Below are 72,089 nucleotides of genomic sequence, written 5' to 3'. Positions count from 1 at the left end.
GACGGGACGAAGACGGAAATGGACAAGTACTTGTAAACGTCAAGCTCCTTTACTGATCAAAGAAAAGACGAAGCATTTTCAGTCCATTCCCGCATGATAATCGATGAAATACGACCCATTAGCGAAATAGTTTTTTTCTCCCCATACAGTAACAATAGACTTTTTTTTTCCTAAATAATCACTGTAAATTTAAGTAATTAAAAATAAAAAACAGAGGATCATTGCCTGTAGCTGTCATCAGCTTTGTATTGGAGAGGATTACCCGGAGAAGAGTAAATCTGCTTCTTTCCGTCTCTCATATATCCAAAAAAGGGTCTAAATCTGTATAGGAATAGGCGCGGGTTGGGTACCCGTTTCGTCCATTATTTGGTTAATCCGATCTGCACCTTACGAGTCAATCATTTTCTAATGCTTACTTGCCCCGTATATCAGCGAGTACTCGATTATAAAATATCCACCGAATGAGCAAGCTTTTGTTACCAAAGATTCATCCCCTTTCTCAGTGGAATAATCTGCTATTTATAGAGGACAATTTGGAGGGAAGGACAGAAGGCAGCGGACAATGTGTCAGAGGTCACGTCCACTACTGTTCAGTTGTCAGGTCCTTGGACAGGACCTCGGTTGTAGTTGATCATAACACTGCCCCGAGGTGACCGCAGGATGGCAGAGACACCTCGGTCATCAAGATGCCGGGTAAGGCCGAGGTGGTCACGACGGATGGGACCAATGTTCCGGAGTAGGATGCGGCCTCGGTTCATCCGAGTCGGAATGACCATCCTCATATCCCTTTCCCTACACCTGTCTTGTTGTGTAGTGTCAAGAAAAAAATAAGATACATTTTTTTAGCCGAAATTAGTCCAAATCGATGTCATTAAAAATTTAGAAGGTTTTATTTTTCCTGTACGGACCCACATCATGTTACTTGCTTCAGCAGTCAATGAGAAATGAATATTCGGGACGAAAACGGAATTGAATATTATGAAGACGGGATGAAGGCGAAAAAGGACAAGTACCTATAAACGTAAAGCTCCTTTACTGATCAAAGAAAAGACGAAACATTTTCAGTCCATTCCCGCACGATAATCGATGAAATACGACCCATTAGCGAAATAGTTTTTTTCTCCCCATACAGTAACAATAGACTTTTTTTTTCCTAAATAATCACTGTAAATTTAAGTAATTAAAAATAAAAAACAGAGGATCATTGCCTGTAGCTGTCATCAGCTTTGTATTGGAGAGAGTTACCCGGAGAAGAGTAAAGCTGCTTCTTTCCCTCTCTCATATATCAAAAAAGGGTCTAAATCTGTATAGGAATGGGCGCGGGTCGGGTACCCGTTTCGTCCATTATTTGGTTAATCCGATCTGCACCTTACGAGTCAATAATTTTCTAATGCTTACTTGCCACGTATATCAGCGAGTACTCGTTTATAAAATATCCACCGAATGAGCAAGCTTTTGTTACCAAAGATTCATCCCATTTCTCAGTGAAATATTCTGCTATTTGTAGAGGACAATTTGGAGGGAAGGACAGAGGGCAGCGGACAATGTGTCATAGGTCACGTCTACTACCGTTCGGTTGTCCGGTCCTTGGACAGGACCTCGGTTGTAGTTGATCATAACACTGCCCCGAGGTGACCGCAGGATGGCAGAGACAACTCTGTCATCAAGATGCCGGGTAAGGCCGAGGTGGTCACGACGGATGTGACCAATGTTCCGGAGTAGGATGCGGCCTCGGTTCATCCGAGTCGGAATGACCATCCTCATATCCCTTTCCCTATACCTGTCGTGTTGTGTAGTGTCAAGAAAAAAATAAGATACATTTTTTTAGCCGAGATTAGTCCAAATCGATGTCATTAAAAATTTAGAAGGTTTTATTTTTCCTGTACGGACCCACATCATGTTACTTGCTTCAGCAGTCAATGACAAATGAATATTCGGGACGAAGACGGAATTGAATACTACGAAGACGGGACGAAGACGGAAATGGACAAGTACTTGTAAACGTCAAGCTCCTTTACTGATCAAAGAAAAGACGAAGCATTTTCAGTCCATTCCCGCACGATAATCGATGAAATACGACCCATTAGCGAAATAGTTTTTTTCTCCCCATACAGTAACAATAGACTTTTTTTTTCCTAAATAATCACTGTAAATTTAAGTAATTAAAAATAAAAAACAGAGGATCATTGCCTGTAGCTGTCATCAGCTTTGTATTGGAGAGGATTACCCGGAGAAGAGTAAATCTGCTTCTTTCCGTCTCTCATATATCCAAAAAAGGGTCTAAATCTGTATAGGAATAGGAGCTGGTTGGGTACCCGTTTCGTCCATTATTTGGTTAATCCGATCTGCACCTTACGAGTCAATAATTTTCTAATGCTTACTTGCCCCGTATATCAGCGAGTACTCGATTATAAAATATCCACCGAATGAGCAAGCTTTTGTTACCAAAGATTCATCCCCTTTCTCAGTGGAATAATCTGATATTTATAGAGGACAATTTGGAGGGAAGGACAGAGGGCAGCGGACAATGTGTCAGAGGTCACGTCCACTACTGTTCAGTTGTCAGGTCCTTGGACAGTACCTCGGTTGTAGTTGATCATAACACTGCCCCGAGGTGACCGCAGGATGGCAGAGACACCTCGGTCATCAAGATGCCGGGTAAGGCCGAGGTGGTCACGACGGATGGGACCAATGTTCCGGAGTAGGATGCGGCCTCGGTTCATCCGAGTCGGAATGACCATCCTCATATCCCTTTCCCTACACCTGTCTTGTTGTGTAGTGTCAAGAAAAAAATAAGATACATTTTTTTAGCCGAAATTAGTCCAAATCGATGTCATTAAAAATTTAGAAGGTTTTATTTTTCCTGTACGGACCCACATCATGTTACTTGATTCAGCAGTCAATGAGAAATGAATATTCGGGACGAAAACGGAATTGAATATTATGAAGACGGGATGAAGGCGAAAAAGGACAAGTACCTGTAAACGTAAAGCTCCTTTACTGATCAAAGAAAAGACGAAACATTTTCAGTCCATTCCCGCGATAATCGATGAAATTGGACCTATTAGCGAAAGAGTTTTTTTCTCCCCTTAAAGTAACAATAGGATTTTTTTTCCTAAATAATCACTGTAACTTTAAGTAATTAAAAATATAAAAACAGAGGATCATTGCCTGTAGCTGTCATCAGCTTTGTATTGGAGAGAGTTACCCGGAGAAGAGTAAAGCTGCTTCTTTCCCTCTCTCATATATCAAAAAAGGGTCTAAATCTGTATAGGAATGGGCGCGGGTCGGGTACCCGTTTCGTCCATTATTTGGTTAATCCGATCTGCACCTTACGAGTCAATAATTTTCTAATGCTTACTTGCCACGTATATCAGCGAGTACTCGTTTATAAAATATCCACCGAATGAGCAAGCTTTTGTTACCAAAGATTCATCCCATTTCTCAGTGAAATATTCTGCTATTTGTAGAGGACAATTTGGAGGGAAGGACAGAGGGCAGCGGACAATGTGTCATAGGTCACGTCTACTACTGTTCGGTTGTCCGGTCCTTGGACAGGACCTCGGTTGTAGTTGATCATAACACTGCCCCGAGGTGACCGCAGGATGGCAGAGACAACTCGGTCATCAAGATGCCGGGTAAGGCCGAGGTGGTCACGACGGATGGGACCAATGTTCCGGAGTAGGATGCGGCCTCGGTTCATCCGAGTCGGAATGACCATCCTCATATCCCTTTCCCTATACCTGTCGTGTTGTGTAGTGTCAAGAAAAAAATAAGATACATTTTTTTAGCCGAGATTAGTCCAAATCGATGTCATTAAAAATTTAGAAGGTTTTATTTTTCCTGTACGGACCCACATCATGTTACTTGCTTCAGCAGTCAATGAGAAATGAATATTCGGGACGAAGACGGAATTGAATACTACGAAGACGGGACGAAGACGGAAATGGACAAGTACTTGTAAACGTCAAGCTCCTTTACTGATCAAAGAAAAGACGAAGCATTTTCAGTCCATTCCCGCACGATAATCGATGAAATACGACCCATTAGCGAAATAGTTTTTTTCTCCCCATACAGTAACAATAGACTTTTTTTTTCCTAAATAATCACTGTAAATTTAAGTAATTAAAAATAAAAAACAGAGGATCATTGCCTGTAGCTGTCATCAGCTTTGTATTGGAGAGGATTACCCGGAGAAGAGTAAATCTGCTTCTTTCCGTCTCTCATATATCCAAAAAAGGGTCTAAATCTGTATAGGAATAGGCGCGGGTTGGGTACCCGTTTCGTCCATTATTTGGTTAATCCGATCTGCACCTTACGAGTCAATCATTTTCTAATGCTTACTTGCCCCGTATATCAGCGAGTACTCGATTATAAAATATCCACCGAATGAGCAAGCTTTTGTTACCAAAGATTCATCCCCTTTCTCAGTGGAATAATCTGCTATTTATAGAGGACAATTTGGAGGGAAGGACAGAAGGCAGCGGACAATGTGTCAGAGGTCACGTCCACTACTGTTCAGTTGTCAGGTCCTTGGACAGGACCTCGGTTGTAGTTGATCATAACACTGCCCCGAGGTGACCGCAGGATGGCAGAGACACCTCGGTCATCAAGATGCCGGGTAAGGCCGAGGTGGTCACGACGGATGGGACCAATGTTCCGGAGTAGGATGCGGCCTCGGTTCATCCGAGTCGGAATGACCATCCTCATATCCCTTTCCCTATACCTGTCGTGTTGTGTAGTGTCAAGAAAAAAATAAGATACATTTTTTTAGCCGAGATTAGTCCAAATCGATGTCATTAAAAATTTAGAAGGTTTTATTTTTCCTGTACGGACCCACATCATGTTACTTGCTTCAGCAGTCAATGAGAAATGAATATTCGGGACGAAGACGGAATTGAATACTACGAAGACGGGACGAAGACGGAAATGGACAAGTACTTGTAAACGTCAAGCTCCTTTACTGATCAAAGAAAAGACGAAGCATTTTCAGTCCATTCCCGCATGATAATCGATGAAATACGACCCATTAGCGAAATAGTTTTTTTCTCCCCATACAGTAACAATAGACTTTTTTTTTCCTAAATAATCACTGTAAATTTAAGTAATTAAAAATAAAAAACAGAGGATCATTGCCTGTAGCTGTCATCAGCTTTGTATTGGAGAGGATTACCCGGAGAAGAGTAAATCTGCTTCTTTCCGTCTCTCATATATCCAAAAAAGGGTCTAAATCTGTATAGGAATAGGCGCGGGTTGGGTACCCGTTTCGTCCATTATTTGGTTAATCCGATCTGCACCTTACGAGTCAATCATTTTCTAATGCTTACTTACCCCGTATATCAGCGAGTACTCGATTATAAAATATCCACCGAATGAGCAAGCTTTTGTTACCAAAGATTCATCCCCTTTCTCAGTGGAATAATCTGCTATTTATAGAGGACAATTTGGAGGGAAGGACAGAAGGCAGCGGACAATGTGTCAGAGGTCACGTCCACTACTGTTCAGTTGTCAGGTCCTTGGACAGGACCTCGGTTGTAGTTGATCATAACACTGCCCCGAGGTGACCGCAGGATGGCAGAGACACCTCGGTCATCAAGATGCCGGGTAAGGCCGAGGTGGTCACGACGGATGGGACCAATGTTCCGGAGTAGGATGCGGCCTCGGTTCATCCGAGTCGGAATGACCATCCTCATATCCCTTTCCCTACACCTGTCTTGTTGTGTAGTGTCAAGAAAAAAATAAGATACATTTTTTTAGCCGAAATTAGTCCAAATCGATGTCATTAAAAATTTAGAAGGTTTTATTTTTCCTGTACGGACCCACATCATGTTACTTGCTTCAGCAGTCAATGAGAAATGAATATTCGGGACGAAAACGGAATTGAATATTATGAAGACGGGACGAAGGCGAAAAAGGACAAGTACCTATAAACGTAAAGCTCCTTTACTGATCAAAGAAAAGACGAAACATTTTCAGTCCATTCCCGCGATAATCGATGAAATTGGTCCTATTAGCGAAAGAGTTTTTTTCTCCCCTTAAAGTAACAATAGGATTTTTTTTCCTAAATAATCACTGTAAATTTAAGTAATTAAAAATATAAAAACAGAGGATCATTGCCTGTAGCTGTCATCAGCTTTGTATTGGAGAGAGTTACCCGGAGAAGAGTAAAGCTGCTTCTTTCCCTCTCTCATATATCAAAAAAGGGTCTAAATCTGTATAGGAATGGGCGCGGGTCGGGTACCCGTTTCGTCCATTATTTGGTTAATCCGATCTGCACCTTACGAGTCAATAATTTTCTAATGCTTACTTGCCACGTATATCAGCGAGTACTCGTTTATAAAATATCCACCGAATGAGCAAGCTTTTGTTACCAAAGATTCATCCCATTTCTCAGTGAAATATTCTGCTATTTGTAGAGGACAATTTGGAGGGAAGGACAGAGGGCAGCGGACAATGTGTCATAGGTCACGTCTACTACCGTTCGGTTGTCCGGTCCTTGGACAGGACCTCGGTTGTAGTTGATCATAACACTGCCCCGAGGTGACCGCAGGATGGCAGAGACAACTCTGTCATCAAGATGCCGGGTAAGGCCGAGGTGGTCACGACGGATGTGACCAATGTTCCGGAGTAGGATGCGGCCTCGGTTCATCCGAGTCGGAATGACCATCCTCATATCCCTTTCCCTATACCTGTCGTGTTGTGTAGTGTCAAGAAAAAAATAAGATACATTTTTTTAGCCGAGATTAGTCCAAATCGATGTCATTAAAAATTTAGAAGGTTTTATTTTTCCTGTACGGACCCACATCATGTTACTTGCTTCAGCAGTCAATGAGAAATGAATATTCGGGACGAAGACGGAATTGAATACTACGAAGACGGGACGAAGACGGAAATGGACAAGTACTTGTAAACGTCAAGCTCCTTTACTGATCAAAGAAAAGACGAAGCATTTTCAGTCCATTCCCGCACGATAATCGATGAAATACGACCCATTAGCGAAATAGTTTTTTTCTCCCCATACAGTAACAATAGACTTTTTTTTTCCTAAATAATCACTGTAAATTTAAGTAATTAAAAATAAAAAACAGAGGATCATTGCCTGTAGCTGTCATCAGCTTTGTATTGGAGAGGATTACCCGGAGAAGAGTAAATCTGCTTCTTTCCGTCTCTCATATATCCAAAAAAGGGTCTAAATCTGTATAGGAATAGGAGCTGGTTGGGTACCCGTTTCGTCCATTATTTGGTTAATCCGATCTGCACCTTACGAGTCAATAATTTTCTAATGCTTACTTGCCCCGTATATCAGCGAGTACTCGATTATAAAATATCCACCGAATGAGCAAGCTTTTGTTACCAAAGATTCATCCCCTTTCTCAGTGGAATAATCTGATATTTATAGAGGACAATTTGGAGGGAAGGACAGAGGGCAGCGGACAATGTGTCAGAGGTCACGTCCACTACTGTTCAGTTGTCAGGTCCTTGGACAGTACCTCGGTTGTAGTTGATCATAACACTGCCCCGAGGTGACCGCAGGATGGCAGAGACACCTCGGTCATCAAGATGCCGGGTAAGGCCGAGGTGGTCACGACGGATGGGACCAATGTTCCGGAGTAGGATGCGGCCTCGGTTCATCCGAGTCGGAATGACCATCCTCATATCCCTTTCCCTACACCTGTCTTGTTGTGTAGTGTCAAGAAAAAAATAAGATACATTTTTTTAGCCGAAATTAGTCCAAATCGATGTCATTAAAAATTTAGAAGGTTTTATTTTTCCTGTACGGACCCACATCATGTTACTTGATTCAGCAGTCAATGAGAAATGAATATTCGGGACGAAAACGGAATTGAATATTATGAAGACGGGATGAAGGCGAAAAAGGACAAGTACCTGTAAACGTAAAGCTCCTTTACTGATCAAAGAAAAGACGAAACATTTTCAGTCCATTCCCGCGATAATCGATGAAATTGGACCTATTAGCGAAAGAGTTTTTTTCTCCCCTTAAAGTAACAATAGGATTTTTTTTCCTAAATAATCACTGTAACTTTAAGTAATTAAAAATATAAAAACAGAGGATCATTGCCTGTAGCTGTCATCAGCTTTGTATTGGAGAGAGTTACCCGGAGAAGAGTAAAGCTGCTTCTTTCCCTCTCTCATATATCAAAAAAGGGTCTAAATCTGTATAGGAATGGGCGCGGGTCGGGTACCCGTTTCGTCCATTATTTGGTTAATCCGATCTGCACCTTACGAGTCAATAATTTTCTAATGCTTACTTGCCACGTATATCAGCGAGTACTCGTTTATAAAATATCCACCGAATGAGCAAGCTTTTGTTACCAAAGATTCATCCCATTTCTCAGTGAAATATTCTGCTATTTGTAGAGGACAATTTGGAGGGAAGGACAGAGGGCAGCGGACAATGTGTCATAGGTCACGTCTACTACTGTTCGGTTGTCCGGTCCTTGGACAGGACCTCGGTTGTAGTTGATCATAACACTGCCCCGAGGTGACCGCAGGATGGCAGAGACAACTCGGTCATCAAGATGCCGGGTAAGGCCGAGGTGGTCACGACGGATGGGACCAATGTTCCGGAGTAGGATGCGGCCTCGGTTCATCCGAGTCGGAATGACCATCCTCATATCCCTTTCCCTATACCTGTCGTGTTGTGTAGTGTCAAGAAAAAAATAAGATACATTTTTTTAGCCGAGATTAGTCCAAATCGATGTCATTAAAAATTTAGAAGGTTTTATTTTTCCTGTACGGACCCACATCATGTTACTTGCTTCAGCAGTCAATGAGAAATGAATATTCGGGACGAAGACGGAATTGAATACTACGAAGACGGGACGAAGACGGAAATGGACAAGTACTTGTAAACGTCAAGCTCCTTTACTGATCAAAGAAAAGACGAAGCATTTTCAGTCCATTCCCGCACGATAATCGATGAAATACGACCCATTAGCGAAATAGTTTTTTTCTCCCCATACAGTAACAATAGACTTTTTTTTTCCTAAATAATCACTGTAAATTTAAGTAATTAAAAATAAAAAACAGAGGATCATTGCCTGTAGCTGTCATCAGCTTTGTATTGGAGAGGATTACCCGGAGAAGAGTAAATCTGCTTCTTTCCGTCTCTCATATATCCAAAAAAGGGTCTAAATCTGTATAGGAATAGGCGCGGGTTGGGTACCCGTTTCGTCCATTATTTGGTTAATCCGATCTGCACCTTACGAGTCAATCATTTTCTAATGCTTACTTGCCCCGTATATCAGCGAGTACTCGATTATAAAATATCCACCGAATGAGCAAGCTTTTGTTACCAAAGATTCATCCCCTTTCTCAGTGGAATAATCTGCTATTTATAGAGGACAATTTGGAGGGAAGGACAGAAGGCAGCGGACAATGTGTCAGAGGTCACGTCCACTACTGTTCAGTTGTCAGGTCCTTGGACAGGACCTCGGTTGTAGTTGATCATAACACTGCCCCGAGGTGACCGCAGGATGGCAGAGACACCTCGGTCATCAAGATGCCGGGTAAGGCCGAGGTGGTCACGACGGATGGGACCAATGTTCCGGAGTAGGATGCGGCCTCGGTTCATCCGAGTCGGAATGACCATCCTCATATCCCTTTCCCTATACCTGTCGTGTTGTGTAGTGTCAAGAAAAAAATAAGATACATTTTTTTAGCCGAGATTAGTCCAAATCGATGTCATTAAAAATTTAGAAGGTTTTATTTTTCCTGTACGGACCCACATCATGTTACTTGCTTCAGCAGTCAATGAGAAATGAATATTCGGGACGAAGACGGAATTGAATACTACGAAGACGGGACGAAGACGGAAATGGACAAGTACTTGTAAACGTCAAGCTCCTTTACTGATCAAAGAAAAGACGAAGCATTTTCAGTCCATTCCCGCATGATAATCGATGAAATACGACCCATTAGCGAAATAGTTTTTTTCTCCCCATACAGTAACAATAGACTTTTTTTTTCCTAAATAATCACTGTAAATTTAAGTAATTAAAAATAAAAAACAGAGGATCATTGCCTGTAGCTGTCATCAGCTTTGTATTGGAGAGGATTACCCGGAGAAGAGTAAATCTGCTTCTTTCCGTCTCTCATATATCCAAAAAAGGGTCTAAATCTGTATAGGAATAGGCGCGGGTTGGGTACCCGTTTCGTCCATTATTTGGTTAATCCGATCTGCACCTTACGAGTCAATCATTTTCTAATGCTTACTTACCCCGTATATCAGCGAGTACTCGATTATAAAATATCCACCGAATGAGCAAGCTTTTGTTACCAAAGATTCATCCCCTTTCTCAGTGGAATAATCTGCTATTTATAGAGGACAATTTGGAGGGAAGGACAGAAGGCAGCGGACAATGTGTCAGAGGTCACGTCCACTACTGTTCAGTTGTCAGGTCCTTGGACAGGACCTCGGTTGTAGTTGATCATAACACTGCCCCGAGGTGACCGCAGGATGGCAGAGACACCTCGGTCATCAAGATGCCGGGTAAGGCCGAGGTGGTCACGACGGATGGGACCAATGTTCCGGAGTAGGATGCGGCCTCGGTTCATCCGAGTCGGAATGACCATCCTCATATCCCTTTCCCTACACCTGTCTTGTTGTGTAGTGTCAAGAAAAAAATAAGATACATTTTTTTAGCCGAAATTAGTCCAAATCGATGTCATTAAAAATTTAGAAGGTTTTATTTTTCCTGTACGGACCCACATCATGTTACTTGCTTCAGCAGTCAATGAGAAATGAATATTCGGGACGAAAACGGAATTGAATATTATGAAGACGGGACGAAGGCGAAAAAGGACAAGTACCTATAAACGTAAAGCTCCTTTACTGATCAAAGAAAAGACGAAACATTTTCAGTCCATTCCCGCGATAATCGATGAAATTGGTCCTATTAGCGAAAGAGTTTTTTTCTCCCCTTAAAGTAACAATAGGATTTTTTTTCCTAAATAATCACTGTAAATTTAAGTAATTAAAAATATAAAAACAGAGGATCATTGCCTGTAGCTGTCATCAGCTTTGTATTGGAGAGAGTTACCCGGAGAAGAGTAAAGCTGCTTCTTTCCCTCTCTCATATATCAAAAAAGGGTCTAAATCTGTATAGGAATGGGCGCGGGTCGGGTACCCGTTTCGTCCATTATTTGGTTAATCCGATCTGCACCTTACGAGTCAATAATTTTCTAATGCTTACTTGCCACGTATATCAGCGAGTACTCGTTTATAAAATATCCACCGAATGAGCAAGCTTTTGTTACCAAAGATTCATCCCATTTCTCAGTGAAATATTCTGCTATTTGTAGAGGACAATTTGGAGGGAAGGACAGAGGGCAGCGGACAATGTGTCATAGGTCACGTCTACTACCGTTCGGTTGTCCGGTCCTTGGACAGGACCTCGGTTGTAGTTGATCATAACACTGCCCCGAGGTGACCGCAGGATGGCAGAGACAACTCTGTCATCAAGATGCCGGGTAAGGCCGAGGTGGTCACGACGGATGTGACCAATGTTCCGGAGTAGGATGCGGCCTCGGTTCATCCGAGTCGGAATGACCATCCTCATATCCCTTTCCCTATACCTGTCGTGTTGTGTAGTGTCAAGAAAAAAATAAGATACATTTTTTTAGCCGAGATTAGTCCAAATCGATGTCATTAAAAATTTAGAAGGTTTTATTTTTCCTGTACGGACCCACATCATGTTACTTGCTTCAGCAGTCAATGAGAAATGAATATTCGGGACGAAGACGGAATTGAATACTACGAAGACGGGACGAAGACGGAAATGGACAAGTACTTGTAAACGTCAAGCTCCTTTACTGATCAAAGAAAAGACGAAGCATTTTCAGTCCATTCCCGCACGATAATCGATGAAATACGACCCATTAGCGAAATAGTTTTTTTCTCCCCATACAGTAACAATAGACTTTTTTTTTCCTAAATAATCACTGTAAATTTAAGTAATTAAAAATAAAAAACAGAGGATCATTGCCTGTAGCTGTCATCAGCTTTGTATTGGAGAGGATTACCCGGAGAAGAGTAAATCTGCTTCTTTCCGTCTCTCATATATCCAAAAAAGGGTCTAAATCTGTATAGGAATAGGAGCTGGTTGGGTACCCGTTTCGTCCATTATTTGGTTAATCCGATCTGCACCTTACGAGTCAATCATTTTCTAATGCTTACTTGCCCCGTATATCAGCGAGTACTCGATTATAAAATATCCACCGAATGAGCAAGCTTTTGTTACCAAAGATTCATCCCCTTTCTCAGTGGAATAATCTGATATTTATAGAGGACAATTTGGAGGGAAGGACAGAGGGCAGCGGACAATGTGTCAGAGGTCACGTCCACTACTGTTCAGTTGTCAGGTCCTTGGACAGGACCTCGGTTGTAGTTGATCATAACACTGCCCCGAGGTGACCGCAGGATGGCAGAGACACCTCGGTCATCAAGATGCCGGGTAAGGCCGAGGTGGTCACGACGGATGGGACCAATGTTCCGGAGTAGGATGCGGCCTCGGTTCATCCGAGTCGGAATGACCATCCTCATATCCCTTTCCCTATACCTGTCGTGTTGTGTAGTGTCAAGAAAAAAATAAGATACATTTTTTTAGCCGAAATTAGTCCAAATCGATGTCATTAAAAATTTAGAGGGTTTTATTTTTCCTGTACGGACCCACATCATGTTACTTGCTTCAGCAGTCAATGAGAAATGAATATTCGGGACGAAAACGGAATTGAATATTATGAAGACGGGACGAAGGCGAAAAAGGACAAGTACCTATAAACGTAAAGCTCCTTTACTGATCAAAGAAAAGACGAAACATTTTCAGTCCATTCCCGCGATAATCGATGAAATTGGTCCTATTAGCGAAAGAGTTTTTTTCTCCCCTTAAAGTAACAATAGGATTTTTTTTCCTAAATAATCACTGTAAATTTAAGTAATTAAAAATATAAAAACAGAGGATCATTGCCTGTAGCTGTCATCAGCTTTGTATTGGAGAGAGTTACCCGGAGAAGAGTAAAGCTGCTTCTTTCCCTCTCTCATATATCAAAAAAGGGTCTAAATCTGTATAGGAATGGGCGCGGGTCGGGTACCCGTTTCGTCCATTATTTGGTTAATCCGATCTGCACCTTACGAGTCAATAATTTTCTAATGCTTACTTGCCACGTATATCAGCGAGTACTCGTTTATAAAATATCCACCGAATGAGCAAGCTTTTGTTACCAAAGATTCATCCCATTTCTCAGTGAAATATTCTGCTATTTGTAGAGGACAATTTGGAGGGAAGGACAGAGGGCAGCGGACAATGTGTCATAGGTCACGTCTACTACCGTTCGGTTGTCCGGTCCTTGGACAGGACCTCGGTTGTAGTTGATCATAACACTGCCCCGAGGTGACCGCAGGATGGCAGAGACAACTCTGTCATCAAGATGCCGGGTAAGGCCGAGGTGGTCACGACGGATGTGACCAATGTTCCGGAGTAGGATGCGGCCTCGGTTCATCCGAGTCGGAATGACCATCCTCATATCCCTTTCCCTATACCTGTCGTGTTGTGTAGTGTCAAGAAAAAAATAAGATACATTTTTTTAGCCGAGATTAGTCCAAATCGATGTCATTAAAAATTTAGAAGGTTTTATTTTTCCTGTACGGACCCACATCATGTTACTTGCTTCAGCAGTCAATGAGAAATGAATATTCGGGACGAAGACGGAATTGAATACTACGAAGACGGGACGAAGACGGAAATGGACAAGTACTTGTAAACGTCAAGCTCCTTTACTGATCAAAGAAAAGACGAAGCATTTTCAGTCCATTCCCGCACGATAATCGATGAAATACGACCCATTAGCGAAATAGTTTTTTTCTCCCCATACAGTAACAATAGACTTTTTTTTTCCTAAATAATCACTGTAAATTTAAGTAATTAAAAATAAAAAACAGAGGATCATTGCCTGTAGCTGTCATCAGCTTTGTATTGGAGAGGATTACCCGGAGAAGAGTAAATCTGCTTCTTTCCATCTCTCATATATCCAAAAAAGGGGCTAAATCTGTATAGGAATAGGAGCTGGTTGGGTACCCGTTTCGTCCATTATTTGGTTAATCCGATCTGCACCTTACGAGTCAATCATTTTCTAATGCTTACTTGCCCCGTATATCAGCGAGTACTCGATTATAAAATATCCACCGAATGAGCAAGCTTTTGTTACCAAAGATTCATCCCCTTTCTCAGTGGAATAATCTGATATTTATAGAGGACAATTTGGAGGGAAGGACAGAGGGCAGCGGACAATGTGTCAGAGGTCACGTCCACTACTGTTCAGTTGTCAGGTCCTTGGACAGGACCTCGGTTGTAGTTGATCATAACACTGCCCCGAGGTGACCGCAGGATGGCAGAGACACCTCGGTCATCAAGATGCCGGGTAAGGCCGAGGTGGTCACGACGGATGGGACCAATGTTCCGGAGTAGGATGCGGCCTCGGTTCATCCGAGTCGGAATGACCATCCTCATATCCCTTTCCCTATACCTGTCGTGTTGTGTAGTGTCAAGAAAAAAATAAGATACATTTTTTTAGCCGAAATTAGTCCAAATCGATGTCATTAAAAATTTAGAGGGTTTTATTTTTCCTGTACGGACCCACATCATGTTACTTGCTTCAGCAGTCAATGAGAAATGAATATTCGGGACGAAAACGGAATTGAATATTATGAAGACAGGACGAAGACGAATAAGAACAAGTACTACTGTTCGGTTGTCCGGTCCTTGGACAGGACCTCGGTTGTAGTTGATCATAACACTGCCCCGAGGTGACCGCAGGATGGCAGAGACAACTCGGTCATCAAGATGCCGGGTAAGGCCGAGGTGGTCACGACGGATGGGACCAATGTTCCGGAGTAGGATGCGGCCTCGGTTCATCCGAGTCGGAATGACCATCCTCATATCCCTTTCCCTATACCTGTCGTGTTGTGTAGTGTCAAGAAAAAAATAAGATACATTTTTTTAGCCGAGATTAGTCCAAATCGATGTCATTAAAAATTTAGAAGGTTTTATTTTTCCTGTACGGACCCACATCATGTTACTTGCTTCAGCAGTCAATGAGAAATGAATATTCGGGACGAAGACGGAATTGAATACTACGAAGACGGGACGAAGACGGAAATGGACAAGTACTTGTAAACGTCAAGCTCCTTTACTGATCAAAGAAAAGACGAAGCATTTTCAGTCCATTCCCGCACGATAATCGATGAAATACGACCCATTAGCGAAATAGTTTTTTTCTCCCCATACAGTAACAATAGACTTTTTTTTTCCTAAATAATCACTGGGTTTGGATCAAGTACTGCGCTGGAAATTTGGCTCCTGAGAGCCACCCGTATCCTTCTGATTTGAATCATTGGTTCCTTTGCTTTACATCTGGCATGTGTATCTGATTTGTTAAATGTGAAATGCCATGATTTTTCCGCTATATGTTTGGTACCTCATTGAGCGCAAGCTCACCCCTTTCTGTTCCTTTTGTTTTCCTTACAGGAAAATAAACTCTTTTGGTCTGGATTTGACAAATGGCTGCCAAATTGGTTGTATAGCTCATGTAGTAAAACCCTAAGTGTACTTTTGGGGCGTTTTCTCTTTTGATTTGGCAAACCGTGTATATGTATTAACTTTTGAAAACTTTTGTATGTCATTTTGGATTGTAATCGCTAAAGTTCAGATGTGAATGTTTGCGTGCTCTTTCGGTTGGGTTCTGACGGGTTGGTTACTATCATGGCCGACTCCGGATTTCATTTTTCTTATTTTGGATTATTTTTCCATTTTGACTTGTTTATGCTCGTTTGCAAGTTCCGGATCGCAATAGATAGTTCTAGTCTGCATCGTTAGTCCTGGCGAGAGTTGGGCAGGCAGTCCGCTAACCCCTTTGGTTCGCCTTAGGGGAAGGTGGGGGTGTTACAAAATGCCAAGTGCAAAACTACATGGTTGAAATAAATCATTATCTACCTCTTTCAATTTTATTTTTCTACAGTTATGTTATTATCACCTTCTTGGTTAATCTTTTGACAACTTTTACGGGAGCAAAATGGCAGTAATAATGTTTGCACCCCGATATTGTTATTGCTACTTGACTTTGGCAATGACTAACACACCTGCCGGCTGCTGCCCATTGATGGTGAAAATTAACAAAATTTGCACCTCTCGATTTATTTTTCTACATATATTGCTATTTCGACCTTCAATATGGCCACCGGTGGCTATAGAGCCGTCAAAAGAGGCTGAATAGCAGTTGTTTCTCTTTCACTGCTTCCTCATAACAAAACCAAAATCCACAAATTTTGTAGCAAAGTAATCCTCACCAGTGTAGAACACAAAAAAACCAACAAATCAACAATAAAATGTCGAGGATCCATAGATCAAGATTTGCAAAATAGTGCCAGTTTGTTTGGATAAAATATTCTTCAAGTAACACTCTTCCAAATCTTATTCTCTTTCTACCCATGTTAGTGCCATTTGGACTCTAATCTCTTTTGCAATTCTCTTTTTTTTCCTATTTCACATGTTTTCTTTCTTTTCCACCATGTTGCTTCTTTTCCTTTGGTAAAAATTATGCCAAGTAATAATTGTTGACAGAGAACACTAAATTCAATAATTCAGAGAGAATCATTCTACACGTTTCATAAGAGCAACTAATAGTACAGGATTGCAAAAAAAAGTTTAAATAGGCTTTGTCCAAGGTGTGGCCAAACTACCCAGCAAACCATGAAATTTGCCCAAATATTAAAATAACCTCTTGTGAATAACTTCTATGAGATACCTCAAACAAAATAGGTGAAAAGACTAAATGCCAAGTGCAAAACTACATGGTTGAAATAAATCATTATCTACCTCTTTCAATTTTATTTTTCTACAGTTCTGTTATTATCACCTTCTTGGTTAATCTTTTGACAACTTTTACGGGAGCAAAATGGCAGTAATAATGTTTGCACCCCGATATTGTTATTGCTACTTGACTTTGGCAATGACTAACACACCTGCCGGCTGCTGCCCATTGATGGTGAAAATTAACAAAATTTTCACCTCTCGATTTATTTTTCTACATATATTGCTATTTCGACCTTCAATATGGCCACCGGTGGCTATAGAGCCGTCAAAAGAGGCTGAATAGCAGTTGTTTCTCTTTCACTGCTTCCTCATAACAAAACCAAAATCCACAAATTTTGTAGCAAAGTAATCCTCGTCAGTCTAGAACACAAAAAAACCAACAAATCAACAATAAAATGTCGAGGATCCATAGATCAAGATTTGCAAAATAGTGCCAGTTTGTTTGGATAAAATATTCTTCAAGTAACACTCTTCCAAATCTTATTCTCTTTCTACCCATATTAGTGCGATTTGGACTCTAATCTCTTTTGCAATTCTCATTTTTTTCCTATTTCACATGTTTTCTTTCTTTTCCACCATGTTGCTTCTTTTCCTTTGGTAAAAATTATGCCAAGTAATAATTGTTGACAGAGAACACTAAATTCAATAATTCATAGAGAATCATTCTACACGTTTCATAAGAGCAACTAATAGTACATGATTGCAAAAACAAGTTTAAATAGGCTTTGTCCAAGGTGTGGCCAAACTACCCAGCAAACCATGAAATTTGCCCAAATATTAAAATAACCTCTTGTGAATAACTTCTATGAGATACCTCAAACAAAATAGGTGAAAAGACTAAATGTGTGAGAACCCGTAATTTTCCATTTGTTAGGTTTTATAATCTTTCTAGGCTTTCTTGTTTTCAATGGCTTGTTTTCTACACTTTCTGTATCCGGAAAATTTTCTAGATTATTTTTACGAGTAAATATAGTTTTTAGATGACTTTTCTAGTATCGAATAGATTTTTAGAAATTAAGAACGTATATCGGACGTGGGACCCACTAGTGTGAAAAGTTTGGAAAAATTCGGCCAATTAGGTTAAATTCCGGATACTGTGTAAAATTTATCGGGTGTTAAGAGATAAGTAGAGTGTGTGAAATGATTGATGTGAGAGAAAAAGAAGTGATAAGATTGCATTAATGGAGTGACAAGTGTCACACAACCATTGGTTGGACTTTGTTGGCAACTATTCACTATTTTGACTTTTGACCCAAGGAAGTAAATATCTCAAAAATTCACAAAAATTACCATTTTCTTACCTTGTGTTGGCCGGCTCTCTCTCTTGCAAGAAGGAAGGAAATTCTTCAACTTTCTAGCTTCCATTTCACTCAATCTTCCACAACTAATCACCTAGAATAGATTCTACTCCATAAAAACCTTTCTTCTAGTGCTAGTAAGTAGTTTGGTGGAGTTTGTTTGAAGAGCTAAGGTGTCCAACATCTCTCTCTCTCTTAATTTCTTGGTAAGTGATGCTTGAACACCCTACTACACCTAATGATGTTTATGTTATGCTTAGAAGTAGCTTGAATGATGGTATATGTGATTTATTTCTTGGTTTGAAGTGATTTGGTTGAGTTTTTTATTTTTTGAGGAATTTTCTGGTTTCATATGATCTTGATGGTGTGGTTGTTTTTGATGGTTGGTAATAAGGGGCTTTGACTCTAGTGGGTGTGAATTGTTGATAAATGCAATCAATTTTGGGTTTGGAATGAAATGTGAAAAGTTAGGGTTCATGAACCCCTAATCTGTCCGAAATTTTAGATCATAGATAGAGGCCGAATTGGACTTTGCTCAAAACATGAAAGTTGTAGTTATTGATGAGTATGAAGTGCCTGCAAAATTTCAGGGAATTTGGAGTAGTATAGAGTGAGTTATGCCGTTTTTACTGTTGCTGTTTTTGGTGAACAGAATGTCCGAACTGCGATAGTAATTGCCTGTTTTGACTGGAATTGGTTTGGATTTTGTTGTTGATTTCTTCTGATGAAATGTATCTTGATGTCTTAGCTTTCATATGCCTTTGGAATCAATGCATTTGGACCTGTGTAGGCTGAGATAGACTGATTACAGTTTTGTGTGATTTGGGAACCTGCAATTACGGTTCTGGGTTGGTTTTCTGCATTTTTGACCTAGTTGTGCTAAGATTTGGACTGAGTGGCCTTCTACATTGTTGTAGCCCTGTCTTTTAGCTTCGATATGGTGGGTCTTACGCCCTCATCCGATAAGCGTAGCGCATTTTGTGCTATTACCGCAAAAAGAGGACGAAAACTGTTTTTTTTGTTAAGGTCAAGTGGTGCATTGCTGAATTTCTGGTTTGCTATTATGCTTGTTTATGCATATGAAACCCTATTGGGTTATGATTGGCATGGCTTTTTGACTCGTTATCGTGTCTCATTGTACTTGCTTACATGTTTTAAGACTTACTCTTATTCCGGTCATTTCCTAGCTAACTTTTGTACTTGTACTGCTTTGAGCCTAGTGAACGGCTTTTGGTAAATGAGATGACTTTTGTGTGAACTGTTGGGACTGATTTGAGGATATAATGAAGCCTTAATGGCTGGAAAAGTAAGAAATTTAGGGGAGGTGCTGCCCGATTTTATAGGCCGTTTGGTTCCTTTAAGTTGGATTTGCCTTTTTGTGGAAATGAAAGGCTTTTGGGTTGTTTGCGCCTAAGTCTTCACGTTACCTTTTCGTTTCTAAGAACATCATGTTTTGCACCCTTGCATTAGTAACTATTTGGCGAGGCATACGACTAGTAGTCGAGCCTCACATGTGCATTCTGTTTACTCGATTCTGGAAGTAAAACCTTCAATTGGTTTATTTTGATTATTTTAGGATTTCTTGGCGATTAAGGCCAATCTGAAGTGAAAACTTTTGAAGTTGAACCGGTGAGTGTACCACTCCCCTCCATTGCTGTTTAACTTGATTTCTGCTCTGCAATCTGTTTATTTGTTCGAGACGAGGGTGTACTTTATCACACTCGTTCTCTAGTCTGTTCATGTGCCAATTTCTATGCAAAATTTGAATATGTTATCTGTGTCTGCATCTGTTCGGATTTCTATGACCTATGAGCTCAATCCTGTGGCTAAGTTATTCGAGTCGGGCCGGCAAGGGCCTGGACGATTAGATAACGAACCACGGTAGTCTGTTCGGGGATTTTGGGTATTGAGACCCTTGATTCCGGGTATACTCGAGTATTACCATTTTGTTTGTTTGAGGTGAGCGGGCCCGGTAAAGGGGTGTTTGGTGGACGGAATTCGGTGTAAAGAGGGGTCTACGGACGTTTTGGTTCTATATTCGTTGACGGAGAGTCAACCGGTTTGGATCAAGTACTGCGCTGGAAATTTGGCTCCTGAGAGCCACCCGTATCCTTCTGATTTGAATCATTGGTTCCTTTGCTTTACATCTGGCATGTGTATCTGATTTGTTAAATGTGAAATGCCATGATTTTTCCGCTATATGTTTGGTACCTCATTGAGCGCAAGCTCACCCCTTTCTGTTCCTTTTGTTTTCCTTACAGGAAAATAAACTCTTTTGGTCTGGATTTGACAAATGGCTGCCAAATTGGTTGTATAGCTCATGTAGTAAAACCCTAAGTGTACTTTTGGGGCGTTTTCTCTTTTGATTTGGCAAACCGTGTATATGTATTAACTTTTGAAAACTTTTGTATGTCATTTTGGATTGTAATCGCTAAAGTTCAGATGTGAATGTTTGCGTGCTCTTTCGGTTGGGTTCTGACGGGTTGGTTACTATCATGGCCGACTCCGGATTTCATTTTTCTTATTTTGGATTATTTTTCCATTTTGACTTGTTTATGCTCGTTTGCAAGTTCCGGATCGCAATAGATAGTTCTAGTCTGCATCGTTAGTCCTGGCGAGAGTTGGGCAGGCAGTCCGCTAACCCCTTTGGTTCGCCTTAGGGGAAGGTGGGGGTGTTACAAAATGCCAAGTGCAAAACTACATGGTTGAAATAAATCATTATCTACCTCTTTCAATTTTATTTTTCTACAGTTATGTTATTATCACCTTCTTGGTTAATCTTTTGACAACTTTTACGGGAGCAAAATGGCAGTAATAATGTTTGCACCCCGATATTGTTATTGCTACTTGACTTTGGCAATGACTAACACACCTGCCGGCTGCTGCCCATTGATGGTGAAAATTAACAAAATTTGCACCTCTCGATTTATTTTTCTACATATATTGCTATTTCGACCTTCAATATGGCCACCGGTGGCTATAGAGCCGTCAAAAGAGGCTGAATAGCAGTTGTTTCTCTTTCACTGCTTCCTCATAACAAAACCAAAATCCACAAATTTTGTAGCAAAGTAATCCTCACCAGTGTAGAACACAAAAAAACCAACAAATCAACAATAAAATGTCGAGGATCCATAGATCAAGATTTGCAAAATAGTGCCAGTTTGTTTGGATAAAATATTCTTCAAGTAACACTCTTCCAAATCTTATTCTCTTTCTACCCATGTTAGTGCCATTTGGACTCTAATCTCTTTTGCAATTCTCTTTTTTTTCCTATTTCACATGTTTTCTTTCTTTTCCACCATGTTGCTTCTTTTCCTTTGGTAAAAATTATGCCAAGTAATAATTGTTGACAGAGAACACTAAATTCAATAATTCAGAGAGAATCATTCTACACGTTTCATAAGAGCAACTAATAGTACAGGATTGCAAAAAAAAGTTTAAATAGGCTTTGTCCAAGGTGTGGCCAAACTACCCAGCAAACCATGAAATTTGCCCAAATATTAAAATAACCTCTTGTGAATAACTTCTATGAGATACCTCAAACAAAATAGGTGAAAAGACTAAATGCCAAGTGCAAAACTACATGGTTGAAATAAATCATTATCTACCTCTTTCAATTTTATTTTTCTACAGTTCTGTTATTATCACCTTCTTGGTTAATCTTTTGACAACTTTTACGGGAGCAAAATGGCAGTAATAATGTTTGCACCCCGATATTGTTATTGCTACTTGACTTTGGCAATGACTAACACACCTGCCGGCTGCTGCCCATTGATGGTGAAAATTAACAAAATTTTCACCTCTCGATTTATTTTTCTACATATATTGCTATTTCGACCTTCAATATGGCCACCGGTGGCTATAGAGCCGTCAAAAGAGGCTGAATAGCAGTTGTTTCTCTTTCACTGCTTCCTCATAACAAAACCAAAATCCACAAATTTTGTAGCAAAGTAATCCTCGTCAGTCTAGAACACAAAAAAACCAACAAATCAACAATAAAATGTCGAGGATCCATAGATCAAGATTTGCAAAATAGTGCCAGTTTGTTTGGATAAAATATTCTTCAAGTAACACTCTTCCAAATCTTATTCTCTTTCTACCCATATTAGTGCGATTTGGACTCTAATCTCTTTTGCAATTCTCATTTTTTTCCTATTTCACATGTTTTCTTTCTTTTCCACCATGTTGCTTCTTTTCCTTTGGTAAAAATTATGCCAAGTAATAATTGTTGACAGAGAACACTAAATTCAATAATTCATAGAGAATCATTCTACACGTTTCATAAGAGCAACTAATAGTACATGATTGCAAAAACAAGTTTAAATAGGCTTTGTCCAAGGTGTGGCCAAACTACCCAGCAAACCATGAAATTTGCCCAAATATTAAAATAACCTCTTGTGAATAACTTCTATGAGATACCTCAAACAAAATAGGTGAAAAGACTAAATGTGTGAGAACCCGTAATTTTCCATTTGTTAGGTTTTATAATCTTTCTAGGCTTTCTTGTTTTCAATGGCTTGTTTTCTACACTTTCTGTATCCGGAAAATTTTCTAGATTATTTTTACGAGTAAATATAGTTTTTAGATGACTTTTCTAGTATCGAATAGATTTTTAGAAATTAAGAACGTATATCGGACGTGGGACCCACTAGTGTGAAAAGTTTGGAAAAATTCGGCCAATTAGGTTAAATTCCGGATACTGTGTAAAATTTATCGGGTGTTAAGAGATAAGTAGAGTGTGTGAAATGATTGATGTGAGAGAAAAAGAAGTGATAAGATTGCATTAATGGAGTGACAAGTGTCACACAACCATTGGTTGGACTTTGTTGGCAACTATTCACTATTTTGACTTTTGACCCAAGGAAGTAAATATCTCAAAAATTCACAAAAATTACCATTTTCTTACCTTGTGTTGGCCGGCTCTCTCTCTTGCAAGAAGGAAGGAAATTCTTCAACTTTCTAGCTTCCATTTCACTCAATCTTCCACAACTAATCACCTAGAATAGATTCTACTCCATAAAAACCTTTCTTCTAGTGCTAGTAAGTAGTTTGGTGGAGTTTGTTTGAAGAGCTAAGGTGTCCAACATCTCTCTCTCTCTTAATTTCTTGGTAAGTGATGCTTGAACACCCTACTACACCTAATGATGTTTATGTTATGCTTAGAAGTAGCTTGAATGATGGTATATGTGATTTATTTCTTGGTTTGAAGTGATTTGGTTGAGTTTTTTATTTTTTGAGGAATTTTCTGGTTTCATATGATCTTGATGGTGTGGTTGTTTTTGATGGTTGGTAATAAGGGGCTTTGACTCTAGTGGGTGTGAATTGTTGATAAATGCAATCAATTTTGGGTTTGGAATGAAATGTGAAAAGTTAGGGTTCATGAACCCCTAATCTGTCCGAAATTTTAGATCATAGATAGAGGCCGAATTGGACTTTGCTCAAAACATGAAAGTTGTAGTTATTGATGAGTATGAAGTGCCTGCAAAATTTCAGGGCATTTGGAGTAGTATAGAGTGAGTTATGCCGTTTTTACTGTTGCTGTTTTTGGTGAACAGAATGTCCGAACTGCGATAGTAATTGCCTGTTTTGACTGGAATTGGTTTGGATTTTGTTGTTGATTTCTTCTGATGAAATGTATCTTGATGTCTTAGCTTTCATATGCCTTTGGAATCAATGCATTTGGACCTGTGTAGGCTGAGATAGACTGATTACAGTTTTGTGTGATTTGGGAACCTGCAATTACGGTTCTGGGTTGGTTTTCTGCATTTTTGACCTAGTTGTGCTAAGATTTGGACTGAGTGGCCTTCTACATTGTTGTAGCCCTGTCTTTTAGCTTCGATATGGTGGGTCTTACGCCCTCATCCGATAAGCGTAGCGCATTTTGTGCTATTACCGCAAAAAGAGGACGAAAACTGTTTTTTTTGTTAAGGTCAAGTGGTGCATTGCTGAATTTCTGGTTTGCTATTATGCTTGTTTATGCATATGAAACCCTATTGGGTTATGATTGGCATGGCTTTTTGACTCGTTATCGTGTCTCATTGTACTTGCTTACATGTTTTAAGACTTACTCTTATTCCGGTCATTTCCTAGCTAACTTTTGTACTTGTACTGCTTTGAGCCTAGTGAACGGCTTTTGGTAAATGAGATGACTTTTGTGTGAACTGTTGGGACTGATTTGAGGATATAATGAAGCCTTAATGGCTGGAAAAGTAAGAAATTTAGGGGAGGTGCTGCCCGATTTTATAGGCCGTTTGGTTCCTTTAAGTTGGATTTGCCTTTTTGTGGAAATGAAAGGCTTTTGGGTTGTTTGCGCCTAAGTCTTCACGTTACCTTTTCGTTTCTAAGAACATCATGTTTTGCACCCTTGCATTAGTAACTATTTGGCGAGGCATACGACTAGTAGTCGAGCCTCACATGTGCATTCTGTTTACTCGATTCTGGAAGTAAAACCTTCAATTGGTTTATTTTGATTATTTTAGGATTTCTTGGCGATTAAGGCCAATCTGAAGTGAAAACTTTTGAAGTTGAACCGGTGAGTGTACCACTCCCCTCCATTGCTGTTTAACTTGATTTCTGCTCTGCAATCTGTTTATTTGTTCGAGACGAGGGTGTACTTTATCACACTCGTTCTCTAGTCTGTTCATGTGCCAATTTCTATGCAAAATTTGAATATGTTATCTGTGTCTGCATCTGTTCGGATTTCTATGACCTATGAGCTCAATCCTGTGGCTAAGTTATTCGAGTCGGGCCGGCAAGGGCCTGGACGATTAGATAACGAACCACGGTAGTCTGTTCGGGGATTTTGGGTATTGAGACCCTTGATTCCGGGTATACTCGAGTATTACCCGTTTGTTTGTTTGAGGTGAGCGGGCCCGGTAAAGGGGTGTTTGGTGGACGGAATTCGGTGTAAAGAGGGGTCTACGGACGTTTTGGTTCTATATTCGTTGACGGAGAGTCAACCGGTTTGGATCAAGTACTGCGCTGGAAATTTGGCTCCTGAGAGCCACCCGTATCCTTCTGATTTGAATCATTGGTTCCTTTGCTTTACATCTGGCATGTGTATCTGATTTGTTAAATGTGAAATGCCATGATTTTTCCGCTATATGTTTGGTACCTCATTGAGCGCAAGCTCACCCCTTTCTGTTCCTTTTGTTTTCCTTACAGGAAAATAAACCCTTTTGGTCTGGATTTGACAAATGGCTGCCAAATTGGTTGTATAGCTCATGTAGTAAAACCCTAAGTGTACTTTTGGGGCGTTTTCTCTTTTGATTTGGCAAACCGTGTATATGTATTAACTTTTGAAAACTTTTGTATGTCATTTTGGATTGTAATCGCTAAAGTTCAGATGTGAATGTTTGCGTGCTCTTTCGGTTGGGTTCTGACGGGTTGGTTACTATCATGGCCGACTCCGGATTTCATTTTTCTTATTTTGGATTATTTTTCCATTTTGACTTGTTTATGCTCGTTTGCAAGTTCCGGATCGCAATAGATAGTTCTAGTCTGCATCGTTAGTCCTGGCGAGAGTTGGGCAGGCAGTCCGCTAACCCCTTTGGTTCGCCTTAGGGGAAGGTGGGGGTGTTACAAAATGCCAAGTGCAAAACTACATGGTTGAAATAAATCATTATCTACCTCTTTCAATTTTATTTTTCTACAGTTATGTTATTATCACCTTCTTGGTTAATCTTTTGACAACTTTTACGGGAGCAAAATGGCAGTAATAATGTTTGCACCCCGATATTGTTATTGCTACTTGACTTTGGCAATGACTAACACACCTGCCGGCTGCTGCCCATTGATGGTGAAAATTAACAAAATTTGCACCTCTCGATTTATTTTTCTACATATATTGCTATTTCGACCTTCAATATGGCCACCGGTGGCTATAGAGCCGTCAAAAGAGGCTGAATAGCAGTTGTTTCTCTTTCACTGCTTCCTCATAACAAAACCAAAATCCACAAATTTTGTAGCAAAGTAATCCTCACCAGTGTAGAACACAAAAAAACCAACAAATCAACAATAAAATGTCGAGGATCCATAGATCAAGATTTGCAAAATAGTGCCAGTTTGTTTGGATAAAATATTCTTCAAGTAACACTCTTCCAAATCTTATTCTCTTTCTACCCATGTTAGTGCCATTTGGACTCTAATCTCTTTTGCAATTCTCTTTTTTTTCCTATTTCACATGTTTTCTTTCTTTTCCACCATGTTGCTTCTTTTCCTTTGGTAAAAATTATGCCAAGTAATAATTGTTGACAGAGAACACTAAATTCAATAATTCAGAGAGAATCATTCTACACGTTTCATAAGAGCAACTAATAGTACAGGATTGCAAAAAAAAGTTTAAATAGGCTTTGTCCAAGGTGTGGCCAAACTACCCAGCAAACCATGAAATTTGCCCAAATATTAAAATAACCTCTTGTGAATAACTTCTATGAGATACCTCAAACAAAATAGGTGAAAAGACTAAATGCCAAGTGCAAAACTACATGGTTGAAATAAATCATTATCTACCTCTTTCAATTTTATTTTTCTACAGTTCTGTTATTATCACCTTCTTGGTTAATCTTTTGACAACTTTTACGGGAGCAAAATGGCAGTAATAATGTTTGCACCCCGATATTGTTATTGCTACTTGACTTTGGCAATGACTAACACACCTGCCGGCTGCTGCCCATTGATGGTGAAAATTAACAAAATTTTCACCTCTCGATTTATTTTTCTACATATATTGCTATTTCGACCTTCAATATGGCCACCGGTGGCTATAGAGCCGTCAAAAGAGGCTGAATAGCAGTTGTTTCTCTTTCACTGCTTCCTCATAACAAAACCAAAATCCACAAATTTTGTAGCAAAGTAATCCTCGTCAGTCTAGAACACAAAAAAACCAACAAATCAACAATAAAATGTCGAGGATCCATAGATCAAGATTTGCAAAATAGTGCCAGTTTGTTTGGATAAAATATTCTTCAAGTAACACTCTTCCAAATCTTATTCTCTTTCTACCCATATTAGTGCGATTTGGACTCTAATCTCTTTTGCAATTCTCATTTTTTTCCTATTTCACATGTTTTCTTTCTTTTCCACCATGTTGCTTCTTTTCCTTTGGTAAAAATTATGCCAAGTAATAATTGTTGACAGAGAACACTAAATTCAATAATTCATAGAGAATCATTCTACACGTTTCATAAGAGCAACTAATAGTACATGATTGCAAAAACAAGTTTAAATAGGCTTTGTCCAAGGTGTGGCCAAACTACCCAGCAAACCATGAAATTTGCCCAAATATTAAAATAACCTCTTGTGAATAACTTCTATGAGATACCTCAAACAAAATAGGTGAAAAGACTAAATGTGTGAGAACCCGTAATTTTCCATTTGTTAGGTTTTATAATCTTTCTAGGCTTTCTTGTTTTCAATGGCTTGTTTTCTACACTTTCTGTATCCGGAAAATTTTCTAGATTATTTTTACGAGTAAATATAGTTTTTAGATGACTTTTCTAGTATCGAATAGATTTTTAGAAATTAAGAACGTATATCGGACGTGGGACCCACTAGTGTGAAAAGTTTGGAAAAATTCGGCCAATTAGGTTAAATTCCGGATACTGTGTAAAATTTATCGGGTGTTAAGAGATAAGTAGAGTGTGTGAAATGATTGATGTGAGAGAAAAAGAAGTGATAAGATTGCATTAATGGAGTGACAAGTGTCACACAACCATTGGTTGGACTTTGTTGGCAACTATTCACTATTTTGACTTTTGACCCAAGGAAGTAAATATCTCAAAAATTCACAAAAATTACCATTTTCTTACCTTGTGTTGGCCGGCTCTCTCTCTTGCAAGAAGGAAGGAAATTCTTCAACTTTCTAGCTTCCATTTCACTCAATCTTCCACAACTAATCACCTAGAATAGATTCTACTCCATAAAAACCTTTCTTCTAGTGCTAGTAAGTAGTTTGGTGGAGTTTGTTTGAAGAGCTAAGGTGTCCAACATCTCTCTCTCTCTTAATTTCTTGGTAAGTGATGCTTGAACACCCTACTACACCTAATGATGTTTATGTTATGCTTAGAAGTAGCTTGAATGATGGTATATGTGATTTATTTCTTGGTTTGAAGTGATTTGGTTGAGTTTTTTATTTTTTGAGGAATTTTCTGGTTTCATATGATCTTGATGGTGTGGTTGTTTTTGATGGTTGGTAATAAGGGGCTTTGACTCTAGTGGGTGTGAATTGTTGATAAATGCAATCAATTTTGGGTTTGGAATGAAATGTGAAAAGTTAGGGTTCATGAACCCCTAATCTGTCCGAAATTTTAGATCATAGATAGAGGCCGAATTGGACTTTGCTCAAAACATGAAAGTTGTAGTTATTGATGAGTATGAAGTGCCTGCAAAATTTCAGGGCATTTGGAGTAGTATAGAGTGAGTTATGCCGTTTTTACTGTTGCTGTTTTTGGTGAACAGAATGTCCGAACTGCGATAGTAATTGCCTGTTTTGACTGGAATTGGTTTGGATTTTGTTGTTGATTTCTTCTGATGAAATGTATCTTGATGTCTTAGCTTTCATATGCCTTTGGAATCAATGCATTTGGACCTGTGTAGGCTGAGATAGACTGATTACAGTTTTGTGTGATTTGGGAACCTGCAATTACGGTTCTGGGTTGGTTTTCTGCATTTTTGACCTAGTTGTGCTAAGATTTGGACTGAGTGGCCTTCTACATTGTTGTAGCCCTGTCTTTTAGCTTCGATATGGTGGGTCTTACGCCCTCATCCGATAAGCGTAGCGCATTTTGTGCTATTACCGCAAAAAGAGGACGAAAACTGTTTTTTTTGTTAAGGTCAAGTGGTGCATTGCTGAATTTCTGGTTTGCTATTATGCTTGTTTATGCATATGAAACCCTATTGGGTTATGATTGGCATGGCTTTTTGACTCGTTATCGTGTCTCATTGTACTTGCTTACATGTTTTAAGACTTACTCTTATTCCGGTCATTTCCTAGCTAACTTTTGTACTTGTACTGCTTTGAGCCTAGTGAACGGCTTTTGGTAAATGAGATGACTTTTGTGTGAACTGTTGGGACTGATTTGAGGATATAATGAAGCCTTAATGGCTGGAAAAGTAAGAAATTTAGGGGAGGTGCTGCCCGATTTTATAGGCCGTTTGGTTCCTTTAAGTTGGATTTGCCTTTTTGTGGAAATGAAAGGCTTTTGGGTTGTTTGCGCCTAAGTCTTCACGTTACCTTTTCGTTTCTAAGAACATCATGTTTTGCACCCTTGCATTAGTAACTATTTGGCGAGGCATACGACTAGTAGTCGAGCCTCACATGTGCATTCTGTTTACTCGATTCTGGAAGTAAAACCTTCAATTGGTTTATTTTGATTATTTTAGGATTTCTTGGCGATTAAGGCCAATCTGAAGTGAAAACTTTTGAAGTTGAACCGGTGAGTGTACCACTCCCCTCCATTGCTGTTTAACTTGATTTCTGCTCTGCAATCTGTTTATTTGTTCGAGACGAGGGTGTACTTTATCACACTCGTTCTCTAGTCTGTTCATGTGCCAATTTCTATGCAAAATTTGAATATGTTATCTGTGTCTGCATCTGTTCGGATTTCTATGACCTATGAGCTCAATCCTGTGGCTAAGTTATTCGAGTCGGGCCGGCAAGGGCCTGGACGATTAGATAACGAACCACGGTAGTCTGTTCGGGGATTTTGGGTATTGAGACCCTTGATTCCGGGTATACTCGAGTATTACCCGTTTGTTTGTTTGAGGTGAGCGGGCCCGGTAAAGGGGTGTTTGGTGGACGGAATTCGGTGTAAAGAGGGGTCTACGGACGTTTTGGTTCTATATTCGTTGACGGAGAGTCAACCGGTTTGGATCAAGTACTGCGCTGGAAATTTGGCTCCTGAGAGCCACCCGTATCCTTCTGATTTGAATCATTGGTTCCTTTGCTTTACATCTGGCATGTGTATCTGATTTGTTAAATGTGAAATGCCATGATTTTTCCGCTATATGTTTGGTACCTCATTGAGCGCAAGCTCACCCCTTTCTGTTCCTTTTGTTTTCCTTACAGGAAAATAAACCCTTTTGGTCTGGATTTGACAAATGGCTGCCAAATTGGTTGTATAGCTCATGTAGTAAAACCCTAAGTGTACTTTTGGGGCGTTTTCTCTTTTGATTTGGCAAACCGTGTATATGTATTAACTTTTGAAAACTTTTGTATGTCATTTTGGATTGTAATCGCTAAAGTTCAGATGTGAATGTTTGCGTGCTCTTTCGGTTGGGTTCTGACGGGTTGGTTACTATCATGGCCGACTCCGGATTTCATTTTTCTTATTTTGGATTATTTTTCCATTTTGACTTGTTTATGCTCGTTTGCAAGTTCCGGATCGCAATAGATAGTTCTAGTCTGCATCGTTAGTCCTGGCGAGAGTTGGGCAGGCAGTCCGCTAACCCCTTTGGTTCGCCTTAGGGGAAGGTGGGGGTGTTACAAAATGCCAAGTGCAAAACTACATGGTTGAAATAAATCATTATCTACCTCTTTCAATTTTATTTTTCTACAGTTATGTTATTATCACCTTCTTGGTTAATCTTTTGACAACTTTTACGGGAGCAAAATGGCAGTAATAATGTTTGCACCCCGATATTGTTATTGCTACTTGACTTTGGCAATGACTAACACACCTGCCGGCTGCTGCCCATTGATGGTGAAAATTAACAAAATTTGCACCTCTCGATTTATTTTTCTACATATATTGCTATTTCGACCTTCAATATGGCCACCGGTGGCTATAGAGCCGTCAAAAGAGGCTGAATAGCAGTTGTTTCTCTTTCACTGCTTCCTCATAACAAAACCAAAATCCACAAATTTTGTAGCAAAGTAATCCTCACCAGTGTAGAACACAAAAAAACCAACAAATCAACAATAAAATGGCGAGGATCCATAGATCAAGATTTGCAAAATAGTGCCAGTTTGTTTGGATAAAATATTCTTCAAGTAACACTCTTCCAAATCTTATTCTCTTTCTACCAATATTAGTGCCATTTGGACTCTAATCTCTTTTGCAATTCTCATTTTTTTCCTATTTCACATGTTTTCTTTCTTTTCCACCATGTTGCTTCTTTTCCTTTGGTAAAAATTATGCCAAGTAATAATTGTTGACAGAGAACACTAAATTCAATAATTCATAGTGAATCATTCTACACGTTTCATAAGAGCAACTAATAGTACAGGATTGCAAAAATAAGTTTAAATAGGCTTTGTCCAAAGTGTGGCCAAACTACCCAGCAAACCATGAAATTTGCCCAAATATTAAAATAACCTCTTGTGAATAACTTCTATGAGATACCTCAAACAAAATAGGTGAAAAGACTAAATGCCAAGTGCAAAACTACATGGTTGAAATAAATCATTATCTACCTCTTTCAATTTTATTTTTCTACAGTTCTGTTATTATCACCTTCTTGGTTAATCTTTTGACAACTTTTACGGGAGCAAAATGCAGTAATAATGTTTGCACCCCGATATTGTTATTGCTACTTGACTTTGGCAATGACTAACACACCTGCCGGCTGCTGCCCATTGATGGTGAAAATTAACAAAATTTTCACCTCTCGATTTATTTTTCTACATATATTGCTATTTCGACCTTCAATATGGCCACCGGTGGCTATAGAGCCGTCAAAAGAGGCTGAATAGCAGTTGTTTCTCTTTCACTGCTTCCTCATAACAAAACCAAAATCCACAAATTTTGTAGCAAAGTAATCCTCATCAGTCTAGAACACAAAAAAACCAACAAATCAACAAAAAAATGTCGAGGATCCATAGATCAAGATTTGCAAAATAGTGCCAGTTTGTTTGGATAAAATATTCTTCAAGTAACACTCTTCCAAATCTTATTCTCTTTCTACCCATATTAGTGCCATTTGGACTCTAATCTCTTTTGCAATTCTCTTTTTTTTCCTATTTCACATGTTTTCTTTCTTTTCCACCATGTTGCTTCTTTTCCTTTGGTAAAAATTATGCCAAGTAATAATTGTTGACAGAGAACACTAAATTCAATAATTCATAGAGAATCATTCTACACGTTTCATAAGAGCAACTAATAGTACAGGATTGCAAAAACAAGTTTAAATAGGCTTTGTCCAAGGTGTGGCCAAACTACCCAGCAAACCATGAAATTTGCCCAAATATTAAAATAACCTCTTGTGAATAACTTCTATGAGATACCTCAAACAAAATAGGTGAAAAGACTAAATGTTCTCATTTTTTTCCTATTTCACATGTTTTCATTCTTTTCCACCTTGTTGCTTCTTTTCCTTTGGTAAAAATTATGCCAAGTAATAATTGTTGACAGAGAACACTAAATTCAATAATTCATAGAGAATCATTCTACACGTTTCATAAGAGCAACTAATAGTACAGGATTGCAAAAACAAGTTTAAATAGGCTTTGTCCAAGGTGTGGTCAAACTACCCAGCAAACCATGAAATTTGCCCAAATATTAAAATAACCTCTTGTGAATAACTTCTGTGAGATACCTCAAACAAAATAGGTGAAAAGACTAAATGCCAAGTGCAAAACTACATGGTTGAAATAAATCATTATCTACCTCTTTCAATTTTATTTTTCTACAGTACTGTTATTATCACCTTCTTGGTGAATCTTTTGACAACATTTGCGGGAGCAAAATGGCAGTAATAATGTTTGCACCCCGATATTGTTATTGCTACTTGACTTTGGCAATGACTAACACACCTGCCGGCTGCTGCCCATTGATGGTGAAAATTAACAAAATTTGCACCTCTCGATTTATTTTTCTACATATATTGCTATTTCGACCTTCAATATCGCCACCGGAGGCTATAGAGCCGTCAAAAGAGGCTAAATAGCAGTTGTTTCTCTTTCACTGCTTCCTCATAACAAAACCAAAATCCACAAATTTTGTAGCAAAGTAATCCTCATCAGTCTAGAACACAAAAAAACCAACAAATCAACAATAAAATGTCGAGGATCCATAGATCAAGATTTGCAAAATAGTGCCAGTTTGTTTGGATAAAATGTGACGCCCCGAAAAGAATGAGTGTGAGAACCCGGAAATTTTCTAATTTTCTAGTGTTTATTTTATTTAATCGCCCGCCTTTTCTACATTTTCTTTATTAGAAAAATTCCCCAGATAAAGTTTATGAGCAAAGATAGTTGGAAAATGATTTTTCTAGCATCGGTTAGTTTTTGAGAAATTAAAAGCGTATTTTGAACGTGGGACCGGCAAGTGCGGTAAATGCATTATATTTTTGACAACTTGTTGGAATTTTGTATTAAGTGATATTATTTTACAAAGTGTTAAGATATTTGTATTGGAGAGACAAAAAGATAAGTTTTAAACCAAAAGGTTACATGTGTCACCTTCTTATTCAAAGTTGGACTTTGACTAATTTGCATCACCTTTACTAAACCTCAAAAAATTGACCAATTTCTCTCCATTTTAAGCTTGTCTTGGCCAAACCTCTTGGAGCAAAAATACAAGAAGAAATCCTTCAACTCCAACTCCATTTCTTGCTCAATCTTGTGAATCAACCGTTAAACTTTCAAATTCCTCCACAAAAGTCACTTGTTTAGGAAGATTGAAGGTAGTGGTGGAGTGATTTGAGAAGGCAAAGGACTAAGCCATCAACTTTCTTGATATTTCAAGGTTCATGTCTAGCAATCCTTTCTTTGTTCTTGGTTATGCTAAATTAGTGACTTGTGATGGCTAAAGAGATGGTTTGATGGATTATATCTTGAGTTGTGGTTGACTTGATGAAGTTTTATTATTATTGGGGATTTTTCTGTTTTAATATGAGCATGATTGTGTGGCTATCTATGATGATTGGAAATGGTATATAATGATTCTAGAAGGTGGAAAAAGTGGACAATTGCAATCAATTTCTGGTTTGGAAGAAATTTTAGAAAACTAGGGTTCTTAAAGGAGCATTCTGTCCGAATTTTTAGGTCCTATATAGAGGCCGAATTGGCCTTGGCTTAAAACATGAAAGTTTTAGGGAATGACATTTTAGAGGTGCCTACAAAATTTCAGATCAATCGGAGTAGTGTGGATTGAGAAAAGTTGAAATTACTATTGCTGTTCTGGTTTTACCCGAAATTGAGAAGTGCGTCTGTAATGGGTTATTTTGGTTGAGAATGATTCCGAATTGGTTGTTGAGGTATTCTGATAAAATGTAGCCCTGTTTCTTAGCTTTCATCTGGTTTTGGAATTTCTGGATTTGGACTTGGAGAGCCTGCTTTATGATGTTTCCGCTAGAATGCATTCTGTGAATCTGTTTTTGTGATTCTGGTATGGTATCTTGCATTTTTGACCTGGTTACACTCGAAACTGGGTTGAGTGACCTTCTGCAATATTGTAGCCCTATATCTTAGTTTCGAAACGGTGTATCTTGCACCTTCATCCGAAAATCGTAGTGCCTTTGGTACCATTACCGCAAAATGACGTCAAAACTGTTTTTCTGGTTTTGAGCTTAACTTTCATTTCCGAACTTTTCCCTAGTTTGACTTGTACTAGTACTACTTGGAGCTTGCTGAATGGCTATTGGATGAACTTGTTGTTGTATGTGTACCTTTGGGTTGGAATGAGGAAATAATGAAGCCATGATGGCTGGAAAAGTTAGCAAATTCAGGGGAAGTGCTGTCCGAACTTTGAAGGGATTTGTTTGCATTGAGTTTGTGATCTAAGACTTGGATTTGAGCAAGGCAATGTTATATGATGGATGATTTCTGAGCCATTGAGGTGAGTGACCCTAAACTATTTCCAAAGTACTTGTGAAACGTTTCTTGCATTATTTACTCGAATGCATATCATGCGTGTTTGCATGTGAGTTCATGACAAGTTTTGGCTTTACTGAGTTCTTGGGGAGTCTTGTGTTGGACACCAACGTCTCCACTCTGTTTATGGTTCATGTTCATGTTTATCTGAAGCTCAAAAAGGGGCTCCCTCTCTGTTAATGTTAAATGATCTATTTGAGCGTTGGGTGTTCAAGTGCTATGATTTCACTGGCTCACGAGAGCAAAAGACGTACATTTGATCTCTGATTCATGACATCATTGGAATACATTACTGTGCAATATATTTGATGACTGCTTTTACTGGTTACTCGCTGAGCTTCTAGCTCACCCCAAAAATATTTTATTCCCCTCCACAGGGCTCAAGGCGAAGGAAGGGCTTGTAGTACTTATTCACGTGACTGGATGGCTTATTTGGAATTGTTTCCGCTTCGCTTATGACATGTAATTTTTGGAGAATTTGATGTATATTGGAGATTTATATTGTAATATTTGAGGTTTATTCTTGTAATCTGTTTGAGGAATGTAGTGAACGACTGAGTCCCGGCGAGAGCTGGGCAGGCGGCCCGCCGAACCCTCTGGTTCGCCTTAGGGGGAGGTGGGGCTGTCACAGGTGGTATCAGAGCTTAGGCTTCAGATCTCGGTAGTGTATCCTAGGCTTGAAGTTTAGGATGCCGGACTGTGGGTTTGGTTTGCAATATTAGTGATTTTTGCGGGATGTCTTAACTTGATTGGTACAAGATGGAATGTCGAGGACGACATTCTTTTAAGGAGGGGAGATTGTGACGCCCCGAAAAGAATGAGTGTGAGAACCCGAAAATTTTCTAATTTTCTAGTGTTTATTTTATTTAATCGCCCGCCTTTTCTACATTTTCTTTATTAGAAAAATTCCCCAGATAAAGTTTATGAGCAAAGATAGTTTGAAAATGATTTTTCTAGCATCGGTTAGTTTTTGAGAAATTAAAAGCGTATTTTGAACGTGGGACCCGCAAGTGCAGTAAATGCATTATATTTTTGACAACTTGTTGGAATTTTGTATTAAGTGATATTATTTTACAAAGTGTTAAGATATTTGTATTGGAGAGACAAAAAGATAAGTTTTAAACCAAAAGGTGACATGTGTCACCTTCTTATTCAAAGTTGGACTTTGACTAATTTGCATCACCTTTACAAAACCTTAAAAAATTGATCAATTTCTCTCCATTTTAAGCTTGTCTTGGCCAAACCTCTTGGAGCAAAAATACAAGAAGAAAGCCTTCAACTCCAACTCCATTTCTTGCTCAATCTTGTGAATCAACCGTTAAACTTTCAAATTCCTCCACAAAAGTCACTTGTTTAGGAAGATTGAAGGTAGTGGTGGAGTGATTAGAGAAGGCAAAGGACTAAGCCATCAACTTTCTTGATATTTCAAGGTTCATGTCTAGCAATCCTTTCTTTGTTCTTGATTATGCTAAATTAGTGACTTGTGATGGCTAAAGAGATGGTTTGATGGATTATATCTTGAGTTGTGGTTGACTTGATGAAGTTTTATTATTAGTGGGGATTTTTCTGTTTTAATATGAGCATGATTGTGTGGCTATCTATGATGATTGGAAATGGTATATAATTATTCTAGAAGGTGGAAAAAGTGGACAATTGCAATCAATTTCTGGTTTGGAAGAAATTTCAGAAAACTAGGGTTCTTGAAGGAGCATTCTGTCCGAATTTTTAGGTCCTATATAGAGGCCGAATTGGCCTTGGATTAAAACATAAAAGTTGTAGGGAATGACATTTTAGAGGTGCCTACAAAATTTCAGATCAATCGGAGTAGTGTGAAATGAGAAAAGTTGAAATCACTATTGCTGTTCTGGTTTTACCCGAAATTGAGAAGTGCGTCTGTAATGGGTTATTTTGGTTGAGAATGCTTCCGAATTGGTTGTTGAGGTATTCTGATGAAATGTAGCCCTGTTTCTTAGATTTCAGCTGGTTTTGTAATTTCTGGATTTGGACTTGGAGAGCCTGCTTTATGATGTTTCCGCTAGAATGCATTCTGTGAATCTGTTTTTGTGATTCTGGTATGGTATCTTGCATTTTTGACCTGGTTACACTAGAAACTGGGTTGAGTGACCTTCTGTAATATTGTAGCCCTATCTCTTAGTTTCGAAACGGTGTATCTTGCACCTTCATCCGACAATCGTAGTGCCTTTGGTACCATTACCGCAAAATGACGTCAAAACTATTTTTCTGGTTTTGAGCTTAACTTTCATTTCTGAACTTTTCCCTAGTTTGACTTGTACTAGTACTACTTGGAACTTGCTGAATGGCTATTGGATGAACTTGTTGTTGTATGTGTACCTTTGGGTTGGAATGAGGAAATAATGAAGCCATGATGGCTGGAAAAGTTAGCAAATTCAGGGGAAGTGCTGTCCGAACTTTGAAGGGATTTGTTTGCATTGAGTTTGTGATCTAAGACTTGGATTTGAGCAAGGCAATGTTATATGATGGATGATTTCTGAGCCATTGAGGTGAGTGACCCTAAACTATTTCCAAAGTACTTGTGAAACGTTTCTTGCATTATTTACTCGAATGCATATCATGCGTGCTTGCATCGTATTGGAAGAGAGAATGGGAGAGAACATAACTTTATCCTATTATCTAGGAGTACACCTAATTTACCACTAGGATAACAATTACGATATCATATTTACTCTGGCATATACATGACTCGCTCTTCATCCTGTGGATCATCAAGTTGCTTGTGTCAACTTTTGTGTTCAAAAGCCACAACGGTTGAGATAAGCTAGAATAATAGAGCGATTTATTATTTTTGATGGTACTATAGTGCATTTCATTGTGGTATCTAATTAGGTTTCCCCATATTGATCCTAATTAAGTCCCATGCTTTCCCATTTTTGTGATTTTATGAAATTGGATAAGATTAAGAGTTCACCTAAAAATTATTTTTTCTCTCTCTTATGAGAGCCTTTCTCTATCTTAAAGTGAGAGCCTCTCGCCCTTTTGGTGGGAGGGTCGAAAAGTTACAACTTTTTCAAACTTTCAAACTTCAAATCCCAAAACCTCAAATTTCTAAACTTCAATGTCTGAAACAAACACAAATCTAAACAAATCTATTTCCCCATAGTTGATGCTTAGCGAGTATTGGTGCATACAAAGATATCTCCACTACGAACATGGTAATATTGCTGGGTCATCAGCTGAGAAGCTGACCGGAAGGAAGAATAGTACGTATGAGTGATCTAGCCAGTGTCTTGGCTTCTGATGGGTAGAGTAAGCTTTAGATTTACTGGTTTTAACAGTATGGAACCGACTTACCTTGCTGTTTAGTTTATATATGTGCTTTACGCTTGCTGCATTTTTCTTCATACTTTGTGTCCTTTGCACTGTAAGGCTCTGGTTGTTCTGTACTTTCTTCTTTTCTTTTTACAGCTCCAGTCCATGACATAGTGCTAGGTAGTTTTGGTTGGTGGAATACCCAAAGATCCCTTGGTGACTTCATGGTTGAGGACTTGGCTGAGATTCTAGGGAAGTTTGCGCTCTCCAGTAAGGAGTTAGGAGGGGCTGACTTGGATAGAGCTAAATCCAACTTAGGAGTGAAAGAATGCCAGTTGAGCCTTATTGGGAAAATTAAAGGAGAGAAAATAGCTAACTATACTGGAGTGAAGAGCTTTGTAACAGTAGCTTGGAGTTATCCAAAAGACCTCAGAGTTGTAGAACTAGGCCCCAACTCCTTTCAGTTCTTCATTCATGGGGAGCAAGAAAGGGAAAGGATTTTAGGGGGAGGGCCATTGATTATAGATAGCCAGATCCTAGTTTTGAATAGGTGGTCTGAAGGTATTGAAGAGGACGAAAGTGCTTTTAAAGAGGCCCCTCTCTAGGTGCAAGTATGGAACCTCCCGGTGCACGGGGTATCCAAGGAGGTAGGAAGGAAAATTGGAGCTGTGTTCAATCGAGTTAAAGAGGTAATCATCCCTCAGACAGCTAGTAAAGAAGGAAGACATATCAAGCTGCTAGTTGTAGCTGATATTTCTCAACCTCTACTGAGAGGGACAATTGTCAAGATGGAAGGCTCTACAAAGTGGGTGAGTTTCAACTATGAGAGGTGTCCAGATTTCTGTCACAATTGTGGAGTTGTAGGGCACAATGAGAGGAATTGCAAGAGATTGGTCCTTATAAATAGAGGGCATTTGGAAAACCAATATGGTACTTGGATGAGACCTGGGAATGGAAGGAGTTCACCCCAAAAAGAACCACAGGTTAAGAAAGTGGCCAGTGATAAGCATCACTGGAGGCTACATAATGGGACCTGGGTTGAAGTGTTGAAACAAAGACAATAGGACCCGGGTCAAAGCAGCCATGACCCATCCACAGATAAAACGAGTTCACTACATCATGCTGTGGAGATATAGGAGCAGATTACCAAGCAAAGGATAGGGGACAGCTATACTAGTCAACCAAGTACAGCCCCTAAGGCTATGGTAAACAGGCAGGAAAAGGAAACAACTATTGTAGCCTCTCTTTACAAGCTGAATATGGAGGCTGAGAAGGTAGAGGGAAGGGGACTAAGAGTTGTTTCAAGTAGGGAGGAGGTTAATGCCAGTATGGAGATAAAGGAAACCTCTCAACAAGGGGGACAAGCAGTTGGGAAGGATAAAGAGAAGGAAACAGTAAAAGGAAAAGAGAACTAGGGGGAAGGAGAGTCGAGGATAATACAAGTGAAGTTACCTTAATGGACCTTATGGTTGAGGATAAAAAGAAAGAAGCTGTTATAAGATAGTGTAGGAGATTGAAGAGGCAGCTAAGATCCCTACCAAAGAGAAGAACACCTCTATAGGAGATCAGCATCAATACTAAAGACTCAAGAGTACAAGACAAAAGGAAGTTTCAATTATGTGATGAGGAAATGGTAGATGTTGAAGGCAGAGAGGTAGGGGGAAAAAGAAACAAAGAGTGTCTTGAGGTTTGTTTTAATGTACAGGAGAAAGAGGAGGAGGGGACCAGCCTACTCTGGGCCCTCAAACCTCAATGAGGGTACTGGTATGGAATTGCCAAGGTGTTGGGAGCACCTTGACAATTCCCCATCTGAGGGAGGTTTCCAACCTCCTCTCCCCAAGTATGCTGTTCTTGAGTGAGACTAAAAATAGAGAGAAATACATGGATAGAGTGAAAGAGAAATTGAATTTTGCGAATAGTTGTGTGGTTGAGTCAATGAATAGATCCGGGGGCATGGCACTGTTGTGGAAAGATGAAGTAAAAATAAAGAGATACTTAAAACTGCCTTTACTATAGAAGCTCACATGGAAGATCTTGAGACAAAGACAATGGTGATTTATTGGTATCTATGCAAGTTGTGATAATCTGATTAGGAAGAATCAATGGAAAGTGTTAAAGGATAGGAAAAAGCTGAGGGGAGAGAAGTGGATTATTGCAGGGGATTTCAATGACATTCTCTCAAATGAGGAGAAGTGGGGAGGTAGATGGAGGGAAGAGAAGAGCTTCACAGACTTCAATAACTTCGTCAATGATAACTAGCTGGTTGATATTGGCTTTGAGGGGAACCCGTGGACTTGGAGTAATAATTGGGAGGATATAGGGGAAGTCAGAGAAAGACTAGATAGAGGCTTGTGTAGCATAGATTGGTCCTTAGTTTTTGACCAAGTCAAATGCACACATGTTGATACCTTTGCGTCTGACCACAGTATATTGATGATAGATACAAATCCAGAGACTAGGAAGAGGAAAAAAATGTTTTTTTTTTGACAAGAGATGGCTAAAGAGAGAAGGAATTCAGGATGTGATCAGAAATGCCTGGGAACAAGACTTTGAGGGATCAAGAATGTTCAGGGTCAAATGTAAAATCAGAAACTGCAGGATTGAATTATTAAAGTGGAGAAATAACTCCAATCACAATGCTAAAAAGAAAATCAATCAAATCAAAAGTCAACTGGAGAAGATTAGATCTAGCATTCATGCAAGTAATAGAAGGGAGACAGTGGACCTGAAAGAGCAGTTGAAAGAGGCCTACAAGGAGGAGGAATTGTAATGGCACCAAAAAGCTAGATTGAACTGGATAAATAAGGGGGATAAGAATACTAAATATTTTCATGGGGAGGAGGAGGAGGAACAGAATGTTAAATCTGCAAAGAGAGGATGGCTCTTGGACTGAGAATGAGTAGGAATTAGGTGAGGAAGTAGCAGACTTTTACAGGCAGCTATTCACTAGTAATTGGAATGGTAGTGCTGAGGAGATCCTTAGGGGTATTCCATCCACCATTACGGCTAGCATGAATGATCAACTGACTAGAGGTGTTGATGAAGAAGAGATCAAAATAGCCCTTTTCTCTATGTCACCTAATAAAGCTCCTAGAATGGATGGTATGTCCCCCATTTTTTTCCAGAAATTCTGGTGTATTATCAAATATGATGTAGTCCAGGCTATCCAGAGTTTCTTTCATTCCAATTCCATGCCCAGAGCCCTGAATCATACCTTAATTTCCCTCATCCCAAAAATTAGAGATCCTATCAATCTTAAGCACTATAGACCTATTAGCTTGTGTAATGTGCTCTGTAAAGTTATTTCCAAAATACTGGCTAATAGGCTAAAAGGTGTGCTCAATGTCTGTATCAGTGAAACCCAGTCTGCATTCATTCCTGGTAGGCAGATCCTAGACAATGTTATTATAGCCCATGAATACATGTATTTTATGAAAAACAAAAGGCAAGGGAAGAAGGGGTACATGGCTGTTAAGCTAGATATGTCTAAACCTTATGATAGAGTTGAGTGGCATTTTTCTGAGGGCCATAATGCAAAAAATGGGATTTAATAACAGGTGGATTAGCTGGAACTAAATGGTGTTGAATGATGAAATGTGTTGAATCAGTTTCTTACTCCTTCAACATAAATGGTGAGGTTAAGGAGTATGTAGAACTAGAAAGACGAATAAGACAGGGTGATCCTCTTTCACCCTATCTCTTCCTACTATGCTCAGAAGGCTTCTCAAGTCTGCTGAAAAGAGCTGAAGAGGAGAAGAAGATAACTGGACTCAAAATCAGCAGGAATGGACCTAGACTAACACAATTATTTTTTGCAGATGATTCCTTAATATTTTGTAAAGCAGACACCAAACATGCTGAGGAGCTGAGAAGGATCTTGGAGGCTTATGAAAAGAGTTCTGGACAGTTGATCAATCTAGAGAAGTCTTCTGTCTTCTTCAGCAAGAACATGGACCATTGCAAAAAACTAGAAGTATGCTGTAGATTGGGAAATATCCAGATGGTCAATCAAGGCAAATATTTGGGACTCCCAATGGTGATAAAAAGGACAAAGGACCAAATTTTTGGATTCATCAGAGACAACATCAAAAAGAACTTGGAAAGTTGGAAGCAGAAATTGCTCAGTCAAGCAGGTAAGGAGGTCTTGTTAAAAGCAGTGACTTCAGCAATGCCAACTTATGCAATGTCGTGCTTTAAACTACCTCTGAAGCTGTGCAAGGAACTCAGTAAACTGATGGCAAACTACTGGTGGCGAGACAATAATGGAAAGGACAAGATGCATCTATGCTCCGGGAAGAGAATGGCTCAGAACAAGAATCAGGAAAGACTTGGATTCAAAGACTTGGTCAATTTCAACAAAGCATTGCTTGGAAAGCAGATTTGGAGATTATTATAAACCCAAATCTGCTAATATCCAAGGTTCTGAAAGCAAAATACTACCCTAATGGCTTCATTTTCAAGTGCAAGTGTCCCCAAAATGCCTCATGGATCTGGCAAAGTCTGATGGGAGTTAAGCAACATGTGGAGGATGGCACCTGGAGGAAAATTGGGAATGGTCTTAGTACAGGCATTTGGGAGGACAAGTGGATAGTAGGAAACAGACCTAATCACTCAGAAGAGGTGGAATACAGTGTTAGTGCTCAGAACGTTTAATAGTGTGGATGCAGAAAGGATTCTGAGCATTCCAATCAGCTTAGCAGGAAAGGAGGATAGTAACTTCTGGATACATACCTCAGCGGGGCATACACAGTGAACTTAGGTTATAAGGCACTCATGAAAGATAAGGAAATCCAGGGAAGGAAAGATCAGGAGGATGCTAGTACAAGTATACATAGTACATCAAAGCAAATGTGGTCTTGCCTATGGAAACTAAACATAAAGCATAAGCTGAAGACCTTCATGTGGAAATGCATCAACAGTGCTCTTCCAGTCAATGAAGTAATCTTTAATAGGATGAAGAAAGGTGATCCCATTTGTAAAGTATGTGGAGAAGGGGTAGAGACTATGGAACATGCGTTGCTGACCTACTGACAGGCCAAGCAGGTATGGCACATAGCACCTATACAGTGGAAGAGTGCTATGGGAAAACAAGGATGCTTCAAGGCCTGGTGGAATGAAATTGTAGGCACCAGATCTAGGCAGGATGGTGCAGAACATCTTGGTCTAACAGTTAACATTTTATGGCAAGTATGGAAAAGTAGAAATGAGTTGGAATTCAACAACAAACAAAGGCATGCAATGACAACCATACTGAAAGCTCAAGAGGAATGGATAGAGTTCTGCGAAGCATACAAAGACAAAGAACAGATGATCACTGAAGAAACAGCTGCTAACCAAACTCAAAGGATAGAAGTGGAGAATGCAGAGGTGATTAAAGTGAAGATTGCTACACTCAGAAGATCGAACAGTAAGGAGATTGGCATAGGAGTGACTGCTATGACTGAAGGAGATGTGGTTGTTGCGGCTTGGGCAATACATGAAAGAAGCTACAATTGTCCACAATTGGACGAAGCTGAGGCTATTAAGATAGCTATGAGTAAATTAGCAATCAATGGTTGGAGGAAAATCATCATACAGAGCTGCAACAAGCAACTACTTCAGCAAATCCATTCTGGAAATGCATCAAATATCAAGCTGCATACTCTAGTTGAGGACATTCTTAGCTTGAAAACTTTATTTCACATGTGCTCTTTTTGTATTATATCTAAAAGTGTTAATCATGTTAGTATTAGAGTTAGTGATTATGCGTTAGATATTCTACATGATGAGGAATGGATCAATCCTCTGTGCTGTTGAGCACTTTTTGTATAGAAATGAGGGGCCTTTGCTTCAATTGTAAAGTTCAGCTGATTATCAATATATTACTAATATCGTTTCAAAAAAAAAAAGAGTTCACCTATAAAAAGCAATTCTAAATTATAATATTTCTAAACGATAGATACAAACATGTAAATTTCCAAAAAAAAAATGGATCATCCATTAGTTTATTTGTGTGGATTAAGTCGTATGTAACTTAGTACAGAATTTTCCTAAAATTAAAATGCCAAAGTTAAAAACAACACATAGCTTACAAAAATTCAACTGTAACTTGGAGCTGATTTTCACCAAGGAAGATGCCAATAACACCCAAAATACTCGGCGAACAATTGAACTTTGGTTTCCCATTTTCTTCTTCTATTTATATTTTCGCCTGTGTCAAAGTAAAATAGATCATTAAACTATATTGGGACTAAGATCATTGAGCGGACCATCTGCAAATCAAACAAATAGCTAATGTCTTTCTGCATCCCTATGAATTGAGGTTATTATTGCGAAAGCACGCTTCTAGTTCAAATAGAGCAAAAGCTTAGCTTTACTTTACTTAACAAGCATCAATCTGTTTTCCTAAAAAAGGAAATTGTCCAGAGTATATTTGTTACATAAAAGTAATGGTTACATTTTCAACTGGCCCATTATTGAAGAGGGTTTGCTTCCATTTGACAATTTAGTCCAAAATATGAAACATTATATAAAATTTTGAAACTAAGTAGAGTTATGCAAAAATTTGTCGATTCAGAGGGGCTAAAGTATAATACCCTAGCATAGTTTCATTAGTTTAGCATTTTCTTTTCCTTTTGGTTCTTAAAATAAAGGGATAAAAGAAATACTGTGCTCCATTTTGTACAAGTTAAAAGGCGTAAAACATCCAAACAGTTAATCTGTCGAACACAATGCAGGTTTTAGAACATCTTCGTTGATAGAAATCCCAAGAATTTCTGCAAATCTTTTCATGCCTTCTAAAAGCAGAAACTTTTGTCATGTTTCGTGATTCAAACTCAATCCATTGAGGAGAACTTTCGAAATTAGATTAATCAGTTTTGACCAAACCTTGTAGGATTGCCCCTAGCATAACTAAACTCAAAGTAGTCAACCATATTAAATTAAGACGGGGACAATTATAAACATATTTTTCCTCTTCTAAGATGATGACTAACTTTTTTTTATATAGAAAAAATTATTTCATTCAAACAAATCTGCACTAATGGCAGAAAATATATCAAACAAATATGACACAAATACATATAGATTTGAAATTAATTCATATAATAGATCTAAAAAAAATACAAATAAAGATAAAATTAGTGCTCCTATATATCTTCTATCCAGATGAATGATTGTAATCCAATACATCAGTACATGTTTGCTGACAATCAGATCTAATTAAAACTAGTTCAAGCCCAAAGAGAAATTTAAATTTAACAATAATAGAGAAATTGCATATTTGAGAAACTAAATTCTAGATCTACAAAATCTCAAATTTCACAAAGATAAAAATCTAAAAAAACTCTCACAAGAAAAAACCCATAAGAGAATAAAACTCTGACTAGAACAATTTAGAAGAGAAGAAACTCTCATTAAGAGATCCTAGAAGAGAAAATCTCTCATTAGGTAATCCTAAGAGAAAATTTATTCAAATAAGAGAAACTAAAAACTATAAAGAGTACTTCCTCCTATAGGAAAAGACCAGATTTGGTCTTCCTCCCATGGAGAGATGAAGAAGATTTTGATGGAAGAGTTCTAGAGAGAAGGGAGAGAAAAGAGTTTTACAGAGAGAAAGGAGAGAAAAGAGTTTAAGATGATGACTAATAGTTATGCAGTAATTTATAAATACTCTTACATTAGTTGATATAGGGAACCTTAGTGTGACAGCCCCACCTCACCCTAAGGCGAACCAAAGGGTTCAGCGGACCGCCTGCCCAGCTCTCGCCAGGAATACGGAGTCGAATCACACAAATCCGATATTACGCGAGATAGGACCCAAAAGAAATGAACGATTGAAGACCGCCAAGCTTAAACATGGAGAAAACGCTTTCATATATACATGTCGCTAGGTTTACAATTCAAATGGAACCAGTGAAACGAAATACATTTAGGGTTTGCTCATTCTCAAGGAGCTATACAAAAGAACAAAAGATTTCCTAACTAGCTCAACTCGCTTCTCAAAATCATGATTTCCAAAAGAGGTTCCTGTAAGGAAAACAAAGATAACGAGGAGGGGGTGAGCTTACGCCCAATGAGGTACCAAACATGTAGCAGAAAAATCAGGTATTTCACGTTATACAAACCAGATACACATGCTCGCTATAAAGTAAGACAGGTAAACACAAGAACTCAAATAGGAAGGATACAGGTGGCTCTCAGGAGCCAGCGTTCCAGCGCAGTACTTGATCCAAGCCGGTTGACTCTCCGTCAACGTATATAGAACCAACACGTCCGTAGATCCCACTTTACACCAAATTCCGTCCACCAAACACTCCTTTACCGGGCCCGCTCACCTCAACAGAAACAGAAATGGTAATACTCGAGTATACCGGAATCAAGGGTCTCAATACCCAAAGATCCCAAAACAGACTACCGTGGTTCATTATCTAATCGTCCAGGCCCTTGCCGGCCCGACTCGAATAACTTAGCCACAGGATTTGAGCTCATAGGTCACAGATACAGATACAGATACAGATACAGATACAGATATTAGATACAGATACAGATTCAGATTGACACCAAAATTGGCATATGAACAGACAAGAGAACGAGTGCGATAAAGTACACCCTCGTCTCAAACAAATTAAACAGATTGCAGAGCAGAAATCAAGTTAAACAGCAATGGAGGGGAGTGGTACACTCACCGGTTCAAGTACAGATACCTCAAAAGTTTTCACTTCGGATTGGCTTTAATCGCCAAGAAACCCTAAACTAATCAAAGTAAACCAATTGAAGGTTTCACATCCAGAATCGAGTAAACAAAATGCACATGTGAGGCTCGACTACTAGTCGTATGCCTCGCCAAATAATTACTAATGCAAGGGTACAAAACATGATTTTTGGGAACAAAAAGGTAACATGAAGACCTAGGTTCAACAACCCAAAAGCCCTTCATTTCTATCACAAGCCAATTCAAACTTAAAGGAACCAATCGGCCTAGAAAAATTGGACAGCACTTCCCCTAAATTTCTTACTTTTCCAGCCATCACGGCTTCATTACTTTCCTCAATCAACTCCCAAAGTCATACTCAATATACATTCATCACCACAGCCGTTCAATAGGCTCAAGGTTATCCAAGTACAAAAGTTAGCTAGGAAAATGACCGGAAATAAAAGTCAAGCCCTAGAATATTCCAATAAGCACAAGAAGACTCGATTACAAGTCATAAACCGATGCCAACACGATCACAATAGGGTTCCATAAGCATATATAAGCATTAGAGGAAACCAGAAAAATCCGGAAATGGAATTAGCTTTAGCCCTGAAAAAATAGTTTTGACCTCATTTTACGGTAATGGCACCAATTTCACTATGATTATTGGATGAGGGTGCAAGACCCACCATTTCGAAGCTAAAAGACAGGGCTACAACATCACAGAAGGTCACTCAACCCAGTTTTGAGTGCAAACCGGTCAAAACCAGCTGAAACATCACAACTCAGGCTCTCCAAGTCCAAATCCAGAAATTCCAAAACCAGCTGAAAGCTAAGAAACAGGGCTAAATTTCATCAGAAGGTCTCAACAACCAATTCGGAAGCAATTCCAGCCAAAACAACCAATTACAGGCGCAGTTCTCAATTTCGGGTAAAACCAGAACAGCAATAATAATTTCGACTTATCTCATTCTACACTACTTCGATTGATCTGAAATTTTGTAGGCACCTCTAAAATGTCATTCCCTACAACTTTCATGTTTTGAGCTAAGACCAATTCGGCCTCTATATAGGACCTAAAAATTCGGACAGAATGCTCCCTTAAGAACCCTAGGTTTTTCAATTTTTTTCCAAAACAGAAATTGGTTGCAATTAATCACTTTTTCCACCTCCTAGATTCAATATAGACCATTTCCAATCATCATAGATAGCCACACAATCATACTTATATTAAAACAGAAAAATCCCCAAAAATAATAAAACTTCATCATTTCAACCACAAATCAAGAAATAACCCATAAATTTGCATCTCATACAACCACTAAGCATGATTTAAGCATCAATTAAAGGAGGAGGGTGGTTCTTCACAACTTACCTTTAAAACAAGAGAGAGAGAGCTATTGGTCACCTTAACTTTCCAAACAACTCCACCAAACAACTCACAAACACTAAGTGGAGGAGTTTTATGGAGCAATTACAAATTTAACCGGTTGAAGTTGGAGATTGAGCAAGGTTGGAGACCAAACTTGTGAAGAGTTTTCTTTCCTTTGTGCTTGAAAGAAGTCGGCCAAGAAGAGAAACAAATGGTGAGTTTTTGGTCAATTTTGATATTAATTTGGTAAAGGCATGAATAGTGGTCAAATGGCAAGACTTACTCTTATGGTGACACTTGTCACCTTTTATTAAATATCTACCTAACTTGTCTCTCTCATATCAATCCAAATTGCAACCTCTACTTATCTCTTAACACCCGGTAAATTAACTCCAGTATTCAAAACTTAATCTAGTTGGCCGAATTTTACCGAACTTTCCGCACTAGCGGGTCCCACGTCCAATATACGCTCTTAATTTCTCAAAAACTAACCGATACTAGAAAAATCATTTAAAAACTATATTTACTCATAAAATTTATTTGCACAATTTTTCAAATAAAGAAAAGGTGGGAAAAACATAAAATTACAAGAAATTAAAACCTAGAAATTAAGAAAATTACGGGTCCTCACACTTAGAGTATTCATTTTCATCATCTTTTTTCTAAGAGTATATTCTTCAATCTAATTCTTCGTTCCCTTCCCTGTACACGAGTCTTTAGAAAAACAGATCGTCTTCTTCATCCTTGACTATAGTTCATAATACTTTGAATGCTACTCTCTATTATGTATCAATTATGAAAAATGAAACTACTCTATTTTTTACCAATTAATAAAGAAATAAAGCTTCATTCTATTCTTGCTTTCTAGACAATCAATTACTGATTCGATATGCCATATTATAAACAAGAGTATCTAATTCTCAACTAGTAGCTAGCGCAGAACAATGGTGGAGATTGAACTAGCTGCAATGTCCACCACCTCTGCATCACCAACTCCCCTTTTGGTGAGCACCAGTGATTCATAGGAGGAGGACAACGCTGAGGTTATTGCGGCTCATTGAGTCGTCCAAATGAGGAACCCCAACATCCAAAATCAGGCTTATCCTCTCACTCTCTCATTCGGTAACCTCTCTTACAACGTCAAAATTAGCCATAAACTTGACTGGTTTAGTATCTTCTCCTGCACCAATAAGAGCAACCTTTCTTCGAAGGAGACAGAGATGAAAATTCTACTTAATGATGTCTCTGGTGAGGCACATAGAGGTGAAATTTTGGCCGTGGTAGGCCCCTTAGGGTCAGGGAAGTCTACCCTAATTGATGCATTGGCTAATCGGATATTCAAGGGAAGCTTGAATGGAATGATCACCCTGAGTGGTGAACAATTGGATTCCAGCTTACTCAGAGCGATCTCTGCCTATGTTATGCAAGATCACCTCCTTTTTCCAATGCTAACTATTGAAGAAACTTTGACGTTTGCTGCCGAATTGAGGCTCCCTCAAATTCTCTCCAAATTCGAGAAGAAAAAAGAGTTCATGATTTGATCGATCAATTAGACCATCGAACAGCAGCTCAAACCATCATCGGAGATGAAGAGCACTGGGGGGTTTGGTGGAGAACGCCGGCGAGTCTCCATTGGAGTTGAGATCATAAACAATCCTATTCTTTAATTTCTTGATGAGCCAACCTCAGGACTCGACTCCACTAGTGCTTTCAAGGTTGTGAAGGTTTTACAGTGCATTGCTCAGACAGGAAGCATGCTGATCATGTCTATACACTAGCCAAGTTTTCAAATTCGTGGCCTATTGGACAAGCTGTTAGTCTTGTTCATGGACAAGTAGTCTATAGTGGATCTCCATCAAATTTGCCCTTCTTTATGGAGAACCTTGGACAACCAATACCTGCAGATCAAAACCCTTCTGATGCAATTTTGGATCTCATCTGTGATCTTGAATATTCTAGGGATGGGATTGATAGCATGGCCCAATTCAATCAGATATGGCAGCAGCAATACATGGGTAGAGGAATAGGATCAGAAGTAAAACAATCTACTGCTAAACAAAGCCTAAATTTGAAGCAAGCATTTAGTCAAAGTCTGGATTTGAAGCAAGCATTCAGTTCCATTATTTCTCGAGAAAAATTGGTATCTGGGACAACCCATAAGGATGATTTTAGTACTCCTACTTCAGTAGTCCCAAAATATGCTAGTCCATTTTGGACTGAAATCTCAGTGTTATCAAAACGATCATTCCTTAATTCCTTTCGCATGCCAGAGGTTTTCACCTGTCGATTTGGAGCAACCCTCATCATGGGAATCATTACGGCATCATTGTTCTGGCAACTTGATAATTCTCCCAGAGGATAACAATTGCAGTCTATTACATTTGTAGTGATGGATTGGCAATTATACTTCAGGAGAGGAACATAATGCTGAGAGAAACAACTTACAATGTCTATAGACTATACTCCTATTGGCTCTCTGTCTCTGATGCACTAACCTGGCTTCCATCCTTGTTGCTCCAATCAACCCCAGAATCCCGAGATAGGAGAGGATAGGGTTTTAGAGCGGTTTCAAAAGTTTGTACCTCCTAAATTCCTTGGAGGGCCTGATCCAGATGTAGCTGAACAGTGGTTAGAGGCAATGATTAACATCTTCGCAGCCTTGAACTACACGGAACAAAGACAGGTGAACTTTGTTATATTCCAATTCGAAGGACCAGCTCGAGCATGGTGGAATGTTATTAGGGCAAAGTGGGAGAGAGAACAGACTGCATGGACATGGGCGAACTTTATAAGGGAATTTAACGAGAAGTACCTCCCACCTTTGGTCCAAGAAAGGAGGGAGGATGAGTTTGTTGGGTGGCATCAGGGAACCCAAAGTGTGGCCGAATATGAGACTAAATTTACTAAACTGTCTAAGTTTATGTCCGAATTGGTAGTTACGGAGCGAAGGAGAGTAAGACGGTTCATACAAGGCTTGAATTTGGAAATCCAGGAAGCTTTAGCGGCGGTTCAAGTTAATACTTTCACGAAGACTCTTGAGAAGGCTCAAAGAATTGAGGATGCGAAAGCACAAATAAAAGCTTTTCAAACATGAAAAGAGGTACATCTAGTAGCATGCCTGAGGAATCTAGAGAAAAGATAATGCCCTCCAAATTGCAAAAAGTGAACCATTTACCTCGCCCACCATGGACATTAGGAGCATTAGATGAAAGATCTATAGGAGGAAGTCAGATAGGACATGATGAAATTTCTCAAGAAGGCCAAAAAGTGGCTTCTCACTTGGCTTGTGGATACTGTGGAAAGGCTAATCACACCGAGAATGATTGTTGGAGGAAAAGGCGAAAGTGTTTGATTTGTGGGAGTAGCAATCATCAAATTAGTACTTGCCCAATGAAGCAGCCACGAGAGAGTAGTGCTCAACAACTGGATGGAACCAAATCGAAACAAGTAAATGAAAGAGGGAACCGAACAAAAGTACCGAAAAAGGTATATGCCGTAGAAAACCAACAACCTCCGGAGTCATCTGAGGCAACTGAAGGTAAAAAAATTTCGAGGACGAAATTTCTTCAAGGGGGAAAGAGTGTGACGACTGGAAAATTTCCTTATATTTTTCTTAAAATTCCCTTTTATTTGGAATTTATTACTTTAGAATAGCCTTACTACTCATTTACCCCATAATAAGTGCAAATAAACATAGACTCAAGGGTTTTTCCTTTCGTTTTCAAGTTATCGTAAGTTAGGGTTTTTACGCCTTTTTGTAGTGTAATTATTCGGTACGGAGTGTGTATCAAATTTAGTAATTTAGAGTGAGTTTTAGATGATATTAAATGTGTGATTGGAAGTGATAAAAATAAGTTAGTGAATTATAAGTTAAAACTCTAGTATACGCGATTTAAGGAAAATCGGCTTGAACCGACGGGTATCGTTCACTACCGATTGAATACACCACTTGACCACCACTTCATTAACTTAATCTCATTGTTATTAGAGCCAAAATATCATCCCATAATTAGCATGTGATGGCTGAAATTCTTGACTAAGAAAGCCAAGGAAAAGGAAAAAAAATTGAGGAAGATCTTGGAGTGACACTTGGAGAACATCTAACCCTCTTTGACCAAATTCAAGTCCAAGCTTCTTATCTTTCTTGGAATTCATTTTATCTTCATTTTTTGCAGCTATGGTGGCCGGAAATTGAGAGAAAAAAAGGGAGAAAAGAGCTTCAATTCCATCTTAAGTTTGAGCTTATTTGAGTGAAAAATCAAGAATCTAAACCGATTAATCCTTCCTTTGAGCACTTGGAAAGCTTGGTGTGCTAAAACTTTACAAGGAGAGGTGGTGTTTATCTCTTGCAAGCATCTTAGTCAGGTATTATGGCTGTCCATCATGGTTCTTTCCCTTAGTCTTGCTTAAGTTGTGTAGCAACTCATATTCTTGGTTATTGATAGCTATGTAAGTAGTTTTTATGATTATGTTGGATTTGTGAGTTCGGGTTTTGAAGTGTTCAGCTGTACTTCTTCTTGTTTAGATAGATTATGGTGTGAATAAACTTAGATAGGGAGTGGCAGTGGTGGTTGTTTTACATGAATAAGAAGATTATCACTTGAATACTTTGAATCCAGCTTTAAAAATTTAAGAAGCCCTGTTCTGACCAGTTTCATTCGGCCATGATGGAGGCCGAATTGGGCTTAGCTCAAAACGTGCAAGTTGTATAGCTGTCTGTAAAATTTCAGCTCAATCTGAGCACTGTAGCACGTAAAATGACAAAAATACCCTTGACTGCCATAGTAGAGTTCTGCGGACAGTTTTGACATTTCATCATTCTGGCTTCATTTTTCACCTTGATCCGTATTAAATCAGTAGTTGACCGAAACATGAAAGTTGTAGTCTTATGGTTTAGCTTTCCAACGCATCTGAAAACGACTCAATCGGACCTTTGTAGCCTGAGTTCTTGTCATTTGAATCCAGTGCTGTTAACCAGCCTGATGGTGAAATTCTGGTTCTATAATCGGTAAATTTGACCTAGATAAACTACGAACTGGGTTGAGTTATCTTCATCAAAGTTGTAGCCCTTTGTCTTAGATTCGAACGTAGCTTCGGTTGTGGCCAATACGCTAAAAGATGTCAAACCTGTCTTTTTGTTCTATGCCTTAAACCTTATTTCCGGTCACTTTTCTAGCTTGGTTTTGTAATTGATTGACTTTTAGCCTATTGAACGGCTATTGTAATGAGATTATCTGTGTTTGACTTTGGGACTGATTGAGAAAAACAATGAAGCCATAAATGGCTGGAAACTAGGTAAATACAAAGGGCATGCTGCCCAAATTTACACTCAAGGACTAGGTGAAGATTTGAGAACGAATACCACTTGAACCATCTAGGATATTTGTGTCTTCTTTTATCGAAGTATATAAGTTAGAATTCGGCCGAAACTTGTACCCTTGGAAAAATGAATTCTACGAGTAATAGAAATACGTTTTCTTTATCACTTCGACTCAAATGGAGATTTCAAAGTTTTACGAGCGAGCATAAGTTTTACAAATAGTTTACTCATGTCCTTTGGTTTAAATGTACTCTTTTCACTTCCAAAACCATATTTATATTTTGTACTAGTAGTTATTCGGATTTTCTTTGGTTCACCTAAACTTTGGATGGTTTAACCGTAATATTTTCCCTTGGTTATTATTAGGGTTCCTTGGTGATTGAGGGTATTATCCGGAAGGATATTTTGGACGTTATTTTGCTTAAATAGGTGAGTGTTCTTTGTACGTTATGTTTTCAATGACTATGTGGATTGTTGTGACTATGTGACTATTTGTGAATATTTGGTTAAATATTAAATGTTTTCAATGATTTCTAAAAATGAATTTTGCTAGGCGAGTGTGTACTTTATCGCACTCGACCTAAATGAATGTGAAATTTACAATGATTAAATGATTAAATGCTACTTGTACATGAATGTATGTCGTTTGGCTGAACTGGGCCCTTGCCCTTTGTTGCCGGTCGACTCGAACCAGAAGCGGACTCGGTCGGGCGATTGGTGACCCTGGGTTAATGTTTGGTATACTCAGGTATTACCACATTGTCGGGTGGAGACTGGCCAATGTCCAGTAGGGGGAAAATGAAATGAATGAATGAATGGCAAGAACAATGGAGGGGTTTTCACATACAAACGAAATTATTTTAATGCTGGAGGAATAAGGAAATGATTGGTGGAATAAATGAATGAAGGGCTCCACGTGAGCATGTATCCTTTTAATGAATGTGTTATTATTGCTTTATATTGTAAATATTTTCTGGATGACTTGTTAGCATCTGATTAATGTCCTTGTCTAATTGATTTGATTATTGCGTACGGAACCTCGCTAGATTTTTAGCTCATTCCGTTAGTTTTGTTTTCCTTACAGGGGATGAGAGCAAGGGCGAGAGACTTGTATAGAATAGCGTAGTCTAGTTCTTTTAAAATTTTGCAATTGTACTCCCTCTAATGCCTGGATAGGGTTGGATGTATTGAGATTGAGAACCTTTGTTATAGTTGGGTTGTATTACTTTTGAGATAGAAATGTATGTAAGTATACGTTCCCAGTTTGGGAATTGTTATTTCCTTTACTCTTGAGGTTGTAACCTATTTTATTTGAAGTAAGTGAGTGAGTCCTGGCGAGAGCTGGGCAGGCGGACCGCTAAACCCTGGGCTACGCCCTAGGGGGAGGTGGGGTCGTCACACGTCAACCGGGTAGATATTAAGTTCGTAGAACTCCACTTACTTCACAATTCCGTTCATCGTTACACACCCCTGTTCCGGGCCCGCACTTAAGTTAGAAAAGGCGATACTGCTCAAGTATGCCATGCGAGATCTTAAAAGATCAAGCTTTATAATTTCTCATGGTTCACTAAGCTTCTCAACCAAGCCCTTGCCGGCTCGAGTTACACGGTTGGCCAATGGGTTAGGGTGTCCCCCCAGAAGTATAAGTGGTCAATAAGACATCGCTCCAATAGATTTAGAATTGTTTATAGTTCTGAGTTGACATGAGAGATACCTCCCACCCGAATTGGGGTGGTACATGTTATCGCTTAGAGAACTGATTATAGCACTGAGACGGTATGAGAGGTACCTCCCACCCGAATTGGTGTGGTACATGCATCCGCTCAGAGCTCACGAGTTAAACATATTCATGTACAATTACTAATCATATATATTCATGTAATAAGTATCACATAATTAAAAGAGAGAGAGGGCGAGGGCGATAAAGTACACCCTCACCTCGGCAAGTTTACATATCATATATGAAACTTGTACAATTAACATTTCAATCACATAAGCATTTAAGATGCACTCGACACTCACCACTAGCCAAGGGCAAAATAAGAGTGAAGCGAGAAGTCAAACGAGCTCTTCGAAGTTCTCGTGACCACCTGAGACATATACTGTGAGAACCTGAAAATTTTCACATTTTACGGGCATTATTTTATTTCTTTGCCTATATTTTATTTTATTTTCCTACATTTTTATTACTTTCCTTTAAAATATTACATTTTCTATATATGTTATAAGTAAGTACAGTTTTTAATTTATTTTTCTGATATAAGTTAGTGTACGTTCAATTTGAAGTGCATTAGAGGCGTGGGACCCGCTAGTGCGCTTAGTACGATAAAATTTTTGGCGATTAATTGAATTTTGTATTACGAGATATTATTTTACAAGGTGCTAGGAAATAATTAGAGGTGACCTAGATGGATTAACTGTGACGGCCCCACCTCCCCCTAGGGCGTACCCCAGGGTTCGGCGGGCCGCCTGTCCAGCTCTCGTCGGGACTCAGTCGCTCACTACAGTCCTCAAATTAAATTGCAAGATATAAATCTCAAATATACATCCAATTCTCCAATAATTACATGTCACGAGCGAAGCGGAAACGATTCCCAACTATACATCAAATGATTCCAAATCCAAACGATACAAGATATCAGCTATTCAGTCACGTGAATAAATACTATAAGTCATTCCTTCGCCTTGAGCCCTGTGGAGGGGAAAAAAATAGTTTTGGGGTGAGCTAAAAGCTCAGCGAGTAACCAGTAAAATCAGTAATCAAATCGGTTTCACAATAGTTCATTTCAATGATGTCATAAATCAAACGATAAGTCAAGAAACAATTACAACATTTACAAGAAACCATACATGAAAAGGATACGTTCGTTCGTTCATTCGTTCCTTCGTTCGTTCTCCTGTCATTCCCCTTCCCTTCATTCATTTGAAAATGCATTTTTCATTTATCAATAAAACCCTCGTTCGTTCGTTCGTCCATTCAACCTTTCCTGGACATTGACCAGGCTCCACCAACCTCCACCAACCTACAAGGTAATACTCGAATATATCGAAACGTTCACCCAAGTCCCTAGTCGCCCGACCGAGTCCGCTACTGGCTCGAGACGACCGGTAACAAGGGGCAGTGGCCAGTTGAGCCAAAAGGCTTACATTCATGCGCAAATAACATTTCAATCGTTCAATCATTGAAAATTTCACAATCATTTAGGCCGAGTGTGATAAAGTACACACTCGCTTTGAAAATTCGTTTTGGAAATCATTGAAAACACTTAACACGTTATCAAATAATAATACAAGTCATGAAGTCAAGAAAATACAACCAACAAGGAACTAATGCAATCGAGTAAATAATATGCAATCGAGTAAATAATGCAAGAAAACAGTTCATAAGTAGCTTTGGAAATAGTTTGGGGTCACTCACCTCCACGGCTCAGGAACCAACCATCATATATCATTGTCTTGCTCAAATCCAAGTCTTAGATCACAAACTCAATGCAATCAAGTCCTTTCAAAGTTCGGACAGCACTTCCACTAAATTTGCTTACTTTTCCAGCCGTCAAGGCTTCATTATTTCCTCAGCCAGTCCCAAAGTCACACAAATAAGTTCAGTCAATAACCGTTCAATAAGCTCCAAGTAGTACGAGTACAATTCAAGCTAGGGAAGAGTCCAGAAATGAAAGTTAAGCTCTAAACCATAAAAACAGTTTTTGACATCCGTTTGCGGTTTCAGCACCATTGGCACTACAATTATCAGATGGAGGTACAAGATGCACTGTTTCGAAGCTAAGAGATAGGGCTACAATGTTGAAGAAGGCTACTCAGTCCAGTTTTGAGTGTAACCAGGTCAAAAATGCAATCTACTACACCAGAACCGTAAACAACGGGTTCACAAACCGTATTCTGGTTCAAACATCATAAGTCAGGTTGCCTAAGTCCAAATCAAGTGATTCCAAAGCCATCCGAAATCTACGATACAAGGCTACATTTCATCAGAAGACCTCAACAACCAATTCCGAAGAATTCCCAACGAAAATAACCAATTACAGACGCAATTATCAAATTCGGGTAGAAACAGGGCAGCAGGGGTAATTCAGTCTTTTCACAAGCTACGTTGCTCCAAGTGACCTGAAATTTTGTAGACATATCTAAAATATCATTCTCTACAACTTTCATGTTTTAACCCAAGGCCAAATCATGTATTTTCAGGATAAAAAATGGAAAACTACACGAAAACAGAATTCTGGGCGCGAAACAGGTTTCATGGACAATCAAGGGTATTTCGGTCATTTCACATGCTACAGTGGTCGGATCAAGCTGAACTTTTGTAGGCGACTAGTTTATACCCTTGGTTACAACTTTCATGTTTTGGCCAAAATCTAATTCGGTAAGGATCATGGTGAAAAGTCACGATCAGATTGGGTGAAAAGACAACCCTGTTCACTGAACTCCTACCTAGACCAGTCTGGGTATTTCCGTCTTATCTCAGGCTACCCACCTCGGATTGGGCTGAAAATTTTCAGGCAACTAGAAAACATCATTATTTACAACTTTTTATGTTTTGTGCTAAGGCCAATTCGGCCTCTAACTAGGTGCTACAGTGCCGAGCAGAATTGGGGAAATGAAACCCTAACTGGAAATTTTTGCATTCAAGCCAGAAATTTTCCACTAAAACATCTCTTTAGCTATCACAAGTCATTAATTTAACATAATCAAGAACAAAGGAAGGATGGCTAGACATGATACCTTCAAATATCAAGAAAGGTGATGACTTAGGGATTTTTCTTCCAAAACAACTCCACCAAGAGCTTCAATCTTCCTTAGCTAGCAAGTTTTATGGAGTGGGTTGCAATTTAATCGGTTGAAACTCAAGATTTGGACAAGAATTGAAGTGCAAGATGATGGATTTTCTCTCTCTTTTTCTCTCAAAATTTCGTCCAAGACAAGCTAAAATGGAGAGAAATTGGGTCCAAATTGGTTTTAGTAAAGTTAGAAAAGTCTTGGTCAAAAGTCAAGGTCCAATGGTTTTGTGACAAATGGTCCTTTAGGGTTTTAATCTTATCTTTTTGTCTCTCCAATACAAATATCTTAACACATTGTAAAATAATATCACTTAATACAAAATTCCAACAAGTTGTCAAAAATATAATGCATTTACCGCACTTGCGAGTCTCGCATCCAAAATACGCTTTAAATTTCTCAAAAACTAACCGATACTAGAAAAATCATTTTAAAACTATCTTTGCTCATAACTTTATCTGGGGAATTTTTCTAATCAAGAAAATGTAGAAAAGGCGGGCGATTAAATAAAATAACCCTAGAAAATTAGAAAATTTCCGGGTTCTCACACTCATTTTTTTTCGGGGCATCACAAACTCCCCTCCTTAAAAGAATGTCGTCCTCGACATTCCCTCTTGTACCGATCAAGTCAAGACATCCCGCAAAAATCTCTCAAGAGTCCAATCAAACCCACAGTCCGGCATCCTAAACTTCAAGCCTAGGATACACTACAGAGATCTGAAGCCTAAGCTCTGATACCAACTGTGACAGCCCCACCTCCCCCTAAGGCGAACCAGAGGGTTCGGCGGGCCGCCTGCCCAGCTCTCGCCGGGACTCAGTCGTTCACTACATTCCTCAAACAAATTACAAGATAAAACTCAAATATACATCACATGGTCCACAAATATACATCCAAGTCTCCCATAATTACATGTCACAAGCGAAGCGGAAACGATTCTCAACTATACATAAAATGATTCCAAATCCAAATTATACAAGATATATGCCATCCAGTCACGTGAACAAGTACTACAATTCCTTCCTTCGCCACGAGCCCTGTGGAGGGGAATAAAATATTTTTGGGGTGAGCTAGAAGCTCAGCGAGTAACCAGAAAAATCATTAAACAAATATATTTCACAATGTTGCATTTCGATCATTTCGATGATGTCATGATTCAGAGATCAAATGTTCGTTTAGTGCTCTCGTGAGCCAGGGAAATCATAGCACTTGAACACCCAATGCTCAAAGAGATCATTTAACATTAACATTAACATTAAGAGGGAGCCCCTTCTTGAGCTCCAGATAAACATGAACATGAACCATAAACAGAGTGGAGACGTTGGTGTCCAGCACAAGACTTTCCCATAACTCATTGAAGCCAAATCATGTCATGAACTCACATGCAAGCACGCATGATATGCAATCGAGTACATAATGCAAGAAACATTTCACAAGTACTTTGGAAATAGTTTAGGGTCACTCACCTCCATGGCTCAGAAATCATCCATCATATATCATTGCCTTACTCAAATCCAAGTCTTAGATCACAAACTCAATGCAAACAAATCCCTTCAAAGTTCGGACAGCACTTCCCCTGAATTTGCTAACTTTTCCAGCCATCATGGCTTCATTATTTCATCATTCCAACCCAAAGGTACACACACAACAACAAGTTCATCCAATAGCCATTCAGCAAGTTCCAAGTAGTACTAGTACAAGTCAAGCTAGGGAAAAGTCCGGAAATGAAAGTTAAGCTCAAAACCAGAAAAACAGTTTTGACGTCATTTTGCGGTAATGGCACCAAAGGTACTACGATTGTCGGATGAAGGTGCAAGACCCACCGTTTCGAAGCTAAGAGATAGGGGTACAATATTACAGAAGGTCACTCAACACAGTTTTCAGTACAAACAGGTCAAAAATGCAAGATACTACATCAACAACGTAAAACAGATTCACCAAAACACATTCTAGCGGAAACATCATAACTCAGGCTCTACAAGTCCAAATCCAGAAATTCCAAAACCAGCTGAAATCCAAGAAACAGGGCTAAATTTTATCAGAAGGCCTCAACAACCAATTCGGAATCAATTCCAGCCAAAACAACCAATTACAGTCGCAAATCCCAATTTCGGGTAAACCAGAACAGCAATAGTAATTTCGACTTTTCTCACTCTACGCTACTCCGATTGACCTAAAATTTTGTAGGCACCTTTAAAATGTCATTCCCTACAACTTTCATGTTTTAAGCAAAGGCCAATTCTGTAACAGCCCCACTTTCCCCTAAGGCGAACCAAAGGGGTTAGCGGGCTGCCTGCCCAGCTCTCGCCAGGACTAACGATGCAGACTAGAACTATCTATTGCGATCCGGAACTTACAAACGAGCGTAAACAAGTCAAAATGGAAAAATAACCCAAAATAAGAAAAATGAAATCCGGAGTCGGCCATGATAGTAACCGACCCGTCAGAACCCAACCGAAAAGCACGCAAACATTCACATCTGAACTTTAGCGATTACAATCCAAAATTTCAATCCAAAATGACATACAAAAGTTTTCAAAAGTTAATACATATACACGGTTTGCCAAATCAAAAGAGAAAACGCCCCAAAAGTACACTTAGGGTTTTAATTCATGAGCTATACAAAAGATATGTTCAACTAGCTCAATTTGGCAGCCATTTGTCAAATCCAGACCAAAAGGGTTTATTTTCCTGTAAGGAAAACAAAAAGGAACAGAAAGGGGTGAGCTTGCGCTCAATGAGGTACCAAACATATAGCAGAAAAATCATGGCATTTCACATTTAACAAATCAGATACACATGCCAGATGTAAAGCAAAGGAACCAATGATTCAAATCAGAAGGATACGGGTAGCTCTCAGGAGCCAAATTTCCAGCGCAGTACTTGATCCAAACCGGTTGACTCTCCGTCAACGTATATAGAACCAAAACGTCCGTAGACCCCTCTTTACACCGAATTCCGTCCACCAAACACCCCTTTACCGGACCCGCTCACCGTAACCGAACAGAAATGGTAATACTCGAGTATACCGGAATCAAGGGTCTCAATACCCAAAAATCCCCGAACAGACTACCGTGGTTCGTTATCTAATCGTCCAGGCCCTTGCCGGCCCGACTCGAATAACTTAGCCACAGGATTGAGCTCATAGGTCATAGAAATCCGAACAGATGCAGACACAGATAACGGATTCAGATACAGATACAAAATAGCAGATTCAGATAGCAGATTCAGACGGCAGATTCAGATAGGCACTCAAAATTGGCATATGAACAGATAGAAGAACGAGTGTGATAAAGTACACCCTCGTCTCAAACAAATTTAACAGATTGCAGAGCAGAAATCAAGTTAGACAGCAATGGAGGGGAGTGGTACACTCACCGGCTCAACTTCAAAAGTTTTTACTTCAGATTGGCCTTAATCGCCAAGAAACCCTAAAATAACCAAAATAAACCAATTGAAGGTTTCACATCCGTAATCGAGTAAACACAATGCACATGAGGCTCGACTACTAGTCGTATGCCTCGCCAAATAATTACTAATGCAAGGGTACAAAACATGATTTTTGGGAACAAAAAGATAGCATAAAGACCTAGGTTCAATAACCCAAAAGCCCTTTTATTTCTACCAAAAGGCAAATCCAACTTAAAAGAACCAAACGGCCTAGAAAATCGGGCAGCACTTCCCCTAAATTTCTTACTTTTCCAGCCATTAAGGCTTCATTATTCCCTCGAATCAGTCCCAACATCTCACACAAAATTCACCTCATTTCCAAAAGCCATTCACTAGGCCCAAAGTAAAAGTTAACTCGGAAATGACCGGAATAAAAGTAAGCCTTAAAACACACAAACAAGTACAATGAGACTCGATAACGCGTCATAAAGCCATGCCAACCACAACCCCAATAAGGTTTCATATGCATATATAAGCATTATAGCAAGCCAGAAAATCAGGAAATGTAGCCATCTTGGCCATAACAACAAAAACAGTTTTACCTTCATTATGCGGTAATGGCACAAATTGCACTATGCTTATCGGATGAGGGTGTAAGACCCACCATCTCGAACGTAAAAGACAGGGCTACAACAATGTAGAAGGCCACTCAGTCCAAATCCTAGCACAACTAGGTCAAATATGCAGAATACCAAACCAGAACCGTAATTGCAGGTTTACAAATCACACTATGCTGTAATCAGTACAACTCAGTCTATACAGGTCCAAATGCAGAAATTCCAAAGGCATATGATAGCTAGGAGATCAAGATACATTTCATCAGAAGATACCAACAACAAAATCCAAAAAAATCCCAGCCAAAACAACCCATTTCAGACGCAGTTCGCACATTCTGATCAACCCAGAACAGCAACAGTAAAATCGATATATCTCACTCTACACTACTCCAAATGACCAGAAATTTTACAGGAACCTCAAACACATCAATACCTAAAACTTTTATGTTTTAAGTAAAGGCCAATTCGGCCTCTAACCATATGATACAAAACCGGACAGAAAAGGGGGTTATGAAACCCTAACTTCCTCAAATTCCTTCCAAACCCAAAATTGGTTGCAATTATCAATAATTCACACCTACTAGAGTCATTATAGGCCATTTCCAATCATCATACAAGGCCACAACATCATGATCATATTAAACCAGAAAAATCACCAATAAATTGTAAACTTCACCATTTCATCCAAAAACAAGAATTAAATCACAAAATTCAACACTTTAGCTTCCACTAAGCACAACTCTAGCTTCATTAAGTGTAGGGGAAAGTTCATATACCACTCACCTAGTAAACAAGAGAGGGAGAGTTGTAGGACACCTTAGCTTTTCCAAAAAACTTCACCAAATCACTCACTAGCACCAAATGGAGGGATTTTATGGAGTAGAAACTAGATCAAGCAAGTGTTTTGGAGGATTTGAGCTAGATAATTGCCGAACTTTGAAGAGGTTTTTCTTCCTTCTTTGCTAGAGAGAGAATCGGCCAAGAGGTTGAAGACAAGAATGAATTTTGTGTGATTTTTTTTGAGATATTTAAGCAATTGGTCAAAAGTCAAGAAAATGAATAATAAGTCATAAGCTATTTCCAATACAATGGTGACACTTGTCACCTCCATTAATGCAATCCTATCTTTTCTTTTTCCTCTCACATCAATCACTTCACATCCTCTACTTATCTCTTAACACCCGATAAATTTCACACAGTATCCGGAATTTAACCTAATTGACCGAATTTTCCCGAACTTTTCGCACTAGTGGGTCCCACGTCCATTATATACTCTTAGTTTCTCAAAAACTAACCGATACTAGAAAAATCATTTAAAAGCTATATTTACTCATAAAATTTATTTGCACAATTTTTCGAATAAAGAAAAGGTGGAAAAACGTATAATTAAAAGAAATTAAAACCTAGAAATTAAGAAAATTACGGGTCCTCACACTCTCTCCCCCTTAAAAGAATTTCGTCCTCGAAATTCCTTATCATATATACAGCCAGTTAAGTCAAGTACAAACATAAACGATCCACCGAGGAATGGCCTTTCTAGTTCACCAAATCCTTTCTAACCTAGGACCTCATATCTTTCGTATCCGGGCGCAAGAATCCCATCTAAGATAATTCACAACTCGAGCCGGCCGGTCCCAAGAGCAAACCATCCTTATTAAAGATTCCTACCCGACATACATACCTAGCTTCCTCGAGTCCCATGATAATGATTCATACACTTATCACATGCCCGGTTCATAACTTATGCTCAAACGAGCACTTAGACATATTCATGAAATTAGGACCACAACACCACTTGGCCCAGTCTCACTCCGCGCAGAGACCACGCGAAGTGGCTCTGATACCACTTGTAACAGTTCTCAGGGTCACATCACGGGGTACCTATCAGCTTGCCACCCGCACGCGGGCATCCCCGACGGAGAGTTTCGCTTCGTGACTCTTCACGAACGAGAGGCTCGGGGCTTTTCCAGTAAAAGGACGTAGAGTCCCAACCGTCGGCATATGGCTCTGATACCACTTGTAACAGTCCCACTTTCCCCTAAGGCGAACCAAAGGGGTTAGCGGGCTGCCTGCCCAGCTCTCGCCAGGACTAACGATGCAGACTAGAACTATCTATTGCGATCCGGAACTTACAAACGAGCGTAAACAAGTCAAAATGGAAAAATAACCCAAAAATATAAAAATGAAATCTGGAGTCGGCCATGATAGTAACCGACCCGTCAGAACCCAACCGAAAAGCACGCAAACATTCACATCTGAACTTTAGCGATTACAATCCAAAATTTCAATCCAAAATGACATACAAAAGTTTTCAAAAGTTAATACATATACACGGTTTGCCAAATCAAAAGAGAAAACATCCCAAAAGTACACTTAGGGTTTTAATACATGAGCTATACAAAAGATATGTTCCACTAGCTCAATTTGGCAGCCATTTGTCAAATCCAGACCAAAAGGGTTTATTTTCCTGTAAGGAAAACAAAAAGGAACAGAAAGGGGTGAGCTTGCGCTCAATGAGGTACCAAACATATAGCAGAAAAATCATGGCATTTCACATTTAACAAATCAGATACACATGCCAGATGTAAAGCAAAGGAACCAATGATTCAAATCAGAAGGATACGGGTAGCTCTCAGGAGCCAAATTTCCAGCGCAGTACTTGATCCAAACCGGTTGACTCTCCGTCAACGTATATAGAACCAAAACGTCCGTAGACCCCTCTTTACACCGAATTCCGTCCACCAAACACCCCTTTACCGGGCCCGCTCACCGTAACCGAACAGAAATGGTAATACTCGAGTATACCGGAATCAAGGGTCTCAATACCCAAAAATCCCCGAACAGACTACCGTGGTTCGTTATCTAATCGTCCAGGCCCTTGCCGGCCCGACTCGAATAACTTAGCCACAGGATTGAGCTCATAGGTCATAGAAATCCGAACAGATGCAGACACAGATAACGGATTCAGATACAGATACAAAATAGCAGATTCAGATAGCAGATTCAGACGGCAGATTCAGATAGGCACTCAAAATCGGCATATGAACAGATAGAAGAACGAGTGTGATAAAGTACACCCTCGTCTCAAACAAATTTAACAGATTGCAGAGCAGAAATCAAGTTAGACAGCAATGGAGGGGAGTGGTACACTCACCGGCTCAACTTCAAAAGTTTTTACTTCAGATTGGCCTTAATCGCCAAGAAACCCTAAAATAACCAAAATAAACCAATTGAAGGTTTCACATCCGTAATCGAGTAAACACAATGCACATGAGGCTCGACTACTAGTCGTATGCCTCACCAAATAATTACTAATGCAAGGGTACAAAACATGATTTTTGGGAACAAAAAGATAGCATAAAGACCTAGGTTCAATAACCCAAAAGCCCTTTTATTTCTACCAAAAGGCAAATCCAACTTAAAAGAACCAAACGGCCTAGAAAATCGGGCAGCACTTCCCCTAAATTTCTTACTTTTCCAGCCATTAAGGCTTCATTATTCCCTCGAATCAGTCCCAACATCTCACACAAAATTCACCTCATTTCCAAAAGCCATTCACTAGGCCCAAAGTAAAAGTTAACTAGGAAATGACCGCAATAAAAGTAAGCCTTAAAACACACAAACAAGTACAATGAGACTCGATAACGCGTCATAAAGCCATGCCAACCACAACCCCAATAAGGTTTCATATGCATATATAAGCATTATAGCAAGCCAGAAAATCACGAAATGTAGCCATCTTGGCCATAACAACAAAAACAGTTTTACCTTCATTATGCGGTAATGGCACAAATTGCACTATGCTTATCGGATGAGGGTGTAAGACCCACCATCTCGAATGTAAAAGACAGGGCTACAACAATGTAGAAGGCCACTCAGTCCAAATCCTAGCACAACTAGGTCAAATATGCAGAATACCAAACCAGAACCGTAATTGCAGGTTTACAAATCACACTATGCTGTAATCAGTACAACTCAGTCTATACAGGTCCAAATGCAGAAATTCCAAAGGCATATGATAGCTAGGAGATCAAGCTACATTTCATCAGAAGATACCAACAACAAAATCCAAAAAAATCCCAGCCAAAACAACCCATTTCAGACGCAGTTCGCACATTCTGATCAACCCAGAACAGCAACAGTAAAATCGATATATCTCACTCTACACTACTCCAAATGACCAGAAATTTTACAGGATCCTCAAACACATAAATACCTAAAACTTTCATGTTTTAAGCAAAGGCCAATTCGGCCTCTAACCATATGATACAAAACCGGACAGAAAAGGGGGTTATGAAACCCTAACTTCCTCAAATTCAATCCAAACCCAAAATTGGTTGCAATTATCAATAATTCATACCTACTAGAGTCATTATAGGCCATTGCCAATCATCATACAAGGCCACAACATCATGATCATATTAAACCAGAAAAATCACCAATAAATTGTAAACTTCACCATTTCATCCAAAAACAAGAATTAAATCACAAAATTCAACACTTTAGCTTCCACTAAGCACAACTCTAGCTTCATTAAGTGTAGGGGAAAGTTCATATACCACTCACCTAGTAAACAAGAGAGGGAGAGTTGTAGGACACCTTAGCTTTTCCAAAAAACTTCACCAAATCACTCACTAGCACCAAATGGAGGGATTTTATGGAGTAGAAACTAGATCAAGCAAGTGTTTTGGAGGATTTGAGCTAGATAATTGCCAAACTTTGAAGAGGTTTTTCTTCCTTCTTTGCTAGAGAGAGAATCGGCCAAGAGGTTGAAGACAAGAATGAATTTTGTGTGATTTTTTTTGAGATATTTAAGCAATTGGTCAAAAGTCAAGAAAATGAATAATAAGTCATAAGCTATTTCCAATACAATGGTGACACTTGTCACCTCCATTAATGCAATCCTATCTTTTCTTTTTCCTCTCACATCAATCACTTCACATCCTCTACTTATCTCTTAACACCCGATAAATTTCACACAGTATCCGGAATTTAACCTAATTGACCGAATTTTCCCGAACTTTTCGCACTAGTGGGTCCCACGTCCATTATATACTCTTAGTTTCTCAAAAACTAACCGATACTAGAAAAATCATTTAAAAGCTATATTTACTCATAAAATTTATTTGCACAATTTTTCGAATAAAGAAAAGGTGGAAAAACGTATAATTAAAAGAAATTAAAACCTAGAAATTAAGAAAATTACAAGAATAAACCTCAAAGATACAGCACATGGTCCACAAATATACATCCAAGTCTCCAATAATTACATGTCACAATTGCAGCGGAAACAATTCCCAACTGTACATAAAATGATTCCAAATCCAAATTGTACAACATAAAGGCCATCCATTCACGTGAATAAGCACAACAAGTCCTGCCTTCGCCTTGAGCCCTGTCGAGGGGAATAGTATGGATGAACTCACATGCAAGCCAAAACATGTCATGAACTCAAATGCAAGCACGCATGATATGCAATCGAGTACATAATGCAAGAAACATTTCACAAGTACTTTGGCTGTTGGATGAACTTGTTGTTGTGTGTGTACCTTTGGGTTTGAATGAGAAGAATAATGAAGCCATGATGGCTGGAAAAGTAAGCAAATTCAGGGGAAGTGCTGTCCGAACTTTGAAAGGACTTGATTGCATTGGGTTTGTGATCTAAGACTTGGACTTGATTGCATTGGGTTCCGCCTCTATCTTGGACCTAAAAATTCAGACAGAATACTCCTTCAAGAACCCTAGTTTTCTGAAATTTCTTTCAAACCAGAAATTGGTTGCAATTAATCACTTTTTCCACCTCCCAGAGTCATTAAACATCATTTCCAATCATCATACATAACCACATAATCATACTCATATTAAAACAGAAAAATCCCCAAAAATAATAAAAGTTCATCCATCCAACCACAACTCAAAATATAATCCATCAAACCGTCTCTTTAGCCATCACAAGTCTCTAATTTAGCATAATCAAGAACAAAGAAAGGATGGCTAGACATGATACCTTCAAATATCAAGAAAGGTGATGACTTAGGGATTTTTCTTCCAAAACAACTCCACCAAGAGCTTCAATCTTCCTTAGCTAGCAAGTTTTATGGAGTGATTTGCAATTTAATCGGTTGGAACTCAAGATTTGGACAAGAAATTGAAGTGCAAGATGATGGATTTTCTCTCTCTTTTTCTCTCAAAATTTCGTCCAAGACAAGCTAAAATGGAGAGAAATTGGGTCCAAATTGGTTTTAGTAAAGTTAGAAAAGTCTTGGTCAAAAGTCAAGGTCCAATGGTTTTGTGACAAATGGTCCTTTAGGGTTTTAATCTTATCTTTTTGTCTCTCCAATACAAATATCTTAACACATTGTAAAATAATATCACTTAATACAAAATTCCAACAAACTATCTTTGCTCAATAAAATTATCTGGGAAAATTTTCTAATAAACAAATTGTCAAAAAGGTGGGCGATCAATAAAATAAACCCTAGAAACTTAGAAAATTTTCGGGTTCTCGCACTCATGCTTTCGGGGCGTCACAATCTCCCCTCCTTAAAAGAATGTCGTCCTCGACATTCCACTTGTACTAATCAGATCAAATATCCCTCAAGAGTCACTCGAGCATTTCCACTCAAGCATTAGGAGTTACTCTAATCCCACTTGTCGGATTTTCATTCCTACAAGGGATCACATACATTTCAAACCAGACCCACAGTCCGGCATCCTAAACTTCAAGCCTAGGATACACTACAGAGATCTGAAGCCTAAGCTCTGATACCAACTGTGACAGTTCTCAGGGTCACAACACAAGGTACCTATCTGTTTGCCACCCGCACGCGGGCATCACCTACGGAGAGTTTCGCTTCGTGACTCTTCACGAACGAGAGGCTCGGGGCTTTTCCAGTAAAAGGACGTAGAGTCCCAACCGTCGGCATATGGCTCTGATACCACCTGTGACGGCCCCACCTCCCCCTAGGGCGTACCCCAGGGTTCGGCGGGCCGCCTGCCCAGCTCTCGCCGGGACTCAGTCGCTCACTACAGTCCTCAAATTAAATTGCAAGATATAAATCTCAAATATACATCCAATTCTCCAATAATTACATGTCACGAGCGAAGCGGAAACGATTCCCAACTATACATCAAATGATTCCAAATCCAAACTATACAAGATATCAGCTATTCAGTCACGTGAATAAATACTATAAGTCCTTCCTTCGCCTTGATCCCTGTGGAGGGGAAAAAAATAGTTTTGGGGTGAGCTAAAAGCTCAGCGAGTAACCAGTAAAATCAGTAATCAAATCGGTTTCACAATAGTTCATTTCAATGATGTCATAAATCAAATGATAAGTCAAGAAACAATTACAACATTTACAAGAAACCATACATGAAAAGGATACGTTCGTTCGTTCATTCGTTCCTTCGTTCGTTCTCCTGTCATTCCCCTTCCCTTCATTCATTTGAAAATGCATTTTTCATTTATCAATAAAACCCTCGTTCGTTCGTTCGTCCATTCAACCTTTCCTGGACATTGACCAGGCTCCACCAACCTCCACCAACCTACAAGGTAATACTCGAATATATCGAAACGTTCACCCAAGTCCCTAGTCGCCCGACCGAGTCCGCTACTGGCTCGAGACGACCGGTAACAAGGGGCAGTGGCCAGTTTAGCCAAAAGGCTTACATTCATGCGCAAATAACATTTCAATCGTTCAATCATTGAAAATTTCACAATCATTTAGGCCGAGTGTGATAAAGTACACACTCGCTTTGAAAATTCGTTTTGGAAATCATTGAAAACACTTAACACGTTATCAAATAATAATACAAGTCATGAAGTCAAGAAAATACAACCAACAAGGAACTAATGCAATCGAGTAAATAATATGCAATCGAGTAAATAATGCAAGAAAACAGTTCATAAGTAGCTTTGGAAATAGTTTGGGGTCACTCACCTCCACGGCTCAGGAACCAACCATCATATATCATTGTCTTGCTCAAATCCAAGTCTTAGATCACAAACTCAATGCAATCAAGTCCTTTCAAAGTTCGGACAGCACTTCCACTAAATTTGCTTACTTTTCCAGCCGTCAAGGCTTCATTATTTCCTCAGCCAGTCCCAAAGTCACACAAATAAGTTCAGTCAATAACCGTTCAATAAGCTCCAAGTAGTACGAGTACAATTCAAGCTAGGAAAGAGTCCAGAAATGAAAGTTAAGCTCTAAACCATAAAAATAGTTTTTGACATCCGTTTGCGGTTTCAGCACCATTGGCACTACAATTATCGGATGGAGGTACAAGATGCACTGTTTCGAAGCTAAGAGATAGGGCTACAATGTTGAAGAAGGCTACTCAGTCCAGTTTCGAGTGTAACCAGGTCACAAATGCAATCTACTACACCAGAACCGTAAAAAATGGGTTCACAAACCGCATTCTGGTTCAAACATCATAAGTCAGGCTGCCTAAGTCCAAATCAAGTGATTCCAAAGCCATCCGAAAGCTACGATACAAGGGTACATTTCATTAGAAGACCTCAACAACCAATTCCGAAGAATTCCCAACCAAAATAACCAATTACAGACGCAATTATCAAATTCGGGTAGAAACAGGGCAGCAGGGGTAATTCAGTCCTTTCACAAGCTACGTTGCTCCGAGTGACCTGAAATTTTGTAGAAATATCTAAAATATCATTCCCTACAACTTTCATGTTTTAACCCAAGGCCAAATCATGTATTTTCAGGATCAAAAATGGAAAACTACACGAAAACAGAATTCTGGGCGCGAAACAGGTTTCGTGGACAGTCAAGGGTATTTCGGTCATTTCACATGCTACAGTAGTCGGATCAAGTTGAAATTTTTTAGGCGACTAGTTTATACCCTTGGCGACAACTTTCATGTTTTGGCCAAAATCTAATTCGGTAAGAATCATGGTGAAAAGTCACGATCAGATTGGGTGAAAAGACAACCCTGTTCACTGAACTCCTACCTAGACCAGTCTAGGTATTTCCGTCTTATCTCAGGCTACCCAGCTCGGATTGGGCTGAAAATTTACAGGCAACTAGAAAACATCATTATTTACAACTTTTTATTTTTTTTGCTAAGGCCAATTCGGCCTCTAACTAGGTGCTACAGTGCCGAGCAGAATTGGGGAAATGAAACCCTAACTGGAAATTTTTGCATTCAAGCCAGAAATTTTCCACTAAAACATCTCTTTAGCTATCACAAGTCATTAATTTAACATAATCAAGAACAAAGGAAGGATGGCTAGACATGATACCTTCAAATATCAAGAAAGGTGATGACTTAGGGTTTTTCTTCCAAAACAACTCCACCAAGAGCTTCAATTTTCCTTAGCTAGCAAGTTTTATGGAGTGGGTTGCAATTTAATCGGTTGAAACTCAAGATTTGGACAAGAATTGAAGTGCAAGATGATGGATTTTCTCTCTCTTTTTCTCTCAAAATTTCGTCCAAGACAAGCTAAAATGGAGAGAAATTGGGTCCAAATTGGTTTTAGTAAAGTTAGAAAAGTCTTGGTCAAATTCAACATCCAATGGGTTTGTGACACTTGGCACCTCTAAGCTTTAATCTTATCTTCTTGTCTCTCCAATAATAATCCATCTAAGTAACATCTAATTATCTCTTAGCACC

At 39.2% G+C, this 72,089-nt stretch overlaps 1 protein-coding gene and 1 pseudogene across 1 annotated transcript; both read left to right on the top strand.

Annotated features, from left to right (window-relative positions):
- Nucleotides 1–43,061: 43,061 nt before the first annotated feature.
- On the top strand, nucleotides 43,062–44,084 carry LOC113696758 (uncharacterized). The gene is made up of 2 exons (XM_027216144.1): nucleotides 43,062–43,268; nucleotides 43,323–44,084. Exons 1-2 carry the CDS (start codon nucleotides 43,062–43,064, stop codon nucleotides 44,082–44,084), a joined length of 969 nt encoding a protein of 322 aa, XP_027071945.1.
- Nucleotides 44,085–49,404: 5,320 nt separating this feature from the next.
- On the top strand, nucleotides 49,405–50,887 carry LOC113696759 (ABC transporter G family member 6-like; annotated as a pseudogene).
- Nucleotides 50,888–72,089: the final 21,202 nt, after the last annotated feature.

This window comes from Coffea arabica, chromosome 6e (assembly GCF_036785885.1).
Source record: "Coffea arabica cultivar ET-39 chromosome 6e, Coffea Arabica ET-39 HiFi, whole genome shotgun sequence".
NCBI lineage: Eukaryota > Viridiplantae > Streptophyta > Magnoliopsida > Gentianales > Rubiaceae > Coffea > Coffea arabica.
This window is presented reverse-complemented; position numbering and strand designations above follow the sequence as displayed.

Coding starts and splice junctions, on each gene's coding strand:
- LOC113696758 (XM_027216144.1), top strand. CDS start 43,062: ATGAAAGATAAGGAAATCCAGGGAAGGAAAGATCAGGAGGATGCTAGT. Junction 43,269..43,322: donor AAGGTGATCCCATTTGTAAA/GTATGTGGAGAA, acceptor ACCTACTGACAG/GCCAAGCAGGTATGGCACAT.